The 72,089-nt window shown below is 41.0% G+C and overlaps 1 protein-coding gene and 1 pseudogene across 1 annotated transcript; both read right to left on the bottom strand.

Annotated features, from left to right (window-relative positions):
* Positions 1-34,097: 34,097 nt before the first annotated feature.
* LOC124605923 (trypsin-6-like) lies at positions 34,098-68,621 on the bottom strand. The gene is made up of 2 exons (XM_047137877.1): positions 68,181-68,621; positions 34,098-34,469 (listed from the first exon to the last, which is right to left on the bottom strand). The coding sequence occupies exons 1-2, from the start codon at positions 68,619-68,621 to the stop codon at positions 34,098-34,100; spliced, it is 813 nt and encodes a 270-aa protein (XP_046993833.1).
* On the bottom strand, positions 54,343-54,460 carry LOC124607754 (annotated as a pseudogene).
* Positions 68,622-72,089: the final 3,468 nt, after the last annotated feature.

Here is a 72,089-nt window from a genome sequence, read left to right as displayed (position 1 = left end):
TGTGTCCGCTGTGCCGTGCGTGTGATCATTGCTTGTACAGCCCTCTCGCAGTGTCCGGAGCAAGTATGGTGGGTCTGACACACCGGTGTCAATGTGTTCTTTTTTCCATTTTCAGGAGTGTATAATAGAAAAGATTGTACCAAGAAATATTTCAAGTCTGACACACATATGGAAAATTATGCAGTACACAAACTAATCATTACTAAAATGCTCCTCCTCACTGATCTCTGTCACAATTTAACACTATAAATAATTGCACTAATTAGGTTATCTGTGCAGACATTTAGAGCATGTTTAAGCTAACACTAATTAAAAGAAGACATAACACAAATATTCATAAACAAAAGAGAAAGTCAATCATATTCTTATAACTAAATACTTCTACACTAGTACATTATCTCTAAGATCACACATCATTAATGTTCATTCATTTTCAAAAGAATGGTGTATCTTTTTTACACATAACACATAGGACTATGGTCATTTACTGTAGGAATATTTTTACATCCTTACGCGGATACAGTCCCCGTACTCTCCGTGATTGGGGATCTGCTAAGAGATAGCTACTATTTCCTTCTTGGACTAAGGAATGGAGTATGAGGCTCGACAGTAGGTTTTGTGAGGCTTCACCTCGATATTGTACTGATAGCCCTTAACAATTCCTGTTCGTTCTGAAAATACATCTACATAATTAGATAATAACTGTACCAAATCCTGCTGTTGCATTGAGTTGAAATTTTCGGACTGTGATACTTTGTTCACAAGTGCGTCCACATTTGCTTTTAATTGATCACTTTGTACGTCTGGATAACAGAGATTTTGTCCTAGACAATGATTGTCTAAATTTAGTATCCACTGATTCCTACCTTTTATGTTAATAGCATTACAATTAGCCACAGTTACCTCTTCAGATCTGAGCATGGACAATTCTGTCCTCCTACCCGCGTTCATCAAACTTAATTTTCCGCGAGAAAGGTCGATTACTGCGTCCCTTTCTCTCAAAAAATCTACCCCCAAAATGCAGGCTACCTTTAAACCCTTTACTACCAGGAATGAGCACGGTATGGCTTCTTCCCCTATATACATCTCTACCCGCACTTGGAGTTTAATTATTTGTCGCTGTGCACTTATGGCTCCAGTGACTTTGCAATTATTCACAGGAAAAGTCAGCATACGCTTTTCTTTCCCCAGTACTCTGAATAAGTCCATACTCATGACACTGACAGAAGCACCTATATCTACGATTGCTTGCACATCAATATTGTTAATTTTGATCTCTATTATCGCTTGTACTTTGTCTTTGTGCTCCTTTATGCACGTGGATGGTTCAGTTATTAATTCATGTCCCATCTGTACCCTGTCATTATACCTGAGGATACAGATTCCCGATGTTTTGTTCTGTGTCGGGCTGCTCTCACTCCAAACCTCAGCCGACGATGGAGAGCGTATCTCGGCTGAATCTAGTTTGTTGGATTATTGCTGGTGGATGGGTGTGGCTGCTCTGTGTCACTGACCTCCACTATGTGTAAGCTGTGTTGCGTCGGCCGCCACGGTTGCGCAATTGGCGCATTTTGTGGTGGCGGTCGGTTATTGTCATATCCTTCACTGTTTGGCCGGTCCGGACTGGGCCTCTGGTTCTGTGGCCAAGTTCGGTTTGCATCGTTATAGGTATTAGTGTTCCACGGCCCCCTGGCATTTTTTCATCTACTATTGCTTGGCGGGCCTGTTTCATATCGGTCATCAGACCTCCTTTTCCGGTCATTATTCACCGGCGGACTATTGCCGTTCCGGTCTCTACCTCTATTCCCGTTTTGTACATAATCTTGTCTCCTATTGTTACCTCCGCCGTTTCCATTATTTTGTGGAGGCGTGTTATTTCGACCATTTCTGTAACCGTTTCCGTTACTTCTAGCCTGTTCAGAGGCTGCCTTAACATCCTCCTGAATCAGGTCAATTGAGTCCAGAACAGACAAGAAATGTTCTATGTCGTTCTCCGGTACGTGTATAAGTTTTTCCTTTACGTGTATCGGCAAGTGTGAATTGAAAAGTCTGATCAAATCCCGGGATGAAATCTGCTCGTCCCAGTAACGGGTCTTATTAATGTACTTCTCAAAATACTTTCGCAAATTGCCTAATCGTGGAGAATACGGCTCTGGATTATATACCTCTTTCCGTAATCTCTCCTGAATACATGTTGACCAATATTTGGCCAAGAATGCCTTTTCAAATTGCTCATATGTGTCGCAACTGTCAGCTGCTTCGGCTGCCCATAATGCAGCATCTCCTTGTGTGTAAGACATAACGAACTGTATTTTCTGTATATGACTCCAAACGCTAGGCAAAATGTTTCTAAATCCCTTGATAAACACTACAGGGTGAACAGATTTCTTCTCCGTTGTAAAGATCTGAAACTGTCGGTTTCTAATCAGGCTTTCTTCAATCACTATTTTGGAGTGACATTTATTTGTTTCGCTAACATTGGTTGCCTGTTCTGTCTCGCAGTCGCAATTTTTTACTGCTGTATTTATATGCCTATCATTGTTGGACCTGGCTCGCGTGACACACGCCTGTGCGTCGCCGTGCAGCAAGCTGATTTCTAGCTCGGCAAGACGACGGTTGACATTCCGCTGCCACAGCGGAATGTCAGTGTGTACAGCCTTTTTTAGGTCCTGCATTTCCGCATTGGAGCCCACGTCTTTGGCTTCAATCGCGGCGTGCACCTTCTCGTCTATTTCTTTTATAAATTCGTTTTGAATTTTGTGCACTTGTTCGGACATTTTCTGATGAATTACTTGAGTTGTGTCAATTTCTAATTGTTCGATTCTGTTAGCCAGTACACTGATTTCACCCACGATACTGGCGTTAGCCACTTGGATGTTATCTACTCTATCGCTCAGTTCTTGCACCGCTTTGGGTATGGTTTCATAGTTTTGTTTCATACTAACAATCTCATTTTGCATAGCTTCCAAAGATTGCATTAACTGCAAATGTCTCTCATGCTGGCGTCGATCACGCTCTGCTTGTTCATGCATAAACGTAGCTTGGAAATTGAGCATGCGCTCGAACATAACTCTTAATGATTGCACTTCTGACACCTCACCACTCTCTGGTCCGTGTCTAGTGCTTGTGGGTGGCACAGTATTTCTACTATCAACTGAATCACTGGCTGGCAGTGGCAACATTTCTTGCCCTTCTGCCCCCAGATTCTCACATGGTACTTCCTGAATTACGCTACTAACATTACTTTGTGCCCCACTTTCTAACTCGGTATCACTACTTGCTAACTGTTGTTCATTATCCATGTTGATATCTTTCTGACTACGCAATCTAACCATAGTCAACAAAAGAAACAAAATCTGAACTAAATATCCTAACACTCAGGTTTCACTGACATAATCACACAAGAAATGGTCATTTGTTGAAACACACTTCTTATATACTACAATGACTAACTACTCAAATGTCCTGTTATTTAAAAAAAAAAAAACACTAACAACAAGCACACCACTAATGATCTGAGAACACTGCACTGAGGCTACTTTACTACCCACAGGGCAACTACACTGTAGCTTTACCTTATGGTGATCTATCTTGGGTGCAGCTACCCCCTGATATTGTGGTAGATAATTAATTTTTCGATATAATGAGCTCTCTTCTTCAGCTTGCCTCTGGGTATATAGTGTTCTCATGCAAAAAATCATATACAGGTATTACCACACAATATTGGTTAGGCAATACATACAATACATGAAAAAATATTAGTTGTTCTCCAACAAAGTTCGACTACATTAATTCCCTAGTTATCTAATGGGTATTTTGTGGCCACTGCATATTCGAGCCCCACGTTGGGTGCCAATTTAATGAAATTATACAAAAATAATTTCATTGAACAAAAGAAAGAAAAAATTAAATAATCATCAGTTACCCTTTTTTAAATTTGTTTCTTTTAGTTAATTAATTTGCCTTCTGTCTGTACGAATGAACTTTGTTGTAGAACCTCTCATTTACGTGTGGTAATAAAAAAAATTCATTTACATGGAACTAAGTACATTTAAAATTACGTGAACTCATATTAACTGATTAAGAATATTTATCTGAGAATTAAATCCTTTACGTAATTCGGCCTTGGCACACATTTTCTAAATGCAGTGGGTTTTTTTTTTATATTATTTACTGAATTTTTTCCCGGCGTTAGCTATGGAACACAAGACTGTCTCTATTAGCAGAAAACGGTTAAATATTGCCAAGCCGACGTTTAATTATCACTGATAAAACACACATCCCTATACATTTAAGTTATTTGGAAGAACCAAAATTATTAAATTTCAACATTAACTATCCGCCTATGAATGCACAAATGTGTAACTATTTTTAAAATCCGTCAGTCTCAGGATCACTGCAAAAGAAGAACATTTTCTTAATTCACTGCTAATTTTTTATCTGTTCCCGATTTACGGGTTTGGTTAATTTTTCTTAGCGGAACAATTTTTTAAATGTGCCGCCGCTGCAAATCGATCGGTCGCGGCACAGCCCAGCAGCACCGCTAAAAATGCTAAAAATTCTTTCATGAAATATTACAGATGACATGGTCAAGCTAATTTACATTAATAACATACACTTTTGATAAATTATGATGTATTTATACCACAACAATAATTCAACTTACACTAGTTTGTAATTTCTGCTCTAATGGCGGCTAAATCTCGATACAGACAAAAGAAGTCTACCCATTCATAAAACGCTTCGTCACAGCTTCCTATCGCTTTCAGCTCTAAAGGAGGATGACCAAAGAATACATAGTACATTGTGCTTTTATACTACTGCTGACTATTAACATTTCTTTGTAATCTCACAACATTATTTTCCTCTGGCTGAATTTCACATCTCTGTTATCGCAGATATTGACACATTTCGCAATTACATTATGAATATAGAAATATTACCATCCTAAATACAGAGAGAATATTACTACAAAAAATATTACAATAATAACAAATGTCTTTTACACAAAATTCAGTAATATTTTTTGCTAAATAATTACAGTATATACAAATTGCTCAGAGCGGCGTATATGGTACAATTAAATTTTAGTTTATTAATAGTGTGAGTTTGCCAGGGAACGTTACAAACACTTTAGCGGGTCATGCAGAATTTCGCTATTCGTCTGCACCATATCATCACCAATGATGTAAGGCATACCGAACATGTCATAAATTAAATCCAAATATCTGTAGTTTACACTGAAACGTGATTTATTTTCAAAAAATATTCTTAAGAATTTATTATATTTACTAGCGATTCATCAAGAACATTAACACATTTAAACACACTATGTAAGCATGAAAGTCGTTGCCAGGGAGTAACTGATGAAATCATAATCAAACTCCTTTTAACAAATGGGAATTTTATTTACTTTAATAGTGCCTAAAAGCATTTTTTAGAAGAAACAGATTTAAAAATATAATCAGAAAGCACTCTCTACATATCAAAGTTACAATTTATTCAAAGGCAGAAAGAAACAAGTTTTGACTGTATGAGCTTTTGGGCAGAGAACCTTGCCACTCCCTTTTGACACGGCCGTAGTTACGACTGCTCACAACAGCCTCTGAAAAACTACACTGGTCCAAATCTGCAACACACCAGATAACTTTAAACTAAGAGTTATAACAATTTACACAAGCACACAAACTATGCACACCCCGTAGGAGGGATGGAAATGCTACAAAACACTAACAATTAAAATATTAACCTTGCTGCCGAAGGTGCAACTTGATTTTAACTTCTAAGAAAAGTCTTACGGTGAAAGGGTGGCAACTTTATACACTAAAATGATCATTTAAATAAGAGCCCATGAAATGCAATCTTATATAAAATTCTACAAGGTGGCCAAACAATAGTTAAGGATACTCTACAGTACACAGATACCACCTCTCAAGATCATAGTCGATAATATCAAAGTTTCCAAAGATCAAAACATATTTCAGGTATTAGGCCGTTACACTCCAAGAAATAAATTCGTTAACACATCAAATCCGACAAACATGACAGAGGCAGCTACTAATGTACAGTAGACTGACAGGGAGATTACCGAACAACCCGAACCGCAGGTTGCTCTAATCCACCGCTACTCCACAAGGGAAAAACGGACTACCCAATTTATCAACAACCACGTTCTAGCGGGTGGGCAAACGAAGGAGAATGGTGGGACGACCCCAAAGGAAAACGGCTGGTGACCTCACCAAGAAAACAAGTAGAATTTAACAAAAGTAAATAAAACAGGATATCACCAATCACTTAACTTCTAATAAACTGCGATTTCTCGAGAAGACCTGGTGCAGCACCCCCAAATCGCTCTCCCGAACCGTCCGCTGCCAGCCGCTTCAACGGACGCAGGAAGGCCCTCCGATCTTCCGTCTCACGGCGTCGCACCAGCCAGACTGATTTCGTGGATTGACTCCTGTTGCTATCGTGTCGATCGCGAAATCACTACCCTTCGCTGTACGCCGCGGCCAGCTGGACTCACGCGGCTACCTCACATGCCCCGACGCTCAAGACGGACAAGTCAGCTTGTGTCTCAGTGCGCGACCGACCAACCGATCGATCCAACGGCCAATGACTATTGCCTGAGCAAACTCGAGCAGACTGGCGGCCTAACGCGCAGACTAAGATGCAGGAACTGGTGGGTCAAACATACTGCTGAGAGCATCAGCCACCACATTCTCAGAACCTCTTGTAGCCTCCCCACAGTTAAAATAATAAGTATATAACATTCACATTTAGAGTAACCTCCTCACAATAAAAATATGTATTTGGCATTTACATTTAGTGTAACCTCTCCACAGATAAAAAAAATATTTATAATCACCTCCCAACAGTAAAAAATATAATTATAGCATTCACATTCAGCGTAAGCCACCAACAGATAAATTCCGTAACCTACCAATAATAAAAATGTGACTAATCTCTCAATAGAATTGTGGCTCACTTACAACCTTTCAATAATTAACTGTGAATTTAAACTGGTAAATTTTGGACGTCAGCAGTGCTGCGTAATGGTCCTGAAAGATCATACTGATTAAACTGAAGATCCTTACCTCAATAAGGTCGCCGGATAACGCATATACATCTGCTTCTATAAGAAATTTTTCTGGGACAGCCCAGTGCAATGCTGGCCGATAGATTTGTCATGTATAAAAGGAAACAACTGATTTTCCTTTACAATAATCGGGATGGCCATGGATTGGAGAAATTAGTAAATTCTTTAAATTGAGATGAACGATTATCAAAAGTTAATTTTTTTATAAGAAAGATTATTATTAAGAGATTTTTGAAAAACATTTACATGGGACTTGATATTAAAATAATACATATGCGCAAGTCTGTTTTTACCTTATACTACAACGCTCAGCCTCTGCCATCGCTCCCCACGACCGGCCCAGCCAACTCGACACACACGACTGCTAGCTACAACTTCTTCCTACTGCCACACAGTTCCTACTGTATACAACACTGCTCTCTGGTCTGAGATTCTCTTATAGCTTACATATCGCAGGCAGCGCGTGAGCAATCCATCGAAATTACATCTGCTCGAGTGCGCTAGCAACAAATTCTTTAATCGTGGACCTCTTAAATAGCCCTCCACTGGGGGGGAAGGGGGGGCAAAAATTTGGCAGCAATGGTGAGTCAATTGGACTTGCCATGAGCAACAAATTTTTCTATAATCTATTTAGTTTACTAAGTCTACAGTCAGAGAGTATATATATATATATATATATATATATATATATATATATATATATATATATATATATAACATTACTGATAAATAATTTAAGTATAGAACATATTAAGAAATGAAATAGAGTGCAGACGCACTGAGTGCAAAATATATTAACAAATAACATGAAGTGTACACGCACTGTAAAACTCTAGCATTTTTCATGAATTAAACATATGGAGTGAAATAAAGTGCACACACACTGTAGAAGTCTTTAGCATATTTACATGAACTGAATTCATTAAGAAATGAAATAAAGTGCACACACACAAGAATTGAAACATGTTGAGAAATGAAATAAAGTGCATATGCACTGTATAAGTCTTTACTATTTTACAAGAATGTAAACATATTGAGAAATGTAATAAAGTGCACATGCACTGTAAAAGTCTTTACCATTTTACAAGAATTTAAACATATTGAGAAATGAAATAAAGTGCACATGCACTGTATATGTCTTCATCATTTTACAAGAATTTAAACGCACTGTATAAGTCTGTACCACTTTACAAGAACTAGGAAAGGAATGGAAAGGATAGCATGTAGCTGTGCTGAAAGTCCATATCTTTCTACAGAAGCACAACACCAAGTGAGACAATCTGAAGTTCTCTTTCCTGAAGTATTCATCAGTGAAGCCAAGACACTGAAATCTTGTATTAATATTGTATCTTATCATTTTGGTAGTACATTAGGTACACCAAACAGTAGGACCATAATGACATCTCCTTCGGTCATAGTGGTGGACAGTTTGATGTCCACACCACATTCTGGTAGAATCCATATTCCTACATCAACGTAGAATTAGTGCACAAATCAAATATAGTGCTCCATGATCATGAGGGTTGACAGGACATACGGATATTGCAATAATTGCTGGTAATTAGGTCAGAAGGTGAAGGATACATTAAGTCTTATGCTAGTCACAATTCAGAATTACACTAGTGTATCAACCGATTTGAGTAATTATTGGCACTCATTGGCTAGTTACTAAACATTTCCATGTATGTATGGAGTATTACAGAACATTATTCATAACTCATCTTATTACAGTAATTATTGGCATAGTATTTATGCATAAGTCATCTCATTACTGTAATCATTGGCATCATGTCATCTCATTACAGTAATTATTGGCAGTCGTTGGCCTGTTACAAAGCATTTATTATGCATTATACAGAATTCATCATTCAACACAGGAGTTATTGGGTGTAGCATCAAGCTGCTAGTGACTGTATATGATATCATGCAAGTGACATAAGACATATTTAAAATGTAAGACATTGAAACTAGTAGTCAAGGTCTGTAGTCCAATAATACATAGACATAATGAAATCAATACATCAGAAAAATTTGCATTATATTTAGGACTAGAAATATATCTTACACTGGTAGTATTATTTAGATGTATACTACTAATAGTTGGGACTGGTAATAATTTTTTTTGTACTAGCAATGCATTGCATTGGGATCGATAGTCAATTGCTGGGGCATGAAAATATTTGCTTTTGTCTGATTGCTGGAAATAAGGATTAATAACGTCATTCATCATGAGTCAGCTGAAACAAGGTTATGAAACAAGTAGAGTATATGTGACCACATTCATAAATTTTAGGCACAACTGGGTAAAAAAAAAATGCAAGTACTAGAACAGGTTTCATAACTAATTGCTTATAGCATATGAATATCATGAAAAGCTACTAGCCGGCCAAAGTGGCCGTGCGGTTAAAGGCGCTGCAGTCTGGAACTGCAAGACCGCTACGGTCGCAGATTCGAATCCTGCCTCGGGCATGGATGTGTGTGATGTCCTTAGGTTAGTTAGGCTTAACTAGTTCTAAGTTCTAGGGGACTAATGACCTCGGCAGTTGAGTCCCATAGTGCTCAGAGCCAATTGAACCATTTTTTTGAAAAGCTACTCCTGGAAAAAATACAAAATGGATTATTGAGCTGAAAGAAAAAAATGTATATTATGCTGAAAACTAGTAAACTTCGAATTAACAGGTAATGAAATGTGTACTTAATGTGTATGTACTCTAGCTGTCTTTTCCAAAACATTCACTCATTATACTATGCAACATAAGATGTACTGTCAAAAGGAACTGCAACAAATACTTAAATATCTATATGGCATCTCTTAATTAATAGAAAATATATAAACATCATTATCATTGTCTGCAAAGAAAATCTTCATTATTCATATTACCATAACTTCATCATTATCATCATCTGCAAAGAAAAACTTCATTATTCATATTACCATATTGTTCATATAACTATTCATCATTATTTATCATCATTTGCAAAAAAAATAGACACTTCATTATTCATTATTCACATTACCATTTACTTCATACAACATTTCATAGTATAGAGTTTCTTACTTCTAGCATATTTCATCACTAAAATTAACATGTGCAGTTCTGTCTGACAGCCTGCATCAAGCGCCTCGTATTCTGAAAGAAAAAAAAGTAGTTAAGACTGCTATTATACAGTGTGTATAGTATATTCTTGTTAATGCTTGTTAATTCTGATCCATTTACTCTTCATGACAAGGTATTGCATTTTCTTTCTTTCATTCCAATTGTGAAATTTCCATTTCATAGTAAACCACTGTGGTTGTATAATTTATTCCCTTTACACAGTATTGCTTTCTGAAAATGATGAATATGGATTAATATCTTGCATTTAATTCATATAGCCATTAAATAAAAGCTTGTTTCTAGTGATATAACTAAGCATACAGCACAGCATGACAGAAAACGTATTAGGTCAAAAACATAGACAGTTTTCAAGTGCAAAAAAGGTACACACAGTATCATAATGTAGTAGCAAAAAATGTAGTCAAGATATTGAGATATCATAAAGCAGAAATGTTAAAGTCAACTAGTGTTTGTTACAACTTAAAGATTTCATAATGCATACAAAGAAAAATTCTACTTATGATAAGAAAACAATCATATATACACAAAGAATGGAAAATGTACACGGTCTGATGTCTAACGACAAGAAAAGCGACGTGCTAACCTTACTTTGCAGGGCACTTGCCAAGAAAAAAATATAATCATCATCAGTAAGTGGTCATACAAATATCTGGAAATGGCATTACAGTGTGATAAATCATAAAGTATGTTCATTCAATAAATGGTTTAATATTGGAAATATGGTGATTGCCCTTGCTTTTTCTCGTTCTCAATGTTAAACATGTACTACATAGGGGTGAGGAATGCTGCGAATTCTATATGGACCTGCGTATAGAAGCTCAAATTTACTGTATCCACTTTTTCCTCTGTTGGATAAATAGTGTGTACGTACTAATATTTTCTGTCCAATGTGAAAGCCATGGCGCGTACAAACCTGCTTTTACTGTCTTCTCTGGCGCTCTGCGGCACGTTTGATGTTGTTGAGCGCAATGTCAATTATTTCATGGTGGCGTAGTCAACGAGATGTAGGGAAAGATACTAATTCTATAATTTTGTTACGTAGTTCATCATTTTTCAATATAACAGTCGGAGATAGCATAGTAGATTCGTTTGGTATGGAGTTAATTACATTCTGGAATGAGAGTATGTGTGTATCCCAATCAATATGTTTTTTATGGCAGTATATTCTACACAGTTTACCAATTTCTTTCATCAGTCGTTCAGAAGGGTTCGAAGAAGCGTAATATCTGGATATATAGATCGGAGGAATGTTTCTAGCTCGTAACATACGTGTCTATATCGCAGGTCGAAATTGTGGTCCATTGTGGGAAATTACTTTCAATACATGCCCTACATGTAATAAAAAATGTTTTACAAATGCATTCGAAATAGATTTAGCAGTAGCTTTGCGTAAAGGAGTGAAGGTAACAAATTTCGAAGTGAGTTCAACAGCGAGAAAGATGTAACAAAAGCCTCTGTTAGATCTGGGAATCGGACCAAAAATGTCTACAGCGGCCATATGTCTCAATTTAACGGGTACAATTGGATGTAACGGAGGAATATGTGAAGTCGTGTCTGATTTAGCTTTCTGGCAGATTTTACATGACGCTAAAACTCGTCGAATACGTTTCTCCATAATGGCAAAATAACAGTTCTGTCTCAGTATAAGAAAACATTTTTTCTGGCTCCATAATGTGCGTAACTTAAATTAGTATACCAAATTAATTTGTTAACAACTTCGTTAGGAATACATAATAACCAGGTGTTGCTGTCAGGGTGAGAGCGGCCAAACAGAATATTATTGTGTACATTATAATGGTTTCTAATGGTAACGTTATTCCTATCTTGCCAAAGGTGTTTAATTTCTTTCCATACGTTGTCTTTGCTCTGCTCTTGTGCTATGTCTCGTAATGACGACGAAATGAAATTTTCAAATGCAACTCGTTGAATATACATGACGCTAGAATTTGCTTGGCAGAAGTTAGTTACAATGTCTTGCTGATTGTTGCTGAGAGAACGGGATAATGCCTCTGCTACAATATTTTGTCTACAGGGAATGTCAACAATTGTAAAATTAAATTCCTGTAAATAAAGTTTCCATCTGCTTAATCTGTCATGTGTAAATTTAGCGGAAAGTAAAAACTGTATAACTCTATGATCTGTGTAAACGGTAGTATGTCTTCCATAAAGAAAATGCCTAAATCTCGTAAATGCCAATACAACACATAATGTTTCAAGTTCTGTAACAGAATAATTGCGTTCAGCAGGTGACAGAATGCGACTTGCAAAGGCGATGTTTTTAATTAGTGTAGTACCGTCTTCTCCAATTTCATGAAAAATGTGTACGCCTAAAGCGGTGTTAGAACTGTCGGTGGCAATGGGAAAATTTTTAGTAGGATCTACACTCCTGGAAATTGAAATAAGAACACCGTGAATTCATTGTCCCAGGAAGGGGAAACTTTATTGACACATTCCTGGGGTCAGATACATCACATGATCACACTGACAGAACCACAGGCACATAGACACAGGCAACAGAGCATGCACAATGTCGGCACTAGTACAGTGTATATCCACCTTTCGCAACAATGCAGGCTGCTATTCTCCCATGGAGACGATCGTAGAGATGCTGGATGTAGTCCTGTGGAACGGCTTGCCATGCCATTTCCACCTGGCGCCTCAGTTGGACCAGCGTTCGTGCTGGACGTGGAGACCGCGTGAGACGACGCTTCATCCAGTCCCAAACATGCTCAATGGGGGACAGATCCGGAGATCTTGCTGGCCAGGGTAGTTGACTTACACCTTCTAGAGCACGTTGGGTGGCACGGGATACATGCGGACGTGCATTGTCCTGTTGGAACAGCAAGTTCCCTTGCCGGTCTAGGAATGGTAGAACGATGGGTTCGATGACGGTTTGGATGTACCGTGCACTATTCAGTGTCCCCCCGACGATCACCAGTGGTGTACGGCCAGTGTAGGAGATCGCTCCCCACACCATGATGCCGGGTGTTGGCCCTGCGTGCCTCGGTCGTATGCAGTACTGATTGTGGCGCTCACCTGCACGGCGCCAAACACGCATACGACCATCATTGGCACCAAGGCAGAAGCGACTCTCATCGCTGAAGACGACACGTCTCCATTCGTCCCTCCATTCACGCCTGTCGCGACACCACTGGAGGCGGGCTGCACGATGTTGGGGCGTGAGCGGAAGACGGCCTAACGGTGTGCGGGACCGTAGCCCAGCTTCATGGAGACGGTTGCGAATGGTCCTCGCCGATACCCCAGGAGCAACAGTGTCCCTAATTTTCTGGGAAGTGGCGGTGCGGTCCCCTACGGCACTGCGTAGGATCCTACGGTCTTGGCGTGCATCCGTGCGTCGCTGCGGTCCGGTCCCAGGTCGACGGGCACGTGCACCTTCCGCCGACCACTGGCGACAACATCGATGTACTGTGGAGACCTCACGCCACTCGTGTTGAGCAATTCGGCGGTACGTCCACCCGGCCTCCCGCATGCCCACTATACGCCCTCGCTCAAAGTCCGTCAACTGCACATACGGTTCACGTCCACGCTGTCGCGGCATGCTACCAGTGTTAAAGACTGCGATGGAGCTCCGTACGCCAAGGCAAACCGGCTGACACTGACGGCGGCGGTGCACAAATGCTGCGCAGCTAGCGCCATTCGACAGTAATGTCACGTAAAGCTTGAAGTTTTTCCGAGTCAGGCGCAATGCGTTCTGCAGAAATTACATGTCCAAGAAACTTTATAGAAGTCTTGCCGAAGTGTGATTTGCTAAGATTAACTGTGAGTCTTTGTGCACGAAAAGTTTGCAATAGTTGTTCAAGAATCAAATTGTGTTCAGATCAGTTAGCTTCTGCAGTAAGTATGTCGTCTACATATGTTGGGTTTTTTTCTTTAAGTTCTGTCGGAAGTATAGTAATTAAACCGTGAATAAATGCTGCTAAAGAAATTGTTAAACCGAACGGTAATTTGCAAAATTGATAACAATCACCAAAACAGAGAAACGCTGTGTACTTTCTGCAGTTCGGATGGAGCTGAATTTGCCAAAACCCCGATTTCAAATCTAATGTGGAATAAACAGTAGTATTTGTTCATGAGACCCAGAAAATATTAGATACAGGCTCCCAGGTAGATGCTATTATTCTTGACTTCCGGAAGGCGTTCGATACAGATCCGCACTGTCGCCTGATAAACAAAGTAAGAGCCTACGGAATATCAGACCAGCTGTGTGGCTGGATTGAAGAGTTTTTAGCAAACAGAACACAGCATGTTGTTATCAATGGAGAGACGTCTACAGACGTTAAAGTAACCTCTGGCGTGCCACAGGGGAGTGTTATGGGACCATTGCTTTTCACAATATATATAAATGACCTAGTAGATAGTGTCGGAAGTTCCATGCGGCTTTTCGCGGATGATGCTGTAGTATACAGAGAAGTTGCAACATTAGAAAATTGTAGCGAAATGCAGGAAGATCTGCAGCGGACAGGCACTTGGTGCAGGGAGAGGCAACTGACCCTTAACATAGACAAATGTAATGTATTGCGAATACATAGAAAGAAGGATCCTTTATTGTATGATTATATGATAGCGGAACAAACACTGGTAGCAGTTACTTCTGTAAAATATCTGGGAGTATGCGTGCGGAACGATTTGAAGTGGAATGATCATATAAAATTAATTGTTGGTATGGCGGGTACCAGGTTGAGATTCATTGGGAGAGTGCTTAGAAAATGTAGTCCATCAACAAAGGAGGTGGCTTACAAAACACTCGTTCGACCTATACTTGAGTATTGCTCATCAGTGTGGGATCCGTACCAGATCGGTCTGACGGAGGAGATAGAGAAGATCCAAAGAAGAGCGGCGCGTTTCGTCACAGGGTTATTTGGTAACCGTGATAGCGTTACGGAGATGTTTAATAAACTCAAGTGGCAGACTCTGCAAGAGAGGCGCTCTGCATCGCGGTGTAGCTTGCTCGCCAGGTTTCGAGAGGGTGCGTTTCTGGATGAGGTATCGAATATATTGCTTCCCCCTACTTATACCTCCCGAGGAGATCACGAATGTAAAATTAGAGAGATTAGAGCGCGCACGGAGGCTTTCAGACAGTCGTTCTTCCCGCGAACCATACGCGACTGGAACAGGAAAGGGAGGTAATGACAGTGGCACGTAAAGTGCCCTCCGCCACACACCGTTGGGTGGCTTGCGGAGTATCAATGTAGATGTAGATGTAGATGTAGACCACGAAGCTTCTGTAGAAGTTCTTCTAGTGTCTGCGGGCGATCTGTTTCATTAATAATAATATCATTGACATGCGAATCAAGTACGAGTCGAAGTGATACATCCTTCTTCTTAACAATATGGAGCGGGTTTATTCACGGACTGACTGCCGGTTCAATAATTCCTTGGTCTAGCATAGCTTGTAATTCTTTCTTAACTTGTTCTCTGTGGATATACGGAATAGGAAAATGTTTGGGTTTAAATGTGTCTGCTGTTTAACTTGAAATTCATACATAAAACCGGACATAGTACCAGGGATGTTGTCAAAAACTGGTGCTTGCTGTAAAAGAATATTGTGTAGCTGAGTACGTTTGTCGTCTGTGTTTGCACTGCTTTGTTTTACTTTATCACAAATCATCTGCATAACGTCATAGTCAGCTTCGTCTGGTGTATTATAATTGTGTATGTACGTATTTGTGAGCAATGTGGAATGATGTTACGTGATGTAGAAATGACCTCTGTTCGATTAATTGCCTGTTCATCTGCAGATAAAGCGTGCTGAAATTCTAATGCCAGTTGTACATTTTCATCCTTTAGCATTAAATAGGAATTTTGAAAGTCAATAATTGCGTCGTGTTGTACCAAAAAATTCGTACCTAAAATAACATCTGTTCTCAATAAGGGAACAATTCAAAAATTTGAGTGGAACTTATGACCTACAATACAAAATGATAAGTGTGTCTGTAATTTTACATCTACTCCTTTACTAGATACTGCTCCTTTTACTTTAGTTTTGCCTAATGATAACGTAGTATAAGTATTCTCTTTGTTACATTCGTAGAAACTTTCTTAATTTATAAATCCAGACTCGATTACTGCTGAAAATGTGGATGTTCCAATCTTTACTTCAATAACAGGGTGGGAAATGGTTTTTTGAATAACTGGTTTTTCATGCAAAAGTGTGTCTTGGATGTCATCAAAAGTAATAACATTTTCGTGAACAAGATTCTGTGTGTCAAAAATATTGCTTACACTGCTGGAAGATGCAACTTGTGCTATATCTAGTCAAATTCTTTCTGACGTGCTGTTATTTGCAGGAGCATGCTGTGGCATTTCGACTATTTGTACTGTTCCATTACCTCGTCCTGGCGTATTTGGCTCGGGATGATACCGACTGTCTGGTTCATTCATAATAATCTGTTGTTGTGGTTGACTGCTGCTGATAAGGCCGACTGTTATTAAATGTACGCTGAAAACTGTGCTCATTACTTTTATGTCTGTCATGATAGTCATTGCTATACGGGCGTTACGATAGGAATTGAAATGATGTGTTTTCTGCACGTACTGATTTCCTTGTTGCGGTGCGTTACGTGTAGGCGGCGAAACATTAAAGCTGGGTTGACCTTGAACATTACATTGTTGGTTAGGTATGCCAACCGGCTGGTTTTGTTGTTGTTGTGGGGAAAAACCTCTATTGTTACCAAAATGTGTTTCCTGTTGCTGGTAATTTTGACGACACTGACAATTAAAATTTTGTCTGTTATTAAAGTTCTGGTGGTTGTCATTCCTGGAGCGTCTATCACCTTTGCTATTAAAATAGCATGGCTGGTCGTAATTACTGTATGCTTGTTGGCCTTGGTTATGATGTGAAAAATTTTTGTTTATGAAAGAATAGTCTGATTGCTGAACTTCCAAAAGCTGTAGCAGATCTCTAAATGCCGATATATTTTCTTTCTGCTGTCCTGTTAAAAGTGATACTCTTAACGATCGTGGTAATTTAGAAATACACAATTGGATAAGTGCTCATTCACTGTATGGCTCACTTAAGTACTGGTTTTGTTGGACCATGTGTTCAAAAAATTGCGTGACAGTGGGAAAATTTGAGTTCTCATAATTCGGTAAGCTAATTAATTGATCCTTGATTCCGCGCTGTGTCGTCTTCGGCCAATACGCTGACAGAAAAGCATTCTGAAATTCTTCTACGGAGTAGCATTGTCTCGCGATCGGTCTCATACGAGTTGCCGGTTCGCCTTCCAAAAAACTGCAAATAAATTCAAGTTTGTGTGTCACGGGCCAAGTTGGTGGAAACGCAAAGCTAACTTGTTGTAGCCAATCCAAAGGGTGAATCTGCGTTCTGTCATTCTTAAATACCTTAAATTTTCTCACGGATAGAAAGTGCTTGTAATCGAAATTATCGTCTCTGTATGTCTGAGGAGGTTCAGGATTGTATGATAATCTGTTTGTCTGTGGCTGTTCGGAATCTAAGTCACGTACTCTCTGTAAATTACCTAAATTATACTGGCTGTGTGAGAGTGAGAATGTTCGGAAAGTGGCGTATGCTGTGTCGTGTTACAGGCTGAGACACTTTTCATCTCTGTCACTTCTTGCTGTAAAGATGACAATTTTCTACGTAATATATTATTGGACGAACCTATCTCACTGATTGTTTGCTGTATGTTTTGGAACTCAGGTGTTAGATTAAACGAAACTGGTGACGTATCGTCTGATTTGGTGTCATTGTTATTTTCGATAACGTCAATACGACTGGCCAATTCATCAAATTTTTCAGTCAGTGCTTTTACCTGATCGGCGTTTTTAGTGTCGCAAGCATTAATTTGTTTCTGCGTTTTACGTGTGGTTTTGTTTAATTTCTTAACGTCTGCTTTAATGGCATCGGGATCCTGTATTAATTCTAATTGTTCAAGTCTGTAGGTCATTGTCTCAAAGTCTACTGCATATTTATTTTCCAAAGTCTGAATATTAGTATCTGTTTTTGTTTTTAGATCGGATATCCCACCATGCAGTTCAGTATCCAACTGTTTGAAAGTATTGATTTCGTGTGAACTGTAGCAATGTTGTTGTCTACGTATGTTTTTGCTTTCGTAAATAACTTACGCTTATCTTCCTGTCTCTGTACAGTAATTGTTTCCATGACTTGTTTCTTTACTTTGTTCTGTTCCTGTAGAAATTTACGGTAACTCGTTTCACTGTTTTGTATGTGGTGATTAAAACGTACGTCAATTTGGCTGTTCTGTTGGTCAAATTTCGTGTTTACTTTCGCATCCAGTTCTGCTGAAATTAATTTAAACTCGTCGCGTAACTGTGTTGTGTTTTCAGAACATTGTTTAGCGACTGCACTAATTTCATCTCTAAGTAATTTACTTGTGGCAGCATGTGTATTGCGTATCTCTTCACTATTATTCCTGGCACAGGCCTTAATTTCCTCACTTAATTGTTTTTTAGTTTCATTACATTGCTCTGCAACGGCTGTAATCTGTTCAGTAAGCTGTTCAATAGAGGTGTCAAGTTTTTCATTAATTTGTTTGAACGACCTGTCGTGGTTTTCATTCGACTGTTTGAAACTTTCATTAAGTTGTTTGAAATTGTTGTCGTGTTTTTCATTCGACTGTTTGAGATTTTCATTAAGTTGTTTGAAATTGTTGTGTTTTTCATTCGACTGTTTGAGATTTTCATTAAGTTGTTTGTTCGATTCATTAATTTGTAGCAATAGTGCCATAACTTGATCCATGCCAAAATTAGCTACTCTATTTTCTGCGCTATGTGATGATGTATCTGCATGTGTCACGTTTTGTGTAACCATTTCGTCAATGTCTGATTCACGAAAAGGTTTGCTAATCGGATGTGCACTGTTGGTCACTACATCGGAATCAAATAAATCTGACATATTTTGACTAACTTGTTCATTTTCGTTAGAAACATTTATCTGTTCACTGTGTAAATTTTTGAAATCAGGTGTGTCAATCTGGGCAGCGTTCATTGTAGCGGAACGTGCCGTGTAATCAATTATCGTTAAATTTAGTGTGGACTTAACTGAATTCGTTTGTTCATCATTTGGATTAAAATCATTACTGGTGGTCGGCACGCATTGATTATCTGTAATTGGAAGATCATCATTATGACACTGAGTGTCGCTAGTATTATCAGTCAAATTATTTAAGTCGGCTTTTTCGCTCATTGCACATCGCGATGTATTGTTAGCAGCTTTTCGCGGCATTTTCACACGTCAAAAATAAGCACAAAATCAAAGACAAATAAAAAATAGAACAAATACAATTACAACAATGAGCAATAAATTGCCGATGATCTGTGAAAGAAAGAGTGACAAATTAGTAAATGCGTTGCGCCAGATACAAACTACATTTAACATTAAGTAAATAAGAGCAGATATATAACTGACTACTTCTCAGAAATTCACAAAAATACGATCCTGGCCGGTTGTCGACAAGTGTAACCTCCCCACAGTTAACATACACATTTAGAGTAGCCTCACCACAATAAAAATATGTATATGGCATTTAAATTTAGTGTAACCTCTCCACAGATAAAAAATATTTATAATAACCTCCCAACAGTATAAAATATAATTATAGCATTCACATTCAGTATAAGCCACCAACAGATAAATTCCGTAACCTACCAATAATAAAAATGTGACTAATCTCTCAATAGAATTGTGGCTCACTTACAACCTTTCAATAATTAACTGTGAATTTAAACTGGTAAATTTTGGACGTCATCAGTGCTGCGTAATGGCCCTGAAAGATCATACTGACTAAACTGAAGATTCTTACCTCAATAAGGTCGCCGGATAACGCATATATATCTGCTTCTATAAGAAATTTTTCTGGGACGGCCCAGTGCAATGCTGGCCGATAGATTTGTCATGTATAAAAGGAAACAACTGATTTTTCTTTACAATAATCGGGATGGTCATGGATTGGAGAAATTAGTAAATTCTTTAAATTGAGATGAACGATTATCAAAAGTTAATTTTTTTATAAGAAAGATTATTATTAAGCGCTCTGTATGAAAATCACTGTCCGTGCTGTGTGCAGTCTGTGGCTGGTTTGCATTGTTGTTGGCTATTGTAGTGTTGGGCAGGTGGATGCGAACAGCGCGTAGCGTTGCGCAGTGGGAGGTGAGCTGCCAGCAGTGGTGGATGTGGGGAGAGAGATGGCGGAGTTTTGAAATTTGTAAGACTGGATGTCATGAACTGCTATATATATTATGACTATTAAGGTAAATACATTGTTTGTTCTCTATCAAAATCTTTCATTTGCTAACTATGCCCATCAGTAGTTAGTGCCTTCCATAGTTTGAATCTTTTATTTAGCTGGCAGTAGTGGCGCTCGCTGTATTGCAGTAGTTCGAGTAACCAAGATTTTTGTGAGGTAAGCGATTTGTGAAACGCATAGGTTAATGTTAGTCAGGGCCATTTTTTGTAGGGATTTTTGAAAGTCAGATTGCGTTGCGCTAAAAATGTTGTGTGTCAGTTTAAGCACAGTCTTTTATAATTGTTCAAAGGGGACGTTTCATATGTCGACCCTTAGCTGAGGATACCTCACTGGAATCTTCTGATTTTTTCTTGTAGTTTGTGTAATTAGTGTAAATTTTGTTTATTGCTAGCGCGTAATTGCAGAGAGAATCTCCTTTGTAGTTGCAGTCTTTCACTGTTGTACAGTAAAACAGGTGTGAAACGCATGTAAATTTGCACCAAGTATTTCGCAGCTTGCAATTAACTAGATATTATTTTCAGTGCTATGTTAATGTGTTCTCTTATTTTCTGTGTTATCGTGTGAAATATTGTGACAATAATGGCGTGTGAAAAGCGTAACACTAGGCTCCAAAGTAAACAGAGAAATAATAGTGACGACGAGCGTAGCTTACCAGCACCGCTGTGTAATGAATTAACAGAGTAGTAATTTGGTAACTGTGCATAGGGAAATGGAGCGGGCGTCAAATAATGGTGTAGACAGTGAAACAGGTAGTGAACAGGGAAGCATTATCGATCGATCGGTCGGCAACAGCTCGCCTCAGGAATCGGGAATGACAGAACACAATATTGCAAATACTGTAGACTCAGGTTTTGGGTTCTCACCGTTTTCTCAAATGAGTCAAGACACATTTTCCGCTTGTCAAAATGTGAATGTTGCCGGTGCAAATTCACTGCCGAAAAGCACTGAGGAACATGTTTCAGACACCAGTGCATTGTTATTACAATTAATGCAACAAATGGGACAAAAGCTTCAAAAGTTAGACACAATGGAACAAAATCAGAGACAAACACAGCAAAAGCTTCAAACGTTAGACACAATGGAACAAATCCTCAGGGGGTACACACTTACTTTGTGTACCATGTGTTTGGCAAGCACAAGGATCCCTAGCTAATATGGTATTTGCTTACACAACTTTAAACATCGGTACCATATTTCTCCAACACAGAATTACACAGCTATCTGATTATTTAACAGAGAAACAAAATTTTTTTTTATGTCAGTGACACATGTTTACGCAATTACACAGTTGGATAATTTCACACTTATGAAATGGTATTTTGTCTGTACTTTATGAACTGTTCATATTTTTTTGGAACCATTGTGATACTATGAGAGCTTTGAATGATGTATTTGGTATCAGATCATGATTTTAAAGTACGTTTGAGGCAGATGACACTTTTGACATGAGCAGAGAATTTTTTTTTAATTTATTGGAGGAAGCTACGACGATTTTGAGAGTTGACTGAGGTGTTATGATATTATTACGATGACTATGTGTATTATGCTGTTGCGGTATGTTTATGATCAATAAGCTGATGCTATATGAGTTATTTGAGTATGCTATGTATCTGTTATGATGAAATATTGAAGTGTCGACGAATAAGGTAAGGAATAATGAGTAGTGCTTAGGGACTCTGGTTTGTGAAAAAGGTTGTTGGAAACCAAGAATCGCACTTTAAGAGCTATGAAATGTATGTGAATGTATTACAATGCCGACGAAAATTTTTTGGACTCTGTTATATCAATAGGATTTTGTTTCTACAGATTTGTAACGCAAATTCTTGACCTGTGAAATATTTTTATATGAGACTGTCACTGTAGCAGAAACTGCTGCCATAAATATTTCCGTAAGGAAGTTAAGTGACCACCTGCACGTAATCTGTTGTGGGCACCCAGCTATGTCAGACGCCTGGAAAAAAGCCATTAGTGTGTAAAAAAAAAAAAAAAAAGAAAAAGGGAGGCCATTATCCTCGCTATTGACATTCCTTTGTAGAAAGCATCGTAAATACGACACCCTCAAACTTGAAAACATGATTACACTGTAAAGTTCTTAATTTATGATATTTACTGAAGTGAAATGATGAGAAACATTTCATGTCTATTGTCTTGCTAGTTGAAAGATTGTTTACTGCATTATGAAATGCCATAAGGCTAGTGAATGACGTTTCACGCCTTGCTTTGCCTATTTTGTTTAATGTCTAGTTCCTCACTGCACTGCAGCATTGGTTAAAATAAAATTTTATAGATGTGCTAATATAAATATTTTATGCCTACAGATCCAGTAAAAAATAACTTTATGATGGATGTACTCCAAAAAAAATGAGGGAGCACAAAAAGACGTTTCCACTTCACAGGAATTGCATACATAATTTTTGTCAGTGACTTGGTAACTTGTCTGCTAGAGCAAGTTACAGTGATGCATCACTCTAGTGTTAAGATGTGACATAGGTATTAGACATGGCCATCTTTACTGTAATATTTTTTCTGCTTGAGCTTTTTCATGATTAGATATAAGTTATTGCATTTGCTGCTGCTGTTTGCCAGGCATAGTGTTATTAAATTTCACTTTGTATTACTCTGTTAATCTAGTTTTACTACCGATTTATTTTTCTTGTTTGCTGCGCATTGCCTTATATTAGTTGTAATATTGCATTTGCTTTGCTAATTTATGCTGCTTGCTTTGCCATTTGTATTTTTATCATTGCTGTTTGTGTTAATTGTTTTGTGCTGCTGCATTGCCTCGTTCCTTAGTTTAGTAGCATCTGAGCTCAGTAGATTTAAGTTAGCTTAAGATGGGGTAGGCTATATGAGAGAACGAGTTGTGATGAATTGGAAGAAATGCATTGAGAAGCTATAAGAAAATGGTTTGGCCAAAAAAGAATTTTGAAAGAGGATATGAGCAAAAAAGTAGGGTTTAGGGACAACAGATTTACGTAGGATTTTCTTGGAAATAAATGATGAGGTAAGATAATGGAAAATAAATAATGAGGTAAGAAATATGTGAACATATAAATACAGAAAGCATGCTTGGATAGGATTTTTTTGGTGGAAACAAATGTTGAAATAAGGCGAAAGATCTATGGAATGAAGTTTTAGGTAGGACTGCAGTACCAAATGTTACACTGAAAACAAACCCTGCCCTTTCCTCTTGTGTTATTCTGCTATGTGTTTGTGTACTCTTGTATATTTGTGTTTTTCCTGTCTTTATGTGTTTAGCTGATATGAGTTACATTGTAGAATTTTTCTAATACCATGTTATTTACTTTATAAAGATGTTTAGACATTATTTATCTGTTCTGTTTTGTTGCTCATATGTGAAGTTGATGTTTCAAAAGTTATTCTGATCTTTATGTATGTACTTATGTCATAATTCTTGTAACACTGATGTGCATGTTTATTTCTATTCTTTTGTAAAGCCTGTTTTACTACAAATGTTATCTGTACTATTATGTTCTTTAATGATGTATTTTGTACCTTTGTTATTGTATTCTTATGTTATAAAATTGTAATTGACACTAGTTCATCAAATTAAGTAACTTGTAAGTTACATTTCACTGCACATGTTTCTGTTGATCATAGTATATGGACAATATGTGAGAAGTAGGGACTGTTAGTGTTTGCATGTGTGTTAATAATTCACTAAGGGACTGGATAACAGCATTGCTGGTTCTAAGGACAATTCCAAAAACTGTGTGAGTGCACAAGTGGTGGTTTATGGACTTGCTATATTCTCCACAAGACTCCTCGATGGCGATTGTGCACCTGCACAGCCGCAGCAAATGGCTGCTGGCCATCTCTACAAGGACTACAGTGGGTCTACTCTGTGATGACCTACCTACCAATGTTCTTCAAAACTTTGACTGACTCTGCGGTGGGTTTGCTCTGTTGTGGCCCATTACCTGTCTGCATGTCAAGAGTCAGCACTGTCTTTTCGTGGGAAGGACAACACTACTTCTTCAAGACTGCATGGAAATCCACTACTTCCATGTGCATTTTCTTCTACTGCTCAGACTTTGAGAAAAACACTGCTATTTTACTGTGATGAACGATCAGGACTGTCTTTATGGACTGTGAGAAAATTTTAGTTTTTGACCAACATTGTATCAATAAGTGCGTGCATTTGATTTCTTTGTTATTGTAATTATGAAAAATTTTATTAAATCATTATTGGCCACCGCCCAAAACAATTTGTAAAATTTTTTGTGGGGAGCATGGGGGCTATGTAAGTAGATTGTTCAGGTTTTTATATTGGTAACGCCATGTAGCGCTCTGTATGAAAATCACTGGCTGTGCTGTGTGCAGTCTGTGGCTGGTTTGCATTGTTGTTGGCTATTGTAGTGTTGGGCAGCTGGATGCGAACAGTGCGTAGCGTTGCGCAGTTGGAGGTGAGCCGCCAGCAGTGGTGAATGTGGGGAGAGAGATGGCAGAGTTTTGAAATTTGTAAGACTGGATGTCATGAACTGCTATATATATTATGACTATTAAGGTAAATACATCATTTGTTCTCTATCAAAATCTTTCATTTGCTGACTATGCCTATCAGTAGTTAGTGCCTTCCGTAGTTTGAATCTTTTATTTAGCTGGCAGTAGTGGCGCTCACTGTATTGCAGTAGTTCGACTAACCAAGATTTTTGTGAGGTAAGCGATTTGTGAAACGCATAGGTTAATGTTAGTCAGGGCCATTTTTTGGTAGGGATTTTTGAAAGTCAGATTGCGTTGCGCTAAAAATATTGTGTGTCAGTTTAAGCACAGTCTTTTATAATTGTTCGAAGGGGACGTTTCAAACTGATCCCATCGCCACCTTCTCATTCGAATGACGGTAATCAACCACTGCCCTGAAATCGCTACCCTGATCCTTCGGTACCAAGAATATCGGAGAAGCATATGGAGAAGTCGAGGGACGGATGTACCATCTCCTGCAATACTTTCATCTTAGGTGGTGAGAGACGATATGGGGTCTGCCTAGCCGGAATATTGTCAGTCAAACGAGTATGATATTCTAGTTTATTAGTTACTCTAAGTTTATCTCAAAGTAAGTCAGGAAAAGCCTCCATTATCGGATGGACCTGTTGAACCTGACTCGGGGAAGGATGATCAAGAGATCAAGATTGACATTATCGATAGTAGTGACCGACAAGGAAGAAGGCATGGATGACACCACCGCTCGACATTCACAAAATCCGAACTTCTGACTTGGCGCAAACTTAAAAAAAAAAAAAAAAAAAAAAAAAAAAGGTTAATCTTACCCCCTGAATAACCCAGAACAAGTTGAGTTTTAGAAATTAAATCAAAACCCAGCACCATATTTACTGGCAGGTTAGCAATGATAGCAAAGGTCATTGGCCAGGAGAACTGTCCTACCGAGACACTACCCTCAACCCACCCCGACAGAGGCAAAACCTGACCATTGACCATACGACATCTCCGAAGCGGGATCTTTTCAGGTTTGAGCCTGCTAAGATTGCCCAAATTCTAGAGACCAAGCCTCATTAAGCAAGGAATAAGTGCTACCCGTATCCAATAAGGCGCAGAGGGGTTCCTGATTCAAACTCAGACAAACGTAAGGTCGACGTAACCAGGAATCAGCAACTACGGTACGCCCCTCACTAAACAATAAGGTACTCCTGGAAATGTGCCGCCTGCTCTTATATCACTTAGTACTTCTTGCCCCATATAAAACCGGAAAACTCCTAACCAATGCGTACTAGCCCCACATCGAAAACATTTCCTGTGTACACCTGGATAATTACTACTTGGACGATCTCTCTGCAAAATTTTCCTTCGCTTGTCCCAACACACTAATATTCCTAGACTCCTCGCTTAACTTTTGCGCAGAAGCAGAAGTAACAACAACAGAGAGTTCTTCCCAGATTTTCGGGGGTGACTTGAAAATAAAATTTATTTTATCAGCAGCCGTCATCCCTTCCAAAACTACTGCAATTAATTGTTCTTTTGATAAATCACTTAGCAAGGCTTGCGAAGCTACCCTTACCCTTTCCACATACATCGGCAAACCTTCACTAGCGGCCGGCACCTTCCAAATATACTGACATTCGAGATGTTTCCTAAAACCCTCTGTGAGTCTCTAAGTGATTATTAGTTGTCTAAGTTGTCGTAACAAGAACCCCTCCGAAAGAGCTCTAGAAATTAATTCGTTACACTTCCCCTTTGCTAAAGGGGACAGCAGAGATAACAGGGTGGAGTGCGATATTCGAAAAGAAAAAGAATGCTGCTCTAAGTCAACCAGTAACCACCGAATTTCCTGTATCGTCGCTAACGATTCTACACTTAATTCTCCTATATCCCTTAACAAAAGTACAATCGGGTTAGGTAGCTTTGCGAAAAACTTCGAGTTAGGTTCAATTCCGCGGCTTGGGTTATTTAGTTCGCTTCCTGTTCGTGCCGGATTTATTTTCAAAGAATATTCTTAAGAATTTATTTCATTTACAAGCGATCCATCAAGAACATTAACACATTTAATCACACTATGTAAGCATGGAAGTAGTTGCCAGGGAGTAACTGATGAAATCATAACCAAATTCCTTTTAACAAATGAGAATTTTATTCACTGTAATAGTGCCTAAAAACATTTTTTTTAAGAAACAGATTTAAAAGCACCCTCTACATATCAAAGTTACAATTTATTCAGAGGCAGAAAGAAAGAAGTTTTGACTATATGAGCCTTCGGGCAGAGAACCTTACCGCTCCCTTTTGACACAGCCGTAGTTACGACCGCACACAACAGCCTCTGAAAGACTACACTGGTGCAAATCTGCAACACACCAGATAACTTTAAACTAAGAGTTATAACAATTTACACAAGCACATACACTATGTACCCCCCGTAGGAGGGATGGAAATGGGACAAAACACTAACAATTAAAATATTAATCTTGCCACCGAAGGTGCAACTTGATTTTAACTTCTAAAAAAAGTCTTATGGTGAAAGGGTGGCAACTTCGTATGCTAAAATGATCATTTAAATAAATGCCCATGAAATGCAATCTTATATAAAATTCTACAAGGTTGGCCAAGCAATAGTTAAGATGCTCTACAGTACACAGATACCGCCTCTCAAGATCATAGGCAATAATTTCAAAGTTTCCAAAGATCAAAACATATTTCAGGTATTAGGCCGTTATACTCCAAGCAATAAATTCTTTAACACAGCAGATCCGACAAACATGACAGAGGCAGCTAACGTACGGTAGATTGATAGGGAGATTACCGAACAACCCGAACTGCAGGTTGCTCTAATCCACCCCTTCTCCACAAGGGAAAAACGGACTACCCAATTTATAAACAACCACGTTCCCGTGGGTGGGCAAACGGAGGAGAATGGTGGGACGACCCCAAAGCAAAACGGCTGGTGACCTCACCATAAAAGCAAGTAGAATTTAACAAGAGTAAATCAAACAACATATTACCAATCACTTAACTTCTTACAAACTGCGAGAAGTCCCGGCGCAGCACCCCCTAAATCGCTCTCCCGAACCGTCCGCTGCCAGCCGCTTCAACGGACGCAGGAAGGCGCGCCGATCTCCCGTCTCACGGCGTCGGACCAGCCAGACTGATGTCGTGGGTTGACTCCTGTTGCTCTCGCGTCGCCCGCGAAGTCACTACCCCTCGCTGTACGCCGCGGCCAGCTGGACTCACGTGGCGACCTCGTGGAAGGTTGCATTAAGTAGATCTTCCACTGGAAGACCGAGAAGACGCGTTGCGCCATCTTGCATGAAAACAGTGGTTTTGCACAGTTGTGCTCTTCCAAACGGTACAACTGACTAGCTCTCTGAGCGTATCAAAGAAGAAGGGACTAAGAATGAAGGTACTTGTGCATGCACAGCACACTGTCACAAACGGCAAGTACCGTAGATCGTCGTGCACAACACGCAATTTAACACTACCATAAATTCGACAGATCTGTGTATCTCTGCACTCTGTGGTTTAAAATATGCTTCCTCCCTGCATAGAATATTGCCCGGCCATATATCTTCAACTTCGATCCGTATCAGAAACTGAAGAGCAAATGCAGAACGTTCCTGCGGATCATGAGTTTTCAGAGAGGGAAAAGAAAGACATCCCAATGTTAATTGTCTCACTGGAATATGATGTATCTCAGGGCTTATGCACAGTCACTAAAGATGTGGCAGGAGAGAATAGAGAAAGGAAACATAGTAATTAGAGAGGACATGCAGGTGAAAAAAGGTTAGCAGTAACTGAAATTACTGTTGGCAGGAAGGTCAGTTGAGTGATATTTAGTTTTGTGACATCTGCAACCCCCAGCAGTACAACTTTTCGGAAATACTGCAAAGCAATTAGCGGCCTATGTCTGTCGTGGAACGATGTTTTTAGTTAATTAAATAAAAGCAGAGAAACAATTTCTTGTATTTTGTCATTGTTGTTTCATATGGCTTGAAGGTCAATGTGTAACGTCCCCTTAGAAAACTTAATGAGTTACTGTGCTGGTAAGCCCCTACGTTATTTGATTTTCAAACAGCTGAGCAGAACTGAACGTACTCAGACATTTCGCATTTCGCTCTTTACCTATTCTGATCAACACTAAAATGACACACAATATTTTTAGCGCAACGCAATCTGACTTTCAATAATACCTACAAAAGAATGGCCCTAACTAACATTAAACTATACCTTTCACAAATCACTTACCTCACAAAAATCTTCGTTACTCAAGCTACTGCAATACAGCGAGCACCAATACTGCTAGCTAAATAAAAGATTCAAACTACTGAAGGCACTAACTACTGATAGACATAGTTAGCAAATGAAAGATTTTGATAGAGAACAAACAATGTATTTACCTTAATAGTGTTCAAAAGTCATAATATCTATATCAGTCCATGATATCCAATATTACAAATTTACTGTCTCGGTCCAGATCATCCGCTCTCAAAACTCCGCCATTTCACTTCCCACATCCACCATTGCTGGCAGCTCACCTCCAACTGCGCAACGCTACGCGGTGTTAACAGCCAACTGCCCAACACTACAATGGCGAATATTGCAACAATGCCGACCAGCCTCAGACTGCACACAGCGCAGTCAGTGGATTTCATATAGAGCGCTACGTGGCGTTACCAATAAAACTAAACAGCCTACTTACAAATGCTACTGTAGAGTAATTTCTACATAAACACAAACAGGCATACCATTCTACAATATATATATAGGTTATGTCCAGATTCCTTAATTTTCTGTGATAATTTCGTGAGACACACGGTGCACATTTTACATATCGCTAATCATTGTATAAATGTTCGAAGCGGAAGTAGTTTTTCGTAGCTACGATGTGATATAATGTGGTGATTTAATTCGATAAGCTAACACCGTGTTTTAATATTAAAAATGATAACAATTTTCGATTTTTAAATTTTTCATTTATAAACCACATTCCGAAATGGTATATGGAATTATTATCGGAAAGGCTTACTCTACTTACGTATAACTAGGTTTATTTGAACAACTTTTGTTTTTACTTTTAAGTACCATCATATCCTGCCCTTGCTTCGGAAGCACATTAAGCACAGGGATTCGTGATTCCACAAGCGCGACGTCGACATAGCTCATGATGGGAGGAGGGGGAGAGGAGAAGACCCAGATAGATCAAAGTACTCGACAGAGGCGGTGGAAGGGATAGGGCACCCACCCCTTTGGACAAGGTAAATCCTTCCATCAGCCAGTTCTTTCTGCAGACCTCCGGTGCCTGCATTTCTCTGGATACTGACCACCATTCCTCAAGCTGACAGAGTTGTTGCCCCACTACGAACTACGGGACATTTTTCGCTACACTAACTAAACCAGGCGCGGAAATATTGGCACCGCTTCTTGTTACTTTACAAGCTGACAATCCCGACGTGGCCCAGGTCTTTGAGGTGCCAGTTTCTATTACAAATGAAAACAAACAATGAACTAGGGTTTTAATGTAATATCGAAAAAATCCTGGCATGGCCCAGGTCTTCGAGGTACCAGTCTCTATTACAAATGAAAACGAACAATGAACTAGGGTTTCAGTGTAATATCGAAAAAATTTCATTTCCATACATTCGTAAAAACACCTTTGAAATTATGAATCAACAGTGCAAAGAAATGTATGTAATGTACAAATGTATAAGTATGTATAAGTATATATCGCATATTACACCAGTGGTTCTTGTAATGTTGTGTCCATTTCTCCTGACTTATTACTTTCATTTGTGGTACATCTTTCTCAGATATATTTATGTTTTGAAAATTAAGTTTTGTCTCCCATATACATCATTTTACAACTCTGCTACAAATTTATTCCAACTATCTCGAGGAGCCTCTCCTACAACTGATTTTTCTTTGGTCTCCTGGAGATTGCAGAAAAGACTCATTACTCTTTCTTTTAGTTCAATTATTTCTTCAATTTCTTCATTCCAAATTGTAAGACCTTTTTTCTTTTGACACGAGATTACTTTCCTATGGCTTCACCTGTTGCTTTATTTATACTGTATGTCATGTTTTCCCATTATATGATCACATGACTTTTGTAGGCGTGTGCATTAAATAATAATTAAATCTTTGTTTGTTGGGATCTGAAGATGAAGGATCTGTGTTCATACATGATGAGCACTTGAGTCGCTTTGACTTGATTAGTATTCCTGCTTTGGCTATAACCAAAGAAATGGTCACTGCAAATATCATGGCCACTGGAAAATTTAACGTCGTGCACATGGCATGGACACTTAGTACTGACCTATTTCCTCTGTTATCACAAATGTATTTAGATATGTCTTTCTTTAGCAGGAACATATTAGTTAGTGTGAGGTTGCAAATACAGAAACTTCTCATCTGATTACTATTTGCATCCATAGCATTATTACAGTAATTGTAAATAGATTCACAACGCCTTTTGAATGTCTATCTGGCTATATAGCTTTGCTCCGCGTGAGTGGAGAAAATTTGAAGCGACAAGTGGTGGCAAACGTTTTCAGTAGATGCAAAATCTGTCCGTGGCGGGAGTTACCTATTACATGACACCGTCTTCAAGATGTTTTACTTTGGATCTGTATCTGGACTGTAACTTTGTAATGTCTAAATTTCTGCCAAAATATATGTTTCTCACGATTCCTTTGTTCTGTATTTGTTTTGAAGTTGCTCATAACTGTAATAAATATCTTAAAAGATAAACGTATTGGTGTGGAAGCTTGAGTCTGAATGTCAGAATACATATACGTTTAGTCATAATTCTGCTTGTTGGATTCATGAACAATAAGCTAATGCACCTGATAACTACAACGCTACAAGAGTTTACTGCAATACTGTCCTTTGGGTTCCTAAAAATAAGCATGTAAACGGTGCCTGTCATGATTTGAACTTTCTTTAAATGAATGTTTGCTCTGTATTTTGTCCATCATATTGCTGGTTTCTTTTTAACATGAGTACTGTTGCGTCTAATCTGATGGATCCCGTAAGATGTTACAAAAATCTGAGCACTGTATGTCACGTAATTTATTTCTTTGGTATCACTGCGACAAAACAGTCATTCAGAGAACTTACATAAAATTAAGATTCTTCCTGATATGGCTCCCAATACGTCATAGTTTCATTGAGATTATTGTACTTCTGGACTTCCACCCATTAGTTGGGGTTAAATGAGTTTGTAGATATACTGAAAGCAATTAAAACTAATATGAACGCATGATTTGAATCTAAAAGCTTTACTGATTGCTGCTACATTTCCTGAAATGAGCACAACTTCGGGCATAATGTGTTAACGTGTACAAAATTCTTTGCCATGTTCAACATACATAAAAACTGAAAACTAAACTCCTCTCGAACAGGCCATGAAGGCCCAGCGGCGCCGACTGGCCGCCATGTCATCCTTAGACAATAGGCGTCACTGGACGCGGATATGGAGGGCATGTGATCAGGATATCGCTCTCCCGGTCGTATGTCAATTTTCGATACCGGAACCGCTACTTCTTAAAAGAGTAGCTCATCAGTTTGCCTCACAAGAGCTGAGTGCACCCCACTTGCCAACAGCTCTCGGCTTACTAGATGGTCAACCATCCAAGTGCTAGCCCAGCTCGACAGCGCTTAACTTTGGAGATCTGACGGGAACCAGTGTTACCACTGCGGCAAGGTCGTTGGCATTAAACATACGTAGGGTGATTAAAATTCGCTACTTGAGAGAGTCTCCACAAAAAACTAGTCATCGTTGGACATCGAAACTTTTCGGAATCGTTTTTAAGAACATGCGGAAGGGAAATAACGGATAAACCACTGAAATAAAACACATTTTGATTTCTGCATCCGAGGATAACATTTGTTAATTGAGTACAATATTCGCGTTCCAGATGACAAACGTTGCTCAATGGGATGACAATCATCTTCTACAACAGAGTGGAAGCACATTATAGAATACTCTACTGCTGCGCAAAACGTCTCAGGTGGGATATTGACTAGCTCCATCGCTATGCTCATCTTCAGCTTGCAATGTGTGCTGGTTGTCCTTATCCTGTGTCTCAGACTATGGCAACTAACTTATTCAAGAATTTGTGGCGCAACTGGCCGTCGGACTCTTTTAGGGGCAATTCCTAAATTGTCAGTTAATTCGATTCTGAATCACGTTCTTCAATGCTGGTGCAGAAAGAGGACCTCTCCGTATGGCTTTAGCGCACTGACACTCGCGAACAGCAGGAGACTATTCCCTTTGTTTAGTTTAAAAAAATTTTCGAGTTCAGCCCCACTCATCTTTTCCAAACACATGTTAACTGTCTGAAACTGAACACACACTGGTGCTTGTGTTTCAAACCTACCAGTGCTGGCGCCTAACTACGGGGTGACACAGAATAACGGGAATGTTTGAAAGGAGTACTGGCAGCCATGGGCAGGTGGCAGCACTGTGGGATCGTGACCGTTAGCGAGTAAACAGTCCGCCATTTCAGTAATCATGGATCAGTGGAAGGGACAACAGCTGGCGTTAGCCATAAAAATGGTTTATAAAAACAATAATTTGGTAGCGGTGCAGAAGGAGCTTCGACGTTTTTATAATTTAGGACGTCATGATGCTGTTCCGTCGAAACACGCGATAAAATGTTGGATTAACTACAAGTCATGACACTTAACGCTACTAACAACGCAAACCCTTGACGCACAGTCCGAACATTATTCCTACAATGTTGGACACAGTACACCGTTTTCCGTCCACACTGTCTCAAGTAGCGGATGTTTAATTATAGTCACGCCGTAATTCAAAGCGATATGGAATTGAAATGTGTGTCCAGATTGTGTGGCTAGATTCTAGTCCAGGCATAATTCAGCGTAAAAAGAAATGGAGGCGTCTTTCCAGGATTAATACACTGATCCCGCGTTTTACTTTACTTATGTCCCACCTGAACACAAACAGGCATTATATACTACCAATGCAGAATGTGAAAAGACATAATTTAAAACTACGCATTTTTAATCAGCTTTAATTTTTTGTATTTTATTTACAGCGTTTCCCCAACAAAGAGCAACTGGATAGATATGTAACTCCTTAGCAAAGGTTTGAGGAGTCTCGAAGGGACTTACACTGGGAAGAAGATAGAAACTATTCTGTTTTGTTGTTCAACTTTCCAGGAATGAATCTATGGCACTGGCAATCCAATCTCGTAAACTAACTGGATTGGTGAATGTAAATCGATCCCTTATCTGTCCTGTGCAGGCTCCCGACCAGAGGATGCCGTGCTGCATGTTGTCGACGAGAAACGGCCCTCCACTGTCACCTCTGCAGGCGCCAGAGCCTTCGTGTCGAGGGCGCATACAGTAAAAGGTGTTCAGTTGCTCTTCCAAGCCCCTAGGGTAGCACTCGACACGTGGCACCACAACCATTGTGGTCTTCCCCATCCTCTTGGGGCTGGGATGCATGCCACTCAAGCCCCATCCTACCACGGTCCCCACTGTGTCGACGTCTAGAGACCCTGTTCCCAGCGTCACCACCTGTGGACACCCAAAGCAATCCCAGTGACTCTTCATTGTCGAGAACGAAAATCGCTCCATGTAACAACGAGACAAGTTTAACTTTACTAGCGATATTACCTAGAAATGAGCCAGTAAATGACTTTATACATAGAAAATACTCGAGATACAGATTTCGCGTAGGGCTACTATATATAAATCACAAGTTTTATATACATTTTTTATTCTCTGCACGGGTTATTGAGGGTACTTAACACATCTGTGCAACTACTAGAATATGATTGTTTATGTCCCCATACACCTTTCATATTAATGATATAAAACATTGTCAGTGGTCATCAATTAAATATACAGGGTAAGCAAACAAGTCCATAAGTTTTATTGACACAAAAAATACACATAACAGACTTTAAACATCAATAATACACTATGTGATCAAAAGTATCCGAACACTCCCAAAAACATACGTTTTTCACATTAGGTGCCTTGTGCTGCCACCTGCTGCCAGGTACTCCATATCAGCGACCTCAGTTATTAGAAATCGTGTGAGAGCAGAATAGGGCGCTCTGCGGAACTCACCAACTTCGAACGTGGTCAGGTGATTGGGTGTCACTTGTGTCATACGTCTGTACGCAAGATTTCCACACTCCTAAACATCCCTAGGTCTATTGTTTCCTGTGTGATAATGGAGTGAAAACGTGAAGGGACACGTACAGCACAAAAGCGTACGGGCCGACCTCGTCTGTTGACTGACAGAGAAAGCCGATAGTTGAAGAGGGCCGTAATGTGAAATAGGCAGACATCTATCCAGACCACCACACAGGAATTCCAAACAGCATCATGAACCACTGCAAGTACTATGGCAGTTAGGTGGGAGGTGAGAAAACTTAGATTTCGTGACGGCTGCTCATAAGCCACTCATCACGCCGGTAAATGCCAAACGACTCCTCGCTTGGTGTAAGGAGCGTAAACATTGGACGATTGAACAGTGGAGAAACGTTGTGTGGAGTGACGAATCGCGGTACACAATGTGGCGTTCCGACTGCAGGGTGTGAGTATGACGAATGCCCGGTGAATGCCATCTGCCAGCGTGTGTAGTGCCTACAGTAAAATTTGGAGGCGGTGGCGTTATGGTGTGGTCGTGTTTTTCATGGAGTGGGCTTGCACCCCCTGTTGGTTTGCGTGGCACTATCACAGCACAGGACTACATTGATGTTTTAAGCACCTTCTTGCTTTTCACTGTTGAAGAGCAATTCGGGGATGGCGATTGCAGCTTTCAACATGATCGAGCACCTGTTCATAACGCACGACCTGTGTCGGAGTGGTTACACGACAATAACATCCCTGTAAAGGACTGACCTGCACAGAGTCCTTACCTGAATCCTACAGAACACCTGTGGGATGTTTTGGAACGCCGGCTTCGTGCCAGGCCTCACCGACCGACATTGATACCTCTCCTTAGCGCAGCACTCCGTGAAGAATCGGCTACCATTCCCCAAGAAATCTTCCAGCACCTGACTGAACGAGACTGGAAGCTGCCATCAAGGCTAAGCGTGGGCCAACATCATATTGAATTGCAGCATTACCGATGGAGGGCGCTACAAACTTGTAAGTCATTTTCAGCCAGTTGTCTGGATATTTTTGATCACATAGAGTATATTCGTTCTCCTTCACTACTTAACACAGTCCGCCAACGATGGGTAAGTTCTCGATCGCGCGACTGTAGAAAACACGTGCTTTTGAGGAGAAAAACTCGTCGATTAATGTTCGGATTGGATTTTCATCCGGAGAGGAAATCTTTGAAGGTTTTTCGATAGCAATAAAGCTGAAAATCTGTTGACACAAGATTTGGAGAAAAAGGTGAGTGCGGACCGACTTCCCAACCGAACTCCTGTGGATTTTGTCAGTCTGGCCGAATGCTGGTGGTCATTATCATGAGTAGCATCACTCACGCAGTCTTCCTGGTCGTTGTTCTTGGACTGAGTTTGCAAGACGTCGCAGTTGTTGACAATAAATGTCAACAGTGGTAGTTACACCTGAAGGAAGCGATTCGTAGTACACCACAACGTCACTGTTCCACCAGATCCACGAGATTATCTTTTGTGAATGCGTGCAGATCATTGTACCGAAGATTGCTTTTCCTTAAGTAAGCATCAAGAAACCATTTCTCGTTACCACTGGCTATACAGGATAAGAATGTGTTTGTTGTTCCCGAGCCAGCAAGCACAGATGCAGATATGGCCATGCCCTGATTTTTGTGATTTTTGCTTAGAGCATGCGGTACCATGCACTCAATTTTTCAATCTTGCTCATTCCATGCAAATGTCGCACGATGGTGGAATCATCACGGCTCATAACGTCTGCCAGGTCTGTGATGAAACGTGGACGGCAAACACTTTGTCGCCTACTCGTGGTTTCACTATTTTTCAACCACTTTCCACAGACTCTCGCCGCGGTAACTCGCCAACAGAAACCAGCCTCTCCATTTCCCATATGCTCATTCCCAGACACTATTCCAGGCCGTAAGTTTGCGATTTGTAGAGGTCGCCTATGTCGGTGCATTTCCTCATTTGCGGGCCGTATAGTCGATAGATGAACTCCCCATTTTTCACTGCACCGTTGTCACTATCGCGTCCCCTGTCTATGATGCAGCCAGTTAGCCTTCACAGCAGGCAGAGGCGATAAAGTTTAATTCGCCAGTATATTCGTACATACGTATAAATCTCGGAAATGGTAATATACCAACACACTTGGAAAAAAACAATACTTGAACAACAAATTATGAGACGCATAAACAGCTACAAGACGCTTTAAAGAGAGGAGAACACAAAACTTTTTAACAATATGTACGTATTAATAGACTAATAGCTACACTACTGGCCATTAAAGTTGCTACACCAAGAAGAAATGCAGATGATAAACGGGTATTCATTGGACAAATGTATTATACTAGAACTGGCATGTGATTACATTTTCACGCAACTTGGGTGCATATATCCTGAGAAATCAGTACCCAGAACAACCACCTCTGGCCGTAATAACGGCCTTGATACGCCTGGGCATTGAGTCAAACAGAGCTTGGATGGCGTGTACAAGTACAGCTGCCCATGCAGCATCAACACGATACTACTGTTCATCAAGAGTAGTGACTGGCGTATTGTGACGATCCAGTTGCTCGCCCACCATTGACTAGACGTTTTCAATTGGTGACAGATCTGGAGAATGTGCTGGCCAGGGCAGCAATGGAACATTTTCTGTACCCAGAAAGGCCCGTACAGGACCTGAAACATGCGGTTGTGCATTATCCTGCGAAATGTAGGGTTTCGCAGGGATCGAATGAAGGGAAGAGCCACGGGTCGTAACACATCTGAAATGTAACGTCCACTGTTCAAAGTGCCGTCAATGCGAACACGAGCTGACCGAGACGTGTAACCAATGGCACCCCATACCATCACGCCGGGTGATACGCCAGTATGGCGATGACGAATACACGCTTCCAATGTGCGTTCACCGCGATGTCGCCAAACACGGATGCGAACATCATGATGCTCTAAACAGAACCTGGATTCATTCGAAAAAATGACGGTTTGCCATTCGTGATGACGTTTTGCCATTCGTGCACCCAGGTTCGTCGTTGAGTACACCATCGCAGGCGCTCCTGTCTGTGATGCAGCGTCAAGGGTAACCGCAGCCATGGTTTCCGAGCTGATAGTCCATGCTGCTGCAAACGTCGTCGAACTGTTCGTGCAGATGGTTGTCGTCTTGCAAACGTCCCCATCTGCTGACTCAGGGATCGAGACGTGGCTGCACGATATGTTACAGCCATGCGGATAAGATGCCTGTCATCTCGACTGCTAGTGATACGAGGGCGTTGGGATCCAGCACGGCGTTCCGTATTACCCTCCTGAATCCACCGATTCCATATTCTGCTAACAGTCATTGGATCTCGACCAACGCGAGCAGCAATGTCGCGATACGATAAGCCGCAATCGCGATAGGCTACAATCCGACCTTTATCAAAGTCGGAAACGTGATGGTACGCATTTCTCCTCCTTACACGAGGCATCACAACAACGTTTCACCAGGCAACGCCGGTCAACTGCTGTTTGTGTATGAGAAATCGGTTGGAAACTTTCCTCATGTCAGCACGTTGTAGGTGTCGCCACCGGCGCCAATCTTGTGTGAATGCTCTGAAAAGCTGATCATTTGCATATCACAGCGTCTTGTTCCTGTCGGTTAAATTTCGCGTCTGTAGCGCGTCACCTTCGTGGTGTAGCAATTTTAATGTCCAGTAGCGTATCAGTAAATTTTAATATCATGCGCATCGTTAATGACGATGGTACAAATGGACTGGGGTCGTCGCAGTGGGATTGGCCCAGTACACAGTGGTTCAGAAGAGAACGAAGGTAATCTTAGCATGCTGCCTTGTAGACTAAGAGCTAAAGAAAACGAACTGGTCTGCTACGTGGGGCGTTCAATGGCAATGTAGCTGGTGACGAAGGCCATCTAGGTGGCAGAGTTGGTGCAAGAGACGTCCTGCGATATCAGTTTCGCGTCCGACTTGTAGCAAGTGGCAAAATGGTCAGCGTCTATTCACTTGAGGAGCGGCTGAAAATTTTCTTCTCGAAACTACCAACTTTCAGCCGTACCCTTAGAGGACCTGTTGCTCAGACACATCAAGCAGTAAATAAGATGATGCACTTTGTACGGGGATTCTACTACAGGGAGTAAACAATCTCTGATTCCTAGGGAAATGAATAATAAGCTTTCGGATTCTTGGTGCGTAAAACATTGTGTGAAGGTTGAGTAGAGCATCCTGGAACCACCCTAAAACCAAAAAGCAAGTCGGAGGTGACTGGCCACCGTGTCACCCCTGCCAATGGCGTCATTTAAACGCATTTTGGGGGAACACGTGATCAGGCCACGAGAGGTAGGCAATACTGTTCGTTTCACAGATCGGGTCAGACCTGGTCGTTCACTGGAATGAAGTAGTTCTTTTTCACGACTTAGCGCTCACCCTTCATTCACAAAAATAATTAAAGGGATGGTACATTGTCTTTTAACTCAGGTGTCTAAACCTGTATTTTTATCTAATTTGGTCTTATTTTGATAGAGCGTATAAAGAGGAGTAATAATTTTGTGTTATGTCCGTAGTAATTTTCAGAAACAAAATCCTAAATATTTTTTATCAAGTAGAAAAAATTTAAGAGTGAAAACTGATTCTTATTATATTTTTATACTTTTATTGAAGAAAAAAACATTGTAAATGTTATTACAAATGTAGTTGAATTGTATCTGCAGTTGTTGACAGTCAGTATTACCATATATGTTCCCATAAAGGAAACATTAATCAGTATTGTCATTTATAGTTACAACTTGACCCATTTTAGTTGATGAAAGTCTCTCTTCTTGGTGCACATTTGTCCTGATTTTGAAAATATTCGCTCACTAGCCATTGATGCTGCCGTAATACATAATACTTTTAGAACCAATTGCTATAGCGCTGGCCACAGCAATTTTCTTGTTTCGCAGCAGTTTAAGGAATTGCTATTCCTAGGCAAATATCCCTCCACTACACATGTCCAGTTCGACAGTTGCTGCACTTTCTGTGTCGTGACTTGCTTGAAGCTGACTAATAGTTTCATTAAAATCCTCACAGATTCAAGAAGTCTCACGTGTCACAGTGGTAAATGGTTGAGAAATGAGATCTATTTTGAACAACCAACGCTTTCAGTTTTGCAAAAGCTTTCATGTAGCAGTCCTGAGCTGTTTTTTCGTCTGAAAATCACTGTCTTTGGATAGGAGATCCAGTAATGTTGCCTGACTAACCACTTCGTTGCTGGAGATAATCCCAAACCACTCTGATAACCGTTTAAGCAAATTATCAGCCAATGATACTCTTTCTTGAGGAAACTCTTTATTTCTGTCTTGAAAAGATTTTAGTTGCCATTCCATTAATCTGGCAAGATATTCACTTTTAAATGTGAGACTGTTTTCTCTGAGGACACTTCTTTGGTTACCCCATCGAAAACGTTCAAATATCTGCAAAGCCTGTTGCATTATCTCCCAGTCTGAACCTTTTAAGTTTAAGATGATCGACTTTCCACCCAAAATAGCGAGGCAAGAAATTACGGGATCTTTATTTAAAGTAGATATTTGGAACATTTGGTAAGTATAGTTCCATCTGGTTGGGGCATCTTGTTTGAGTTTCACTCGGTCTTTTTTAATTTTTTTGCTTAAAGCAGAGGTTCTCTCCTTAAGAATAAATAACAACTCATTTGACATCGTTAATGGTTTTCTGAATTGCTTGTTACGCAGTGAGGTTTAAAGAATGTGTAAAGCGTGGGCTATGTGGAAGTTTCAGAAGCGTGGCAGTTTCACATTTGACGCATTTTCTGTTATTATGGATGTGATTTTAAAATTGATATTGTATTTGTGATAACAAACTTTATCCAGTTTGACATATTTTTAGCAGTGTGTCTGTCTTCGAATTGTGAGCACGCAAAAAGTTATGACTTAGTTCACTCTTCTAATCTGCGGTATGAGCAGTGAGAGCATAGAAACTAATGTTAGTTACACTCGTCCATGTTAGGCAGACTCCCTTTGCTGTGGCCAAATAATTTTTCATTTTATTAAATAACTCATGATGCAGACTGGGCATCAGATAGTTTCACTTGGGCATAAATATATATTGAAACCTGGTACTCAAGGAATGGCAATCATAAAATTTTTAAAAACATACAGTAAAACAGCAAATACAACACCAATGGTTAATTTAAAAGGACAAGCAACTGATCACCGACCAGATGAGACAAAATGATGGCAAATTTGATAGCATAATCATTTAAACCTGCTGTAACGCCAAGAATGGCAATTATATAACAAAATTTAGAACGATACAGTAAAACAGCAAATATGATAATAAAACACAAGTGCCAGTCACAGACGGTGCACCAGGAATCGACCTCTGAGTAGGTCCGGCAAAAAACACTTTCGCGAGCGATGAGATAGGCAGCCAAGAGTTGCATTCACGTCACAAGATGGTAACTCAGATTAGTGGCAGTCTAGCGAATGAGTAATGATAATCTTGCTGAGGCTACCTGACGTCCAATAAATCAAATGCAAAGATGTAAAAATACGCCAAAGCCGGAACCGGCGGTCTGGACTCTGCGTGCCTAGAGCACCTGGAATGAGAAAGAAATCACTACCAACAGAGTAGAAGAATCGTCAACCAACCTACAATCAAGAAAGCTGTCAAAACTACACGCCTCACTGTGCACCAGCTGCAATGCAAGGAAACGTACACTGCCGTTACATACACTAATCGGTGTGGCCAAGCGGTTCTAGGCGCGTCAGTCTGGACCCGTGCGACCGCTACGGTCGCAGGTTCGAATCCTGCCTCGGGCATGGATGTGTGTGATGTCCTTAGGTTAGTTAGGTTTAAGTAGTTCTGAGTTCTCGGGGACTGGTGACCTCCGATGTTAAGTCCCATAGTGCTCAGAGCCATTTGAACCATTTGAACAAACACTAATCCCCAGGGCAGGTAACTGAGGCGTTAGCGGCCACGATGCAGGAAAAATACCGCTGGTCGATCTTAACAAACGGTAACAAACTGAACGCAATAAATAGTAATTAGAAGTGCAGGAAAGCTAATCAGATCCGCCTTCCCCAAGCACTCCACTCGCTGCTCTTCGCCTCGCAACACTATGATAGCATCACGAACCCAAGTCACTTGAGAATCGCAAGATCTCACAATGGTGGAGGTTTCTCTACTTGAATCCAAAAGCACTCAACATAAAGCTTGCAGGATCCGGTTTACGAGGAGGTCGTGCACCCTCGTGACCACAGGCCTTCGATCTGGCAGTCCATGTTCACCGCCAGCGGTCCCGGCGTGTTTGCGCACTGCTCGGAGCTGGCTCCTCTTGACTCCCCAACCGAACTGCACACTGACACGACCCGGAAGAACCAAGACGTCGCCCCAACGATAGGGCCACAGTTACTACATACGATAAACGCCGTTGCTGCCACTAGCGGACAGGCAATGCTTACGAAAGCAAGTGGCGCCAGTCAAAACGAGAAGAAGACAACACGAGAGAAGACCGCAACCATGACAGCTAAACGATACGGTCTGGCCTCCAACAGAGGACAGAAACCTACAAACAGCACCAGCACGAGCTGCAGCATGGCTCATATATAACTGCTGATCACTTTTAAAAGCTGTACATCTAATGTCATATTTTTATTTAATGTGACCGGATTTATAATATAATACAAAATTAATATTTAAAAAATAACTTATTGGTTGTTGTATATGAAAAGCAGTTGGGGTTGAAGGCATTACAAAAGGAAATAAATCAGGACTTGGTCCAGAACCTGACGACACTAGTGGGCTGCATGCAGCTTGAGACTCAGTTTGCCATTCTGAGAAGATAACTCCATCCGAGGCAGAAGCAGACGTTTGTGAGGACGGTTTATGAGAAACGATTTCTCGATTTTCTGACCCACATCGTTCCAATTGTACAGTACGACGCTTCGAGTTTAGATATCTCTTCAGGTATGATGATGAGCTAGAACTCAGGGCAATTATGCGCTGACAGTAGCGGAACTTTCCTTTTTCTTGCATTTTGGTGAAATGGTACCGAAAATCTCTCGTAATTCATCTAGGCGAAGACAATTTGGGTGACATATTATTGTGCAGCGCCGGAAAGTACACTGGTAAAATTAAGATATTTACTGTTAACACAGATATCTTAAATCGTAAAAGCTTAAAGCCAGAACAAATATACATGCAGCACATTCTGTATTCATAAGTTATAGAGTAGCACGTAGAGCGTTGTGATCTATGAAACCTACAGCCCCCAACGTGAAGTTTGTATTGTATACAAAAAGTTCTGAAATAGACATAGTGATTAAGAAATTCGCGAAGACAAGCCTGATAATATGCGAGGATATCGCTACTTAAAGGTAAAAGCTTCGAATAATGTGATATCCTAATTTAGGCTACATGATGACTGAACAAGAGATGGCAGGATAATGGTGCGGATAAAAGCTGGAAAAAATCGGTGCGAATGAAATCTAGGGCCTATGCTTTAGGAGCTACAAACTTATCTACTCATGCAGCCACTGGCTATACCAGTGTGTCTGTATTGTTACTGTAGAACATACACTACTGGCCATTAAAATTGCTACACCACGAAGATGACGTGCTACAGCCGCGAAATTTAACCGACAGGAAGAAGATGCTGTGGTATGCAAATAATTAGCTTTTCAGTGCATTCACACGAGGTTGGCGCCGGTGGTGATGCCTACAACGTGCTGACATGAGGAAAGTTTCCAACCGATTTCTCATACACAAACAGCAGTTGACCGGCGTTGCCTGCTGAAACGTTTTGTGATGCTCCGTGCAAGGAGGAGAAATGCGTACAATCACGTTTCCGACTCGGATTGTAGCCTATCGCGATTGCGGTTTACCGTATCGCAACATTGGTGCTCGCGTTGGTCGAGATCCAATGACTGTTAGCACATTATGGAATCGGTGGGTTCAGGAGGGTAATGCGGAACGCCATGCTGGATCCCAACGGCCTCGTATCACTAGCAGTTGAGATGACAGGCATCTCATCCGCATGGCTGTAACATATCGTGCAGCCACGTCTCGATCCCTGAGTCAACAGATGGGGACGTTTGCAAGACAACGACCATCTACACGAACAGTTCGACGACGTTTGCAGCAGCATTGACTATCAGCTCGGAGACCATGGCTGCAGTTACCCTTGACGCTGCATCACAGACAGGAGCGCCTGCGATGGTGTACTCAACGACGAACTTGGGTGCACGAATGGCAAAACGTCATTTTTTCGGATGAATCCAGGTTCTGTTTACAGCATCATGATAGTCGCATCCGCGTTTGGCGACATCGCGGTGAACGCACATCGGAAGCGTGTATTCGTCATCGCGATACTGGCGTATCACTCGCTGTGATGGTATGGGGTGCCATTAGTTACACGTCTCGGTCACTTCTTGTGAGAACTGACGGCACTTTGAACAGTTACATTTCAGATGTGTTACGACCCGTGGCTCTACCCTTCATTCGATCCCTGCGACACCCTGCATTTCAGCAGGATAATGCACGACCTGTACAGGCCTTTCTTGATACAGAGAATGTTCGACTGCTGCACTGGCCAGCACGTTCTCCAGATCTCTCACCAATCGAAAACGTCTGGTCAATGGTGGCCGAGCAACTGGCTCCTCACAATACGCCAGTAAGTACTCATGATGGTATCGTGTTGAAGCTGCATGGACAGCTGTACCTGTACACGCCATCCAAGCTCTCTTTGACTCAACGCCCAGGCGTATCAAGGCCGTTATTACGGCCAGAGGTGGTTGTTCTGGGTACTGATTTCTCAGGATCTATCCACCCAAATTGCGTGAAAATGCAATCACATGTCAGTTGTAGTATAATATTTCTAATGAATACCCGTTTATCATCTGCATTTCTTCTTGGTGTAGGAATTTTAATGGCCAGTAGTTTAACAGTAATGGCCAGTACTTCCCAAATTTTACAGAAGCTCTCCTGCGAACCTTACAGAACTAGCACTCCTGAAAGAATGGACTTTGCCCAGACATGGCTTAGCCACAGCCTCGGTTATGTTTCCAGAATGAGATTTTCACTAATGAGATTTTCACTCTGCAGCGGAGTGTGCGCTGATATGAAACTTCCTGGCTGATTAAAATTGCGTGCCGGACCGAGACTCGAACTTGGGACCTTTGCCTTATGGAAAAGCTTGTCTGATCTAGGGAATAATAGGAAAAGTAGAAGCTGCAGCTGATCCGCTTGTCGCAACCAACGAACTAAACCATTACTTGACTTTAGCGATAACCTTCATTGAACCGACAACAAAACATAAACTTACAGATTATTTCACAGAGGTAAATCATTTTAGTCGCTAACAAATCTTTCTTGACAATGCCGTCAAATAATCCTCATTAGTTACATGATTTACCTATCTAATCTTCAGTACTCTCCTGTAGCACCAAAGTTCAAAAGCTTCTATTTTTTTTGTCTGAACTGTTTATTGGCCGCAGTCACTTCCACAGAAGGCTACACTCCAGATAAATACCCTTAGAACAAATTTCCTAACACTTAAACCTATATCAGAAGTTAAAAAAATTTCTCTTCTTCAGAAACGCTTCTCTTGTCATTATCACTCTACATTTTGTGTCCTCTCTTCATCGGCCACCGTCAATTACTTTACAGCACAAATAGAAAAACTTATCTTCTACTTTTAGTGTCCCATTTCCTAACATAATTAGCTCATCGTTGCTTGATTTAATTCGACTATATTCAGTTATGCTTGTTTTGCTTTTGTTAATGTTTATCTTATATGCTCTTTTCAAGACATTGTTCATTCCATTCAACTTCTCTTCCAAGTCCTTTGCTGTCTCTGACAGAATTACAATGTCATTGGCAGCCCTCAAAGTTTTTATTTCTTCTCCATGACCTTTAATTCCTTCACTAATTTGTTCTTTCGTTTCCTTCACTACTTGTTCAATGCACAGATGGAATACCATCGGAGCCTGTGTAACTCCCTTTTCAACCACTGCATCCTTTTCATACCCTTTGACTGTTATAACTACTCTCTGGCATCTGGACAAGTTATGCATAACCTTTCGCTCCCTATATTTATCCTCTCCTACCTTCAGAGTATCAAGGAGTCTATTCCAGTTGACACTGTCAAAAGTTTTCTCCAAATCTGCAAAAGGTATAAACGCGGAACTGCCCTCCCTTAACTTACCTGCTAAGATAAATCATAGGGTCAGGACTGTCTTGCGTGTTCCTATATTTCTGTGGAATCCAAACTGGTCTTCCCTGAGATCGGCTTTTACCCGTTTATCCATTCTCATGTAAAGAATTCGTCTTAGTATTTTGCAAACATGACTTATTAAACAGATAGTTTAGTAATATTCACACTTGTCAGCACCTGTTTTCTTTGGAATTGGAATTATTACATTCTTCTATCTGAGGGCATTTCGCCTATCTCATTCATCGTGCAAACCAGAGGGAATAGCTTTGTCATGGCTGACTTTCCCGAGGCTATCAATGGTTCTGAAAGAATGTCGTCTACACCTGGGGTCTTGTTTCGATTTAGATCTTTCAGTGCTCTGTCAAATTCTTTTCGCAGTATCATATCTCCCATTTCATCTGTATCTAAATTCCCTTCGAGTTCATTTGCCTTGTATAGACCCCATATATAAGTATACTCCTTCCACCTTCCAGCTTTCACTTCTTTGCCCAGCACTGATTATCTATCTCAGCTCTTGATATTTACACTGATACGTCTCCTTTCTTCAAAGGTTTCTTTAACTTTCCTACTGGCAGTACCTGTCCTTCCCCTAGTTACATGTGCTTCTCTGTCATTACATTTGTCCTCTAGTCATTCCTGCTTAGCCATTTTGCACTTCCCGGCAATTTCATGTTTTTAAACGTTTGTATTCCCTTTTGCCTGCTTCATTTGCTGCATTTTCACATTTTCTCCTTTCATCAACTATGTTAAGTGTGTCCTGTGATATCCAAGTATTTCTAATACGCCTTGTCTTTCTACCAATTTGATCCTCTGCTGTCTTTGAGTCATTCGTTGTCTAATGCTCCCGCAGAAACTCTGAGAAACTTGCAGTTCTTCCAACTTATTCACATCGCATCTCCTTAATTTACTACCTTTTAACCCATAAATTGTGGCTGAAGTCCATATCATCCCATGGAAATGTCTTAGAATTTAAAATCTGTTTCTGAAATCTCTCTCTCTTACGCTAAAGATAAGAGATCCTTTAACAGCTGGAATGACAATAAAAAGTGATAAGAATCGAGAAGCTAGTGTAGAAGCCAAGTCGTGACATACGTAGTTCTTTAGAGGCTGACATTGCAATATCTGGAAGTTCAGTTGACAGCAATAGAATCAGACTAATGGAAATAAGGTAAATACTTGTAGAATGTTTGGAGCAATCACACAACTCTAAGCCACCACAGCAAAATTTTAATTGTGACAACGCAGCATCAAGGTAACCAGGCCCAAAGCTACCAACTTAGAAGGTACTGGAGGAAACGTAATAAAACTTAATAATAACAAAGCATCAGAGGAGCACAATATACCTGCAAATATATGGAATCACTGGTGACTATATGTTAGCATGTCTAACAAAAATTATTCAGATAATCTCGGAATCAAACACAATGCCATCCAAATGGGGTGGGTTATGCTTGCCATGACTGTGGTATTTTCGATAAACACACAAACGATGCCCCACTCCCCCAGGTCGCTCTAAATGGCGAGCGCCTCAAAGAGCTCAGCATTCATTTTCTGGGTACGGGCTTCACATACCTAGGGTTCCTGATATGGGATCTGGTGAATGTTGACGTCCCTGTCACTGTAATCTATGGGCATGCTTCACTGACAACCATTTGGCATGGCAGCAGAACGAATGGGGATCTTGCATTGTAAGGTGACATGGTCTCCTGACCTTCATTTCTTACATATTCCGACCTCACAATCGTATTTTGCACATCAAGACGTTTTATTCGAACCCAAACTCGATAAGGTAGAGTCAATTTTGTATGAGTTCATGTAAGCGATGTGCAAATCTAATAAGTAAATCGCAAGTGCGCACCAAGGTTGAAAAGACGAGTCTGGCGTACATAACATGATGGCCATAAGAATTTTCGTTCTAAAGAGGAAACCAGCCTACTGGGAAAACTGTCCCTTCAGAGGGCTGGGTCAACAACATACCTACTTCAGCTGAAGCGACGCCCAGAGAGAAGACAGCTTTTGCCAGAGCGAAGGGATAACGACCCCCGTGTTCGACTTAGAAGCAAATTCCGCTACATTGTGTGGGAGCGCCCAGAAGAGGCATTTTTTCATGGACCGACTGCATAGTTAAGGAGTTCTCACAGGAGGAAAGTATAAGCCTAACAGAGGAGCTACAGATTACCGCAATGGTCGGCTTGAACGAAACGTCATTCTCCCGTTTAAAAGAGCAACGCTGATTGGCGGAATATTTCAGATGCAAAGAGTCATAGAAGTGAGGGAAGGCAGCGAATGACATACCCTTGCAACTTTTCCAGATTAAGAGGCACTTCTATTGTCGCTCTTCGAGCGGGAACACGTAACGAGAGCGAGTGCGCTTGTACGTGTACGCAAAGGGCGAGGAATAAAGTCTCTCCTCAGTACTTCACTGGGAGAGCACCTCTGTCGTTAGCAAATCAGAGTGACACTCTATATTGAGTCGCTCGCGAATAAGCGCTGATCACTGTGTTGGCCACCACATTTATTGTGTGGTGTGAACACGGACAGAGTACCAGTTAAACGCCAGCGAGCGAGTATTGAGTGGCATCGCGGTGGACAGGTTATCTGACCAGTGTACCACGCCAATAGTTGGACTAGGGGCGGATAGGAGTCCTTCATTTCATCAAGGCGTAGGAAGAGTTTGATTGGCAAAGGTCAATCCATATAGAAAGAGATACTTGAGTTATTTGTCTGCAGCGAGTGACGCACTCAGCAGTCGTCGCAGCTCACGGTATTGTGCGCTACAGCGTATGCAAGCCCCATCTGTCCTCCATAACAGTACACTCCATTACATTTCTCATGCGACAGCCTTGACCGTACCTAGGAAAGTTATTCAAGTTGTGTAGGTGCGGCTCTCAGCCATTCTGCCAAGTAAATAACATTTTTAAAGAAAAGGGAAAAAATAACCTTTCTATGCGTTGTAAAATAATAGCATTCCTGTCCATAAGAGGCAATCTACTGTTCTGGAAGAACCCGGAAATTTATTACTATTTTATAAGAAAAAGTTTCACTTGATTTCTCACAATTTTTTGTAATAAATAATATTTTTCGTTGGTTTAATGGTTTTCTTTCACTAACTAGCAATAGTCTCATACCCAAGCATTCCACTAGTCACGTAAGAATATACAGAATAATGTTGTGTCTTTTCCTTACATTGGACAACTCCAGAAGATATTTGTTGCTGAATGTTTTTCAAGCAGTTCTTGTTGGTACATTAGGAGCGTCTGTCTGACTTTTGTAGTAGCTTTAACTGCCCAGATTGCGACGATGGTACAAGTTTCCACAAAAAAGAAACCTCAGCTTCAGGGTGTGCTACATGCCGATGCGGTGAATTGCTGTTGAAGTAGAATGGTCACTAGCAGGCAACATTTGAGGACACTGTTGTGCCTCAGTTATATAAGGCTTAATCGGGCAAGCGAGCCTCTCGGTGTGTGAACCCTACCTAGGTGGTCTGTTTGTTTCCATAGTTGCTGGTAGGAACACTATGGCATGCACGGGTTCTCCAACATTATCTTCTGATAGGCAAGCTATCCCTTGGGCAGTAAGAAAGAGTATAAAAATGTGGCCCACCTGCTCTGACTTGATATAAAGTTAAAGCAATGTGTCATAACTGGACCTACCCGCAGCATTAAAAGTCTTTCTTACAATAACAAGGGAAGATGATACGTTTGAGAAGATATATAAAGGGTCTCGACAGCTTGATATTAGTGATAGAAGCAGGGTTGCACAACAAGCAAGCACCCTCCTGAAGTTGTTGGATGAGTATCTGATTTCGGTTTCATTGCATCATACCCTTAACTATAGTTGAGGAGTAGTAATACGCAGTGACTTGCATATAGACACTACAGAGATTAAGGAGATTTTGGTGAAGAGAGGGTCACTGAAGCAAGAAATTCAGTATGTTGCGTGAATAGAACACTGGAAAAATCAGAATCGCTTACACTTTCATTTCACCACTTTTGCCACATTGTATTAAAGCTGGATTTACAAGACTAAACGTCGGATCTACACCTAATGTGCACAGATGGGACGCTGGGGGGGGGGGGGGGGGGGGGGTACTTCAGCGCCAAATAGGTTTTACACTCTGGTCCGTCCAAGATAACTTCCTGTTGATAGCCAAGTAAAGAAAGCTCCCAAAGTCTCTCTTGCTATAACAAAAAGAAAGGACAATCAGCTGTGCAATCATTAGCAGTAGCGAATATTGTGTACAGTTTTCATGCAGCGTTAAAGAATCGGCTATACTGGGTACTGGGATGTTCATATTACATTGTAAAATAGGTTGCACGACAGTTCGGGAATAAACTATCATGTAACATCACCTCGCTGTTGCTTGTAACATGTATGTAGATAAAGTTTTTTTGAGATGATCCTGTAGCACAGGGCAATGGGTACTATACCTTGTTTTTGTTCTGCATGATCATTGTCTGATGTGTTTCATGCCATGGGTGGAAAATTTTAACGTGGTTGCAACATTAAAACATGAAAATACACAAACAGACTTACTCAAAAGCCTCCTCACACTGAGTCATATCCTCTAGAGCAAGAGTGTATTTCGTTGGAAGGCATATTGTAAATAATAAATGGAGAAACATGAGATCATACAATACTACACACACATATCGTTGAGTTTTACAATGCTCATAAATGAAGATAATGTCTAGATAATCTCACAAAGACAAGGATGGCTTGTGTACAAATTCAAAACAAACTCAAAATCAGTTTAATACGAAGTTACTACATCCACAATTACCACATTGCAATACAGAATTATTCATTTCATTGGAAACATATCATAGTAAGTGGCTTATCACACTGGACAATGGGATTCACAGAAATGCATAAAGGTACATGGAAGAATATACATATAATCATGAATTCATACAAAGTCGGTATACAGCAGGAAAATGTCATGAATATTAAAACATTAGACAAACTCTCCTGTACAAACACGTGTGTCAGTGTATAAATAGGTTGACCTACGTATTGATAAATAAGTGTCATAATCCTGATATTAAGCACTGACAATCTCATACAAATTAACACAATTACAGCATATCTTAACGACAAAATATCATAAGATTAGGGACAGGAAGAAATGTACCACTACTGATGTTGCATATCAAGAGTAGTGCATAGGTCAACAAAATGACATAAGGTTTCGAATGCAAACAGGAATATTGCTGATGGTCCATGTAAATCATTCATATACTGAGTTCTTGCTGAGCGCCCGACAGGCCCAGTCTCTGATACCATTATAAAATTGAGGTTGTCACTGAAAGATAAAAGCACAAAAGAAACATATACACGTTTCACTGTCCTCGAGCAAGCAGACTGTTCGTCACATGAATTGTTCTTGTGAGAAGTTCCCCTCAGGAAATGACATGTAAATGTAAATGAAACGTTTAATGTTTATAGTGTTTGTAGTTCTCATAGAACAGCAACACAACTGATAAGTTCAAGCCAGGAGCTCGTCTGAGCAAGTAGTGGCACACATCGAATGCAATTAATTATTAATGAGCTGGCTCACATAAAACTTCATGTTCAAAGTCTGCTTATGACAAGAATTGTTTTCTTTTCGGATTTAATTCAATGTCTATCACAATGAAGTTGCGGAGATCCCTTCTCTAACGTCTGACCAGTCTTCAAATGATCAACGAGCAACAGTAAAAATTTATGTCACTGACTCACAAATAATCTGATGGTATGGAGAATGGCATAATAATATTCAGTCTCAGATACAAGAAGTATGGAGCATATGCAACTTCAATTTAAATTCATCTGCATTACTAGACTCAAGGTTTAAGTTTGTAACCGAGTAAGAGTTCGTAGCAATTGTCAGATGGGTATTGTTCATATATTTAGCTCGACCTTGTGGGTAACACAGTAATGAGTTCATAGACAGTTTCTTCTGCAGTCACCCCACACATGTACGCCAATGGCTAAGGTCGACTTACAGCCTCCATGATAAGTAATCATGTGGAGAAGGATTCGACGTCATCTGCAGCATGGCTCTGTGATGAGACCATCGAGTGATGTCACGGCTGTGTTAAGCTGGTAAGCATAGTGTAATTTCCTGTGGTGGCACACCTCAGTGTGTGCTGCAGGTCGCCTAGATGTAGAACTGTTTGAGCAGCTCTGGCTTGCTCTGCTGGTATGGAGTTTAAGTCAGTATGCACCAACAGGTAAGCAGTGCTTGAAAAGGATCCCATGTGTGGGGTTGGAAGGCGGTGCCCCCATTGGCAGCAAACACTCAGTTGGATGCGTGTCCTCCCCTCAGTAGTGTGTCAAGGTCATATCACTCTCCCTGGGCTGCGGCCTTCACTGTCAGTTGTATGACTCGAAACCTCATGTGGACATATCACCCATGTCGATTGTATTGCCCTCAGGCAGTGTTACATGGGAATATTAGACATACAGAAATGAAATTTGCATACTACCCATGATACCCTATGTGCTTGGTTAATAAAACCCATAACACCACACATGTGGTTATTACAGCTCTCTGGCCTCAAAAAAGTGATGAAGGAATAATAAAATACTCTGGCTCTTAAGCCTTCAAAAACAACAAAAGATTCATGGTCCCTAAAAGTGAAAAGAACGAACTCATGTTCCTTGACCTTTCAACAAACGAGCACAAACATTCTAGAGGTGAACAATGAAGTATCAGTTAAATTTCTAAAATTTATTGTTTATAACGGTCGCTGGAAGACGAAGACAGATTATTACATCATTAGTAGTTGTTCTGAATGCACTTAATATACTTTGCATACTATTGAAGTTCTCAGGTGTCCACGGATGCTACACGTAATCCTCTGTACTTGGTTGAACGTTTACACTGGTTTAATTATGGGCGTGCCCTAAGGCCAACAACTGAGCTGACAGCATGTGTGGATGTAATCCCTTATGGTGAGTTTTCCCCACTCTCACGAGTCATTTCTTCACTTAAACGCCAGGAATCATGAAAACAGTTTGTCAATGTACATCTTGGATAATGATTCTAAAACACGTATAAGACACATGTGTTTTAGAATACTTATCCAAGATGTAGAATGACCAACTGTCTTCACGATTCCTGCAGTGTGTGTGAGACACACAAGTATTATATATGGCTGACAACAGAGGAAAACACAAAACACTCTCTTGCAGTACTCATTAGAACCGTAATGCATTGACGTAGCACAGTTTTAGTACCTGAAATTGTGACCTCTGTTTTTTTAAGTCAGAATGCTATTCACCAAACCTTTACATTACTGTAGGATATTTAACATCGCAACAACGAACTTCTTCCAAATGACGGTCGCATAACCTGTGAACAGTATACACAAAATGCACAAGCAACTCCAGATTCTTGTACCTTTACATTTCATGGCATGGTGGTAATGCGTCATTTCATAACATTATCACCCAGTGCCTCGTACTACTGCCTTTCTTAAACACAATAAGAAAAAATCCTATAGGTTCTGCACTCTACCACATCTGCAAAAACATAAAAGGCATGGTGCTCCATTGATACCGACAATTACCTCACATTGCTTCACGCTACTTGCATCTAATATCAAAACTGTAATACACAACTTATCTTTATAGGACAAACTTATTCAATCCTTTCGTCATTATCATTGTCCAAAACTTTCTCAGTGGTTTACATCTTACTGGGAAATAGTCCACATGCAATTCGTAACAAAATCCTTCATACCATTCTCCTACAAGTTTCATTATACGCTTCACCAAAGCTGTGAGACTGGTTGTCTTGTCTCTAAGCCTGCCAGTCCTCTCTTGGTTTTATTTTCATTTCACCTTTCACGTATTCAAATTTATCTCCTCTGGTAATTCTATCACCGTTTACTCACTACTCCTCCCGCGCAGTCCATGAAGGCCCAAAGGCACCGACCGGCTGCCGTGACATCCTCAGCCCATAGCCATCACTGGATGCAGATATGGAGTGGCATGTGGTCAGCACATTGTTCTTACAGCTGTATGCCAGTATCCGAGACCGGAGCCGCTACTTCTCAATCAAGTAGCTCCTCAGTTTGCCTCGCAAGGGCTGAGTGCTTCCCGCTTGCCAACAGCGCTCGCCAGGCCGGATGGTCACCCATCCAAGTGCTAGCCCAGCCCGACTGCGCTTAACTTTGGTGATCTGATGGGAACCGGTGTTACCATTGCGGAAAGGCCGTTGGCTGTATCACCGTTTACAGTGGGTAAATACATTTAAAGTTTTCAAAGCCTCTTTTAAAGTGCGAGATATATCGCCGACTTTTAGATTTGCGGCTCCTGATGGTCTCAATCTCATGTATGCTGTTATGTTTTATTTTCCTGACTTTGTACAGTCCACAATATATATAAAAGAATTTTCTTGCACAATCCTTTTCATGTCTTCAGCGTAATTTCATTGTCTTCAACGTCCTTACTAAGTCTCATTGCACTCTATGGTCTTCGTGACATCTCATTACTCAGTACAAAGCAGTCGCTTAACCTATGTGCACACAATGTCCAATTGCTACTGACTATGTTCATCTTTGATGCCAAACAACATGTCTCATTGCTGTTCAATGTAACTGCTGCCTTCTACTGTGTCTCTACCAAGAGGCTCGGCAGGCTTCTCGTTACTGGAACACTATTTTCCTCTCTTGGTTTTAATTTCGTTTCACTTTTCACACATCTACACCACTGGCCATTAAAATTGCTGCACCACGAAGTTGACGTTCTACAGACGCGAAATTTAACCGACATGAAGAAGATGCTGTGATATGCAAATGATTAGCTTTACAGAGCCTTCACACAATGTTGGCGCCGGTGGCGACACCTACAACGTGCTGACAGGAGGAAAGTTTCCAACCGATTTCTCATACACAAACAGCAATTGACCAGCGTTGCCTGGTAAAACGTTGTTGTGATGCCTCGTGTAAGGAGGAGAAATGCGTACCATCACGTTTCCTATTTTGATAAAGGTCGGATTGTAACCTATCGCGATTGCGGTTTATCGAATCGCGACATTGCTGCTCGCGTTGGTCGAGATCCAATGACTGTTAGCAGAATATGGAATCGGTGGGTTCAGGAGGGTAATACGGGACGCCGTGCTGGATCCCAACGGCCTCGTATCATTGGCACTCGAGATGACAGGCATCTGATCCGCACGGCTGTAACGGATATTGCAGCCACGTCTCGATTTCTGAATCAACAGATGGTGACGTTTGCAAGACAACAACCATCTGCACGAACAGTTCGACGACGTTTGCGTCAGCATGGACTATCAGCTCGGAAACCATGGTTGCAGTTGCCATTGACGCTGAATCACAGACAAGAGTGCCTGAGATGGTAAACTCAACGACGAACCTGGCTGCACGAATGGCAAAACGTCATTTTTTCGGATGAATCCAGGTTCTGTTTACAGCATTATGATGGTCGCATCCGTGTTTGGCGACATCGCGGTGAACGCACATTGGAAGCGTGTATTCGTCATCGCCATACCTTCGTATCACCCGGCGTGATGGTATGGGGTGCCATTGGTTACACATCTCGGTCACCTCTTGATCCCATTGACGGCACTTTGAACAGTGGACGTTACATTTCAGATGTGTTACGACCTGTGGCTCTACCCTTCATTCGATCCCTGCTAAACCCTACATTTCAGCAGGATAATGCACGACCACATGTTGCAGGTCCTGTACGGGCCTTTCTGGATACAGAAAATGTTCGACTGCTGCCCTCACCAGCACATTCTCCAGATCTCTCACCAATCGAAAACATGTTTATCCACTGTTTAGTGCGGAGAAATACGTTAAAATTCTTCCCGGCCTCAAACATCTTCCCATTCATCATCATCCTCTAAAGGTTCTTCATATTCCAAGGTATTTCCTTCTATGACTACCTCCTCTCCCTTCATAACCCCCTCTACGTTTGATACTCCTTCGTCCACTTCCATTAATCGTACTTTATTGTCTCGTGGTAGTACACTTCTTTCACTAGCCAATACAATGCCTAACATCTCAAAGCTCTCATTGGCTTAATTGCCCTGATTCTCCTTAAAGGTTAACTTAATTCCTTTCCCATCAAAATACACCAGCTTGTAGAAATTAAGGAAACTGAGACCGAGAATCGCTTTCACAGTCAGCTTCCATATAATCAGACAACTGGCACTAAGTATGTGTGATTAGTATGCCAAGTCAGCTGTGACCTGCTCCTTTACTTCCGGTCACTTCCCCTGTCCTCTGTTCAGTTGTCAAACAGAGCGACATTTTATGATAGTTTTTTTCTTCAAGTCTTCTTCATTGACAAATAAGGCTCCTGGAAGATGAATCCCATCTAATGGCAGTTTCGGAGCCCCGAACGCTAGTCAATCTCTCCTCATGTTTCCCTCTTTGTCTTTACCTTGTGGATTCCTTCATTGATTTGAACCAGACACCTCTACAATTTCTGCACCCTTTCGTCTCTGGTCATAGCGTCCTCTGCAATTTCAAATTTCATAATTCTTCCGGGTTATATGGCCGTGGTCCATGGAATTGTTCTATTCCTAACGTTTCGTCCAATACTACGTTGGACATCCTCAGAGGTATGGCTGGTCCTGCTGAGTCCTGCCGACTGACGAGTCGGGCGTCGGAGAGCGGCCTAAACGCCAAGAAAAGTGGGCGTGGTCAAGTTTGCACATAGTAGCAGAGAGAAAACTAGTCAAAGATAAAATGTAACTATCGATAATCGTCATAGATAAAATCACTTATCGATTCTGTAACATTGTCCATATCTCGCTTAATTTCAAGGCCTCTTCTTTTCTATTAAAATTATCTTCATGTTTATAAATTTCAATAGCCTGTCTATACAGTCGTGGATAATAGTTCGTCGTAGCACTTAAAACTGTAGTTTCAGAACTATTATCCACGACTGTATAGAGAGGCTATTGAAATTATACACCGTTTTCTAAGGTTCTTCCACTCCTTTATGTTATTCTTCGGTCCTTACGTAACGCTCGTCGTTCTTCTCGAACTGACACTTGTTTTCCTTCGCCATTTCAATGAAGAAGACTGGAGATCAAAAGGTGGCAGTGAAGGAGGCGTCAGCGCTGTTTGCACTCTGTGTAACCACCTCATGTCCTTTGGCTAAGAAATTCTCTGTTGCTTGAGACTCTGTCGCATTCTCCCCACATAATGACCCATCTTCAGACTCGTCCCTGTTTACTCTGCATGTTATTTATTTCACTAGCCATTGCCACTGACCCTTTCAAATTCCTTTCATGCCTTCCTCTAACCTCAGTACTTGTTGACCTGCCTCGTTTGGCGTCTATCCTGAATTTACAGTTTAAGGTTACAAACTGACCTGCTTCTTCACACTCAACTGTACTCATCTTTTCTAAACTACGTGCACGAGCATGGATTAATCTTGACAGAACAAAACACTGATGCAAAACAAACACTTTTCCCTAATTACCAATTTCTTACGCTAGAAGTGCCATGAAACTACCAAAAACACGAACACATTTAAATATATTCCCCAAAAGTGCAACGTCAACGCGCAGGACGACGACAGACTCTACTCACCAACCTTAGCTGTAAGAGAAACACAAATTAGAACAGCGCAAGCAACTTATAATTATTTTAAATTCTTGAACCTCATTTCTTATTGTGGTGTTTGTTTATATCTTTGTGCCTAAAATACAATTAGTAACATTTGTTGACTACTTCGAAATTCCTGACTAGGGCTCGACAAACCGCTCTTTAAGGTGTCAGTTGAGCTGTTAACCATACCTCTTAGGTGCTAAAGTTTGAGTCTGGTGGAAGGAAGCTCTCCATAAGATCGTGCAAAGTGAGGAGAAACATCGTTGCACAATGGATAAGGTAGTTGTTGTGGTCTTCAGTCCTGAGACTGGTTTGATGCAGCTCTCCATGCTACTCTACCCTGTGCAAGCTTCTTCATCTCCAAGTAACTACTGCAACTTACCTACTGCTGAATCTGCTTAGTGTATTCATCCCTTGCTCTCCCTCTGCGGTTTTACCCTCCTCTCTCCCATCCAATACTAAATTTTTGATCCCTTGATGCCTCAACTACGCGATCTACCCGTATACCCTACAGCATTCTTCTGCAACACCACATTTCAAAAGTTTCTACTCTCTTCTTGTTTAAACTATTTCTCGTCCATGTTTCACTTCCATACAGGGATACACTCCATACAAATACTTTCAGAAACGACATCCTAGCACTTAAATCTATACTCGATGTTAACAAATTTCTCTTCTTCAGAAACGCTTTCCTTGCCACAGTCAGGCAACATTTTATATCACCTCTACTTCGACCACCATCAGTTATTTTGCTCCCCAAACAGCAAAACTCATCTACTATTTTAATTGTCTCATTTCCTAATCTAATTCCCTCAGGATCACCTGATTGGATTCGACTACATTACATTATGTTCGTTTTCTTTCGTTGATGTTCATCTTATATCCTCCTTACAAGATACTGTTCATTCTGTTGAACTGCTCTTCCAGGTCCTTTGCTGTCTCTGACAGAATTACAATATCATTGGCAAACCTCATAGTTGTTTTTCTTCTCCATGCATTTTAATTTCTACTCCAAATTTTTCTTTTGTTTCCTTTACTGCTTGCTCAATATACAGATTGAATAACATCAGGGATAGGCTAAAACTATGTCTTACTTTCATGCCCCTCGACTCTTATAACTGCCGTCTGGTATCTGTAAAAATTTTATATAGCCTTTGCTCCCTGTATTAGATCCCTGCCACCTTTAGAATTTGAAAGAGAGTATTCCAGTCAACATTTTCAAAAGCTTTCTCTAAGTCTACAAATATTAGAAACGCTGGTTGCCTTCCTTAATCTATCTTCTAAGATAAGTCGTAGGATTAGTATTGCCTCACGTGTTCCAACATTTCTATGGAATTCAAACTGATCTTCCCCAAGGTCAGCGTCTACCAGTTTTTCCATTCCTCTGTAAGGAATTCGTGTCACTATTTTGCAGTCGTGACTTATTTAAGGGGCTCCGGAACGCCCTATACTTGCAATGTTAAAATAACGCTTATCAATTACATCTTTCCTCACAAAGTATTTGAGGTAGGAAGTTGAACTTTTTACAGATTATTTATTGGAATATGGGCTACAACTTAACACAGGGATTTTACAAAATTTTAGTTCAGTTATTAAAGATGATTTTTTTTCAATTGTAATGAAAATTCACAACATTTTTTTGCAATTTTTTATTTATATATTCAAAAATATACAGTTTTTTGGAAAAAGGCTGTGTTAAATTATGCAGAAGGTACTGTGTAACATTTACTGAAAGTTTGAAACAAATATGTTTGGAAGATCCTTAGAAAACATGTAATTAGTATGAGAAAATAAAAGTTTTGGGAATCGAGTGACAAAGATTGGATTAACTTTTTAGTGCATTCCAGGTCCATAGGATGGATTATATTCATCCTCTGCAAACTCCTCCTCCAGCTTCCTCTTGTTCCTCCTCCTGTTTACTCTTGCTTGTATTTCTAGACTCTTTACAGCCCTGTCTACAGCCCGAAGGCGTTCCTTGTCTAAAGCAAGCATCGCTCGTTGTTGTGTTCGTAGATTTTGCTACCATTTTCTTCAGTTGCAGTTACTGCAACACTGTTCCAAAAGGTGGTCATGTATGAACACTTATCACATTTCAGTTGTATTTCACTAGCAAGTCCTACGTGCTTTATTATGGAGAGTTACAGACCAACTTCACTACAATGAATACATCTTACACAGTTTGAAAAAATTCCTTTGAGAACCGACATATCAAATATTTCATTCACATCCGATTCGCCCATAAAACATTCATAGTTTTCACTCATTGAACCAAGCTTCTTCTGTGAAGTATTTTCTTTCCCACTTTGACTGTTATGGGCAGTTGTACTTGAGAGGTTAGGTTCACTCACTTGGTTATCGTCTTTATTGTTTACAGTAATAACACATACCTTTGGCTTTCCAACATTTCTCCTTTTCTTAAAAGCCTTCAGAGGATTTCTAATAACTTTACTTTTCTCATTATTATACTTCAACAAAACAAAGACTCAAGAAACAGAATTAATTACGAATATTTTCGAGATAACGACAGAGTAAATAAACATGAAACAATCGACAATCACACCAGCGATGTATATTGAACCATCACAGGTTAGCCACAACACATACTTTATCTCACATCACTAAAATGTACCTGATGAACACGGACGTTAATAATAACACCATTTGACAGCAGTTTAACAGCGCCACAGTGGGTCACGCCCATGTAGAACACATTTCAAAAAAAATTTAAAAATAGTTGTAGTCTTCGGAATTGAATAAATTATATATCTATTAAAAGGTAATAGTCTGCAGATTCAGAAAACGCAAAAAAGTAAAAATTGAACTTTTCATGATTTTGAGCCTTTCCGGTGCCCCTTAACCAGTAGTTCGGTAATTTTCACACCTGTAAACACCTGCTTTCTTTGGGATTGGAATTATTATATTCTTCTTGAAGTCTGAGGGTACTTCGCCTGTCTCATACATCTTGTTCACCAGACGGTAGGGTTTCGTCATTGCTGGCTCTCCCAAGGCTGTCATTCGTTCTAATGGAATGTTACCTACTCCCGGGGCTTTGTTTGAACTTAGGTCTTTAAGTGCTCCGTCAAATTCTTCACGCAGTATCCTATCTCCCATTTCATCTTCATCTACATCCTCTTCCATTTCCATAATATTGTCCTCAAGTACATCGCCCATGTATAGACCCTCTCCATACTCCTTCCACCTTTCTGCTTTCCCTTCTTTGCTTAGAATTGGTTTTCCATCTGAGCTCTTGATATTCATACAGGTGGTTCTTTTGTTTCCAAAGGTTTCTCTAATTTTCCTCTAGGCAGTATCTATCTTAGCCCTAGTGATATATGCCCATACTTGCTTACATTTCTCCTCTAGCCATCCCTGGTTAGCCGTTCTGCACTTCCTGTGGATCTCATTTTTGAGACGTTTGTATTCCTTTTTGTCTGCTTCATTTACTGAATTTTTATATATTCTCCTTTCATCAATTAAATTCAGTGTCTCTTCTGTTACCCAAGGAATTCTACTAGCCCCCGTCTCTTTACCTACTTGAATCTCTACTGCCTTTACTATTTCAACTCCCAGAGCTACCCATTCTACTTCTACTGTATATCTTTCCCCGTCCTTGTCAATCATTCCTTAATGCTATCTCTGAAACTCTCTACAACCTTTGGATCTTTCAGTTTATCCGGGTCCCATCTCCTTAGATTCCCACCTTTTTGCTGTTTCTTCAGTTTTAACCTACAACTCAAAACCAATAAATTGTGGTCAGAGTCCACCTGTGCCCCTAGAAATGTGTTACAGTTTAAAACCTGGTTCCTAACTCTGTCATACCATTATATAATGTATCTGAAACCTTCCAGTGTCTCCAGGCCTCTTCCATGTATACAACCTGGATAACGTCTTACTGAGAGAAAACTATTAGAGATGACCCCATTAAGCATGAATGTATGGGCACCACACCTCACACGATTATATTCATGAAGGGGCTCATCTGTCTACCAATGGATACCAGTGGTTACTGTAACAGATTGATTTATCATCAAATAACATCAAATAAAATGATTTACCCACTGAGTCCACCATATAAACATTTAATAAATGGACAAAAGTTTGTATTTCAAAACTTAAGTATATCCTGTATGTAATAGTAGTAGCATATAATTTTATTTACTTTTAACACTGTCTGTGTGAGAATTCTCTATCTTATATAGAATGGTAGCACTGTAATTATTCTTCTTTTCCTGCTTAAATTATTCGCTCACCTTCTTATTTTAAATGGCCCAGAACAAAATTACTGTCAGTGTTACTTTCGTAATTTCTCATTTAATTTTTAGCTTTCTGCGTTAATATTGTAGTTCTGAAGCCTATTTTTCTCTGCTGGTAGCATCGCCTGTGTAAGTCATCTGCTTCTCTCCTATCATCCTAAACTGAACAGCACACCATAGTCCGATCCGCGAATGACGGCGGTTTGCACAGCTCGAGACGCTGATGGGCGTTGCATTGTTGCCACTTGCCAGCAACAGATGCGGTAAGGACATAAACAAGCACTGTGCTTGAAGAAGGCGAATATATTGCAAATTATGTCTGTCGCTTGCTTGTGCAGAATATGTAGCTTACCACCACCATCAGGTGTGACAACTCTCAACAAACGGAATAAAAAGTCACTGAATAACTCGCTGCAATCACGTTTAATGCTCTGATTGGCTAAGACGTTCACAGCAAAGCGCTGGGAGCACCACTGAACGCTGATTGGTTGTCGGAGAATGTGTGATGTAGATGCGCAGAACGAGCCTACACTCGACCGTCTTCCTTCATGTTTTTACAATCGTTGCTATTCACAGTGATATTGCCTCAAAACGAGCACTCTCTGCACCCTCACTCCTCTGTATTCGCTCAGACCTCCGGGCTTTGTTCTGGTGAAGTGTAACCGACCTTGAAACTCCAAGCTTTCTGAAACCCCATACCTGCCTGTGGGCCCCTCACCTCCCTCCCATCCCCCTCGCATACCGCACGGGCTATGCCAGACTCCAGGGCAGCAGATATCCCTACTTATAGCATTACAGCGGAAAGAATTCACAATGGCTATTTGCTACAACACATATGTGTAAATGTGCTGTCGTTCCTTTCCCACTCATAGCTAATGTCATACTCCAACTGGAGATGTGACTGAAGCCAAATATATGTTCCAGCTATGTTGGCCTCTATGGCTATGTGCTTCTGAGACACGACAGGTATAACAGAAGAGGTGGCAGTAAGGTTACATGGATACAAGCATACTAGCTTCACAACATCGTGCTCATGTCCAAAAGCGAGGACAAACAACCCGTACATACACTACTGGCCATTAAAATTGCTACACCAAGAAGAAATGCAGATGATAAACGGGTATTCATTAGAGAAACATATTACACTAGAACTGACATGTGATTACATTGTCACGCAATTTGGTTGCATACATCCTGAGAAATCAGTACCCAGAACAACCACCTCTGGCCGTAATAACGGCCTTGATACGCCTGGGCATTCAGTCAAACATAGCTTGGATGGCGTGTACAGGTACAGCTGCCCATGCAGCTACAACACGATACCACAGTTCATCACGAGTAGTGACTGGTGAATTGTGACGAGCCAGTTGCTCGGCCACCATTGACCAGACGTTTTCAATTGGTGAGAGATCTGGAGAATGTGCTGGCCAGGGCAGCAGTCGAACATTTTTTGTATTCAGAAAGGCCCATACAGGACATGCAACATGTGGTCGTGCATTATCCTGCTGAAATGTAGGGATTTGCAGGGATCGAATGGAGGGTAGAGCCACGGGTCGTAACACATCTGAAATGTAACGTCCACTGTTCAGAGTGACGTCAGTGCGAACAAGAGGTGACCGAGACCGACCGAGACGTGTAACCAATGGCATCCCATACCATCACGCCGGGTGATACGCCAGTATGGCGATGACGAATACACGCTTCCAATGTGCGTTCACCCTGATGTCGCCAAACTCGGATGCGACCATCATGATGCTGTAAACAGAACCTGGATTCATTCGTGCACCTAGGTTCGTCGTTGAGTACACCATCGCACGCGCTTCTGTGATGCAGCGTCAAGGGTAACCGCATCCATGGTCTCCGAGCTGATAGTCCATGCTGCTGCAAACGTCGTCGAACTGTTTGTGCAGATGGTTGTTGCCTTGCAAACGTCCCCATCTGTTGACTCAGGGATCGAGACGTGGCTCCACGATCCGTTACAGCCATGCGGATGCCCGTCATCTCGACTGCTAGTGATACGAGGCCGTCGGGATCCTGCACGGCGTTCCGTATTACTCTCCTACACCCATCGATTCCATATTCTGCTAACAGTCATTGGATATAGACCAACGCGAGCAGCAATGTCGCGATACGGTAAACCGCAATCGCGATAGGCTACAATCCGACCTTTATCAAAGTCGGAAACGTGATGGTACGCATTTCTCCTCCTTGCACGAGGCATCACAAGAACGTTTCACCAGGCAACGCCGGTCAGCTGCTGTTTGTGTACGAGAAATCGGTTGGAAACTTTCCTCATGTCACCACGTTGTAGGTGTCGCCACCGGCGCCAACCTTTTGTGAATGCTCTGAAAAGCTAATCATTTGCATCTCACAGCATCTTCTTCCTGTCGGTTAAATTTCGCGTCTGTAGCACGTCATCTTCGTGGTGTAGCAATTTTAATGACCAGTAGTGTATGTTCACTGAAGATAACCCTCTCAACAGAAAAGTGTCTTATACATATGATTTACAATCCACGAAAAGCTGGACAACTCTCCAGCTATGAATCCACGCTCTCAGGTCGTCAACCTATGTATGAAAAGCTGGAGCATTGTAGCTGGAGTCCTGCATTTATGTGTATTGTTTCCCATTCAAGTCTCACACTTCTTCGACTTGGGCCAACTCATTATATTGCTGACATTCATACTTCTATCTATACTTTCGCAGGCAAGAGAGTAATTCGCATGATCAAATTTCTGCGCCTAGCTTATCTGCTCATGCTGTAATATTCATGAATTATTGGTTACAATGTCCAAACAACAAACCGTAAGTCACCAATTTTAGAGGTTTTAAGCGCTTGCGTAAGTCTGAGTTTATAACCGACGCCTATGAAATTCTTGGCAGGGAATGGCAGGAAATAACTGTGACATAAATTATGAAGTAGCTAATTTCACTGAGAAACTCAAAATTTTACACGATAAACACGCTCTGATCAACTCAAACACCTTATAAGAGACGCAGTACGCAGGGATTATAAACGGCATCCGACGTCCGAGAATGATCTCTGCCACAAGCGACTACGTAACTGAGTTAGTCAGTCGGTGAGAAATGCAAAATTCAGGTACGCCCACTAGTTAACTGGGAATTTTAACAGGCCCAACTTCTTGTGGAAAAATGAGGACTACTAATAGGACTCGGGTAGACACTGGCCCCGGATCGAATTACGGCGATGGCTGGTGTGCCAGCCAGCCTGGATGTGGTTTTTAGGCGATTTTCCTCATCCCACTATGTGAATACCGGGCTGGTCCCCACGTCCCGCCTCAGTTACATGACTCGCAGACATCTGGACACGTTCGCACTTTTCCGTGGCTTACACTAGACGCAGACAGTTGGGGTACACTAATTCCGGACTGGGGGCTACCGGATGGCGACAGGAAGGGCATCTGGCCAACCTTTGACACTAACAACGCCAAATCCACAGTAACAAAGCCGACCCCACGTTGAAGTGGGGCAAACACACAAGGAAATGATTATGAACTTTCTGAGCAAATATCAATCTCGTTTCCACATAAATCACATCGTGACGACTGCTTTTATAAAAGGCAGTAACGAACTAAAACGAGTTATGGACAAAAAACTACTACGAGTTATAGGGATTTCAGCAAAGCTCTCGATGCTGTCGACTTTTATATCCTACTTGCTAAGCTCAAAAGTCAAAACTATCCTTCATGTCGTGTACAATGATTCCACTCATACCTTACATACCGCCAAAAGTGTGCAACGATTGGAGAAAAGAGGACACAGTGGATGAATAGATTCCCACAAGTATCAGTATTGGTCCCATTACTTTTCTCTTTGTATGTTAATGACATGTCGAATATTATCTTCCACTGCAAATGTCATTTACATACTGATGACCTACAGTCATATCTAAGTGCAAACCCAACAAATCGATGCACAGCCATCCAGAATGTAAATGCTGACTTACTTGCTTTATCTCAATGGGTCCCAACATAGATTTGGTACTTAACCCATTTAAGAGCAATCTCAACGATAAACAAAACAAACATTGCGTTATATCTACAACTGTTGACAAAGTTGTCATTTCGTCAGAAAGAAACCCAAAGAATTTCTCAGAGTGAGAAATAAGTGGCAGATGAAATAGTAACGTTTCTGCAAGGTGAGTCAGTGGAATGTGTGGTGTCATATACGCTCGAGTGTGTGGACAATGAACATGAGGAATACGCTGATGATGATACATGCTTAACAAGCGTAAGTGATATTGAAATAGGTGCCGAGTTCGAGTCCTGTAGTTCATCATCGTTGACGGACAGGGAGCCTTGGATGTAAAATGACGAGTACATGGACGAATAGAAGGGTGCGTAATAAGAAGAAAAAGATAGCCAAGAATGACTTTTCTCGGTAAAAGAAGACTGCTGGTATTAGCCACAGGCTTTGATTTGTGGAACATATTTCCGAGTATGTTTCTGGTGCACAGCACTCTATAGAAGTGGATTGTGGGCTGTTGGGAAACCGAAAAAGTGTATGTGCCGTTGAAAATTAGAATTAGAGACAGGGTCATATTTCGTTTCTTTAGTGATCAGAGGATAACTTCCTTGATCTTATAGGGAGCGGTAAAAGGAAAAAAAAAAGTACGGTAACATGGAAACTGGACAATATACGAGGTGTTCAAAAAGTCTCTCCGCAGTGCCGTATGATTGTTAGCCGCGTGTGCCGTATGTCGCAGTGAGTATACCGGAATGAAACTCAGTGAAATACAAGTTATTAATTTATTGAATACTCATTTTTACTTACAAATTTTCACATTAAATGTTGAAAGTGTCCTCCCTGTTGCTGAATACACAATTCAATTCGTCTAATCAAGTTTCCAAACACAATCTGTAACATTTCTTCTGTAACAGAAGCAGTGAAAGTGGATATTGCAGTTTTCAATTCATCCATGGATTTTGGACAGTTTTTATAGACAGTTGCTTTCGCTGCACCCCAGACGAAAAAGTCAGGTGGTGTTAGGTCAGGAGATCATGGAGGCCAAATTTCCTCTGAAATTATGCGATCACCAAAAACATCAGCAAGCAGTGACATTGAAACGCGAGCTGTATGCGCGGTTGCACCATCTTGCTGAAAATAATCGTTTAGCATTTCACTTAACACCTATGAATGGGTACAGAATATCACTGCAATTTGTGCGTTTATTGTTTCGTTGAAAAATATGGGACCCACAAACCAAACTCCTATTTTCACAAAATGAAGTGGTCCCTCATGAATACACAATGGATTTGCAGTACTCCACATACGAGAATTTTGCGAGTTCATTTTTGAACCATTGACAATAATGCAGTCTCTTGCCATGATCAGTATTTTTCAGTTCTTGCACGACTCACTTTGTGTGGGAAAAGTTCTAATTTTTTCCTTACAGCTGTGTGGGCCGTTCCGACACTAACATCGATTTCCTGGGCGAGTTTTCTTACTTACTTGTTCGGACTTATGGACATTTTATCGGAAATGTAGAGTAGTTTATCCTCAGACAAAACGCTAGGACGACCACTTCTCGGTGCATCTGTCACTGAACCCGTACTTCGAAATTTGTTAGTCAAATCTCGCACAGTGTCACGATGTGGGAGTGTTGTCTCCAGGAAAACTGAATTAAATGTTTGACGAACTGAAACTATGTATTTACTGCCAGCTTTGAACACTTGTTCTTCATTTTTTAGCATTTTAACAGTGACAAAAACGAAACAAACGAACAAAGGAACTAAACTTCAACGTTCACGTCAACGCGTAACGACACACACCAACGATACTACTGACGCTGGCTGAGAGAAACGAAACAGTGGAATGTTGGGGAGAGTCGACTTGAAGGGAAGTAACCCAGGCAGGCGAACAATCATACGGCACGCGCGGATAACAATCATACGGCACTGCGGAGAGACTTTTTGAACACCACGTACAGTAAAAAAGTTGAGAGCTTAGGGAATAACTGCTACTGTGAGATGAAGAGGTTGGCACAGGCGAAGATGTTGTGATTGTCCGTTTCGAACCAGCCAACAGACAGATGACCCCAGAATATGATGTAACAATCTGCGAACATCAGTAGAACGTACCTGCACTTTTTGTCCCATAGGGAACTCCAGCTGCACGTGTAAAACAGCGATGTCGGCGATGCTATGTGAAACAATTTTATCGACGCCAATCACATATCCCCCGCTTTCGCGGTCAGATGTTCCAACTCGCAGTGTTACTTCGCCGTCGGTTTCAGTCCGCTCGATACAGTGTTTAGCAGTCATGGCCCAAGACTTTCTGATGATGGTCGCTGCACATTCAAACACACCCCACCTCTCGAGACCCGCCATATAAGGGAATTCCTCGATAGATGTTTCCTCTCCGCCCAAGATACGGGGCGGTGCGAAGCAAACGGTGACATGTAGACAGCTGGAGAGCCACACAAGCGCGTCTGCACGAAGGATGCGGAAACTGTGGGCGCCCGACCTGCGACTGGGACACTGCGCGTGGGTCCCCGCCTTCATCTGCTGTTTCTTTTCCATTGCCGTTTGCGTTAACTTCCGACGTAACGTGCTCTGTACGGAGCTGAACGACTGCAGGGATGACGGGAATAGTGGGGGCCTGCGGCAGCAGCATTATACGACTGTATCAGGCTATGTAGAGAGTACCAAATGAAATTTATTTGTTTATAAAGCTGATGTGACACATAAAATCCCCAACATATCGTGATATTAGTATAGTAAGACCATGATATCTTTCACATTAATAAGGGGAAAATGCTGGTCAGCGTTATTGGGCATAAAAGCACACACTGATAGCAGTAGTCGTATGTAATTTCATAAGTTATTACTGTTTTCAGCACCCATACGAACATTATGTGGCACTAAACCTTTATTTAGACAACACAACAGGTACTGTTCAAGTAAATTGCTGTTTTAAGCATTTGAGTAGCAGTAGGGAAACTCCATCTACCATATGGTGAGCAAGATATATGAGACAGGCGAAATACCCTCAGACTTCAAGAAGAATATAATAATTCCAATCCCAAAGAAAGCAGGTGTTGACAGATGCGAAAATTACCGAACTATCAGTATAATAAGGCACGGCTGCAAAATACCAACGCGAATTCTTTACAGACGAGTGGAAAAACTAGTAAAAACTGACCACGGGGAAGATCAGTTTTGATTCCATAGAAATATTGGAACACGTGAGGCAATACTGACCCTACGATTTATCTTGGAAGCTAGATTAAGGAAAGGCAAACCTACGTTTCTACCATTTGTAGGCTTAGGGAAAGCTTTTGACAATATTGGCTGGAATACTCTCTTTCAAATTCTGAAGGTGGCAGGCGTAAAATAAAGGGAGCGAAAGGCTATTTACAATTTGTACAGAAACCAGAGGGCAGTTATAAGAGTCGAGGGACATGAAAGGGAAGCAGTGGTTGCAAAGGGAGTGAGACAGGGTTGTAGCCTCTCCCCGATGTTATTCAATCTGTATATGAAGCAAGCAGTGAAGGAAACAAAAGAAAAATTTGAAGTAGGTAATAAAATCCATGGAGAAGAAATAAAAACTTTGAGGTTCGCCAATGACATTGCAATTCTGTCAGAGACAGCAAAGGACTTGGAAGAGCAGTTGAATGGAATGGACAGTGTCTTGAAAGAAGGATATAAGATGAACATCAACAAAAGCGAAACGAGGATAATGGAATGTAGTCGAATTAAGTCGGGTGATGCTGAGGCAATTAGATTAGGGAATGAGAGACTTAAAGTAGTAAAGGAGTTTTGCTATTTGGGGAGCAAAATAACTGATGATGGTCGAAGTAGAGAGGATATAAAATATAGACTGGCAATGGCAAGGAAAGCGTTTCTGAAGAAGAGAAATTTGTTAACATCGAGTATAGATTTAAGTGCCAGGAAGTCGTTTCTGAAAGTATTTGTATGAAGTGTAGCTACGTATGGAAGTGAAACATGGACGATAAATAGTTTGGACAAGAAGAGAATAGAAGCTTTTGAAATGTGGTGCTACAAAAGAATGCTGAAGATTAGATGGGTAGATCACATAACTAATGAGGAGGTAATGAACAGAAATGGGGAGAAGAGAAATTTGTGGCACAACTTGACTAGAAGAAGGGATCACTTGGTAGGACATATTCTGAGGCATCAAGGGATCACCAATTTAGTATTGGAGGGCAGCGTGGAGGGTAAAAATCGTAGAGGGACACCAAGAGATGAATACACTAAGCAGATTCAGAAGGATGTAGGTTGCAGTAGGTACTGGGAGATGAAGAAGCTTGCACACGATAGAGTAGCATGGAGAGCTGCATCAAACCAGTCTCAGGACTGAAGACCACAACAACAACAACAGGGAAAATTATTCTGGTCCAGCCCCGATTGAAACATGCGATGTCGATCGTAGTCATTATTGTGTTTCCAGAATGCGATTTTTACTCTGCAGCGGAGTGTGGTTCAAATGGTTCAAATGGCTCTGAGCACTATGCGGCTTAACTTCTGAGGTCATCAGTCGCCTAGAACTTAGAACTAATTAAACCTAACTAACCTAAGGACATCACATACATCCATGCCCGAGGCAGGATTCGAACCTGCGACCGTAGCGGTCACGCGGTTCCAGACTGAAGCGCCTTTAACCGCACGGCCACACCGGCCGACTGCAGCGGAGTGTGCACTGATATGACAATTCCTGGCAGATTAAAACTGCGTGCCGGACCGAGACTCGAACTCGGGACCTTTGCCTTTCACGGGCAAGTGCTCTACCAACTTTTTCTTTTTAATCTCATTTTGTTTGCTTTTGTTCGTTGCATCTGCTCGGGGCGGACGTCGTAAGACATCCGTTTTAAGTTCGTTGTTGATCGATTAGCTCAGTTTTTTTTTATTACAGAGAGCTGCTAAACCTCTGACCGAACACACAGAGCTACCGTGCCGGCACCAACTGAGCTACCCAAGCACGACTCACGCCATGTCCGGACGGCTTTACTTCTGCCAGTATCTCGTCTCCTACCTTCCAAGTTTTAATCTGCCAGTTTTAATCTGCCAGAAAGTTTCATATGAGTGAACACTCCGCTGCAGAGTGAAAATCTCATTCTGGAAACATCCCCCAGGCTGTGGCTAAGCCATGTCTCCGCATATCCTTTCTTTCAGGAGTGCTAGTTATGCAGCGTTCGCAGGAGAGCTTCTGTAAAGTTTGGAAGGTAGGAGACGAGATACTGACAGAAGTAGAGCTGTGCGGAGGGGGCGTGAGTCGTGCTTGGGTAGCTCAGTTGGTAGAGCACTTGCCCGCGAAAGGGAAAGGTCCCAAGTTCGAGTCTCGCTCCGGTACACAGTTTTAATCTGCCAGGAAGTTTCATTATTGTGTTATGAATGAAATGGACTTCAGATCTATGGTATGGCGGCGAAACTTGGTTTCTATGCTAGTGCGTTAATGTGGAACCGATTTACGCTAGAAAAACAATAGTTGACCACCAGGTGAAAATGTGGCGCTGTGTATACATGGAACACGTATAGAAACGTTTTTGCCTGTGTAATGGATTAGGAATGGGGCGTGGGCAGAAAAGGTCAAACAAGTGAGAAAGGCATAATGGTGATTTTATTATTAAATTCCGCTTACTATGTTTATTGAAAATGAACACTGGAAATATCATCGAAGTAATGCAACTGTAAAACGATCTGACCAACAGTTGCTTGTAACAGTACCGATGGAATCTGGGCAACGTGCTTCTGTATACTGGCTTTCTAGACGCACGGCGGAGAATGTGTCACGAAATTTTAATCCTGGATACCTGATGGCAGTAGGAACCAAAATTCCTAATGTAGTGTAGGTCGGCAACGCACAGCTTTTAAACTACGGAAACTTGGGGCCACACACTCCTATTGGCCACGGGATTGCCCTGTTGCCGGATGTTCTGGACAACGCATGACAGCGAATGCTTTGCCTTCCAGAGGTCACGATGTAGCCAAAGCGACTCGCTCGCTCCCTGGTAGCGCGCCAGCCTTCCA

Source organism: Schistocerca americana, chromosome 3 (assembly GCF_021461395.2).
Source record: "Schistocerca americana isolate TAMUIC-IGC-003095 chromosome 3, iqSchAmer2.1, whole genome shotgun sequence".
NCBI lineage: Eukaryota > Metazoa > Arthropoda > Insecta > Orthoptera > Acrididae > Schistocerca > Schistocerca americana.
The sequence above is the reverse complement of the archived record's forward strand: the minus strand, read 5'-3'. Positions and strand labels throughout refer to the sequence as shown.

What these genes read in the sequence shown, in the direction of transcription:
- LOC124605923 (XM_047137877.1), bottom strand. Translation starts at nt 68,621, where the DNA reads ATGGAAAAGAAACAGCAGATGAAGGCGGGGACCCACGCGCAGTGTCCC. An exon ending in CTATGGGACAAAAAGTGCAG is followed by an intron (nt 34,470 to 68,180) that starts GTACGTTCTACT and finishes GGGTGTCCACAG; the next exon opens with GTGGTGACGCTGGGAACAGG.